The sequence below is a fragment of the Nesoenas mayeri genome, assembly GCF_963082525.1.
Source record: "Nesoenas mayeri genome assembly, chromosome: 8".
NCBI classification, from domain to species: Eukaryota; Metazoa; Chordata; class Aves; order Columbiformes; family Columbidae; genus Nesoenas; species Nesoenas mayeri.
This window is the reverse complement of record NC_137554.1, coordinates 26,159,552-26,230,857: the sequence shown is the minus strand read 5'-3', so window position 1 is coordinate 26,230,857 and position 71,306 is coordinate 26,159,552. Positions and strand designations below refer to the sequence as shown.

The window sequence follows — 71,306 nt, the reverse complement described above, 5'->3', positions numbered from 1 at the left end:
TGTGGATAAAATATTAACAGCTGAGCTCAGCATCAAATCGTGATGCAACCTTGTGCTCCAAATTTAACTGCGTGTGGGCAGCAGACAGAAGAGGCAAAATTAAAACTTAGAGGGGAGCAAGAGAAAGAATGATAGAAGAATTAAAGAATTGGCTCTCTGCCTCCTGAGCCACTGGAGGAGGATGCGGCCTGGGAAGATGTGTCACCATGGAAACACTGAATTTTCATGACATCGAAGATTAGGACACTGCTTTGACCTACAGATAATTAAAAATCTCCATGTTATTTGCACTAAGAGGCCTTGGGTTTGCACTCAAGTTGATATTGTATATATTTCTCGCTGGGCTGCTTCCGTGGACAAATTACCATATAATTAAGGTTGCTTAATATGGAGAGTTAATGGGAGGCTTCAGCCAAGGAGCTCAAGAACGCTCAACTTGCGATCTTGGTTTTGAGTTAGAAGCCTTGAATGAACCCTCAGTCCTAAAGGAGACACTCTGTCTAGTAAAGAGAAAAAAGAAGAAAAAAGAAAAGAAGACATAAAAAAAGGAAGCCAACCTTTCACTGAATGGTTGTAGTAGCAGATCAAACATGGGGACTATTTAATGCTTCATTTTCTCCTTTCACCACAGTTTTGAGCACTGGAGCCTCCCTTTTGCTTGTGTGGGAGGAGGACCTGAAGGTAAATGGAATTCTGAAATGTTTCCATCCTGTACCATGGGCTACCCGTGAGTACAGAGCGGTGAACTTTAAAACCTCGTTAATCTTTGAAATTACTCCTTACAGCCCCATTGTTTTCATAGATGTCTGGTCTTACTAGACGTTGTTTCTTAAAGTGATCTTTGGTTGTCTGCATTTAAAACAAATGATCAAGTCTGATGTGTTTGAGTGTGTAGGGCTGTTAACACCCTGTGTAAAAATATTCCATTACGTGCATTAGATTTCAGGAATCTGCCTTGTGCAGCAGCTGGAGCATCCCTGGTGCCCTCCCAGCCGGTGGGAGAGGTAAAGCTTTAGTCTTGCTCTCCTTGGACCAACACATTAGAGCTCGCAAAGACAGAATTCCACAGAAGCCCAGGACGGAGGAAAAAGCGGATGACTGATGTGTACAGGAGGCAGGAATGATAATAAGTGACACTGTCATCTTATCTCTCAGTCGATGTTGGAGCAGGGAAGGTTTCCTATGGCGCAGGGCACTGGTGAAGAGTCAGCAGCTGTGCCAAGTGCCCGGCGTGTCACCCAGCACGACTCCAACACGCTCCATTTCACTCCTTTCTGGGTTTTTTTTCCTTGTTTTTTTTTTTTTCTTTTTTCTTTTCTTTTTTTTTTTTCTTTTTTCCTTTGTAATTCCTTCTGCTTGGGAAGAATTTAGGTCTCAGAAAACCATTCAAAGCCCTTTTTTGTGTGAACAGTGAGACAAAACCTCTCAAAGCCCCGGGAGGATTTTGGTGCTGAAAGCCCACTCTGTTCCCGGGGGGTGTGTGCTGGTGGGGGCGGCTTTGGGCACAGAGCTCCCCCCAGCAGTGCCCCATAAATACCCCTCACACAACTCTCGCCCTGCGCTCGGCTGCCAGAGAGGAGAAAATGTACAACCAGTGAGTATCCCTGCGGGCGTTCCTGTGCAGGAGCAGGTCAGCGATGGCCATCGCAGTGCAGCGCTGGCTGCTGTGGGGTTGGGGGTCTGTGCAGGCTGGAGGGGGGCTCTGTTTGGGGGCGTCTGTGCGGGTGTGCCCCCTGATTTGGTTGCCGGGGGACAGGATCACCACTGGGTACCAGGGGATGCTCTGTGCTTCGGAGAAGAAGGACGGTGATTGTGTCTGTTGTGTCTTTGCGGACTTTGCAGTAGATTAAAAATGGAACCTGAAAAATAATTCTTCTTTGCTCAAAATAAAAAAAAACTGCTTATCCAAGACCTGGGAAATACACTTTGGATTTTGCTTCCTGATTGGATGTCCTGAATTTGTCTATGGGGTGCAGGTGTCCTGTCTGTATTCCCTGTTCCTCCATCATGTGCTTGGGGTTTATTTTGTTCTAGGCAGCCCCATCATGGCTGGTGCTTCTCCCTCCTGACCTCTCAAGTTATTTGCAGGCAGCAGATCAGTCCATCCAGAAGCAAAACCCCCTCCCTTGAGGGGTGGGTTCCAAAGCCACCCCAAAATCACAGAAGGCTAATGCCAGGTCTGCTGCCCCTTCCAGAGTGGAGCATCCCGCTGGAGGCTACAAGAAGCTCTTTGAGACGGCGGAAGAACTGTCCTCGCCGGTGACCGCACATGTCACAGGTGGGTCTGAGCTCCTCCTGCCCAGAGTTTGTTCTCAGGAGCTTGTGGGTAACCAGAGCTCAGAGGTTTCATAAAGGCCAGAAGTGGAGGTTGTAACAAGGCTGGTGTGTTTTGGGGTAGAGGAAGGACAGATCGGTTGGGTCATCTTCAGACATTTCAATATTGAATGTCTTTGTCTACAGGAGGTGTGTGGGTGAAGGATACTATAAAGAGTTCATGCATGTTTAGAAACCAAGTTTAATAAACATGCAAAAAAAATGGTGTGACGTTTTGTTCTTTCTGTTGACACAATAAGAATGACTTGCTCTGATTTGCATGCACCAACGCTGTGTGTTCCGCAGGCAGGATTCCCAGCTGGCTGCGCGGGAGCCTCCTGAGATGCGGCCCCGGCTTGTTTGAGGTGGGCGCAGAGCCCTTCTACCACCTCTTTGATGGCCAAGCGCTGCTCCACAAGTTTGACTTCAAGGAGGGGCATGTTACCTATCACCGAAGGTATGTGCCAATTTTCCAAGAAAAATAGCAAGGCATTTGCTCAACTCTGCTCTGCTGCCCAGCATGTGGGAGATGCTGGTTATTTCAAGTCAGTGCGGTTATTGGAAGAGCTCTGATGGTGAGATCACTGAGACAGGCTGAAAATAACTGAAACTTACTCATAGTTAGCAGAAATGCAACTTTTTGCACGGATTATAAAACATCGGGGAGGGCAGGGAGGGCTGGATGCAGTTGCAGCCAGTGACAGAATTACAGCCTCTCTGAAAAATGAGAAGTGTTTCAGTCAGAAGCTGTCGGTTCTCAGGTGTTTGGCCAAATCACCGTGTTTCCAGCCGGTTCAGCTCCCCCTGGACGTCTCCTCCTGGGGATGCAGTTGGGGAGCAGCTGCTGGACCCCACGTGCTCCAGATGCAGCGTGAAGCTGCGGGGACCTACAGCTCTCATGAGGCTCATCACAAGAATATTTACATTTCAATTGCACGGCCCATTGTGGGTTTACAGCTATACCCGTGACTTGCCTTCTCGCCCTGCCCAGGTTTGTCAGGAGTGACGCTTACGTGAGAGCGATGACCGAGAAAAGGATCGTGATCACGGAATTTGGCACCTACGCCTACCCAGACCCGTGCAAGAACATCTTTTCCAGGTACCTTGGGGCTGTGGACACTGCAGCGATGTCCTGCGGTGCTTCCACTTCCCCTGACTGCCTGCCTGTTTTCTCTATTCAGGTTCTTTTCATACTTCAAAGGTGTGGAGGTCACTGATAATGCCCTCGTTAACATCTACCCCATCGGCGAAGATTATTATGCCTGTACTGAGACCAACTTTATAACCAGAATTAACCCAGATACCCTAGAGACCATTAAGCAGGTGCGTCTTTGTGCTGTGCTTCTAAACAGGCGGAGGAATAAAACTAAAATGAAAATGTTTAATAAAAGCCCCTTACAGCAAGGTGAGAGTTGAGGTTTTCCAGGGAGGTGACACAGAAATCAAACCAGCCAGGAGGGTTAATGAGAGCAGAGTCAGAATGAGCTTGTAAACCAACCCAGCGCTGCTGCTCTGAGTGATATTTAATTAGGAGGTGATGGGGTCTGCGTCCTCATGTGTGGGTTGGCATTTGCCAACTGGAGCTGGATTGCAAAGTGAACGGTGATTTGGGCTTGGAGAAGAGCTTTCCATGGCTGAAGCGAGATTGTACGGACCTGAGACACTTTGCAGAGCTGGCGACCTCCCATCTCCTGCAGAGAAAGCTCCTTACCTGCTGCATCTTCTTCCCCAGGTGGATCTCTGTAAATACGTGTCTGTCAACGGGGCAACGGCTCATCCCCACATTGAAAACGACGGGACAGTTTACAACATCGGCAACTGCTTCGGCAAAAACTTTGCGCTCGCCTATAACATCATACGGGTTCCTCCGCTTCAGGCAGGTCAGTTAATCCCAACCCTGAGCGAACTGAGAACATCTTCTCCCATAAATCATTTTTTTATCATTCAAATGAGTTTTGTCATCAAGTTACACTTTCTTAATCTTCTTTAGATTTTATTCGTTTTTTTTAGGTAGGAGAAATGTTACCTTAAAAACAATTTATTTATGTGGTTTCTAAATCATGAACCACCTTTGCGTTAGAAGCAGAAACTTGCTGAGTAAACACTACAAATAGGGACTAAGTAAGTGGAGGTGAAACCCTCCTTAACCCCTCGCCTGTCCCGTTCCAGACAAGGAGGACCCACTGGACAAGGCGGAGGTGGTGGTGCAGTTCCCTTGCAGCGACAGGTTTAAGCCATCTTACGTTCACAGGTGAGGTTTGGTGGGGTTGGGACCAAGGTTGCAGCTCGGGATGCTCCTCATGTGTCCCCCAAAGTGTGTCCCTCACAACGCGGCTGCTCTGTCCCCATGTATTCCTGCGAGCACACCACGGCGGGGTGGCCATGCACAGAGTCACTGCTGCTGTGTGCTTTGGAAAAGTGGCACACGGGGCTTGTTCGCACGTGTAATCAGTGACTAAAATTAGATGATACGCCAAAATCAGCATGTTTATATTCCTGTCACTTTAAGTGATGATCTGCATGATCTATTCAGTGCTTAAGATGAACTGCTACATGGGTATTGTCCAAACTAACTCCCGTTGAGCTTGACGTGCTGGCCATGTTTCAAAACAGCTTTGGGCTGACCTCGGATTATATCGTGTTTGTTGAAACGCCGGTGAAGATCAACCTCCTCAAGTTCCTCTCCTCCTGGAGCCTTTGGGGAGCCAACTACATGGACTGCTTTGAGTCCAACGAAACCATGGGGGTAAGTGGCCAGTCATACCAAACTGGGCTATACTGGGAGGTCCATCATCTTGGTTTAACCTTCGTTTCTATGAGCGCAAACCAAGCTGCTGCTGGCTTTTCAGGTCTGGCTTCACGTGGCAGAGAAAAAGAAAGGTAGGCTCCTCAACATCAAATACCGCACCTCGGCCTTCAACCTCTTCCATCACATTAACACCTACGAAGATAATGGGTTTCTGATCGTCGACCTCTGCACCTGGAAAGGGTGAGTGTTGGCGGTGCCAAGAATGGAGCTGGCCAAGGGTCCCGAGCATGCCAGTCCCTGCATTGAAATATTGGCACATGGTGACATGCAGACTATACAGCGTGGAATTTACCCAAAAGTGCAGAGGATGTTTGAAGCTCATTGTCCATGAAAAAAGTTATTTTTATCTTTAATAAATGTGACCACTGAAGGGCTGATGCTGTTCCAGCTCCTGGGGCTGCACTGAGCAGGCTCTGGGTGAGGTTTAAAAGCTGCATTTGTGTTAACACAGAGAAATGTGGCACCAAAATGGTGATGCCAGCCCCGCGTTGGCTGCACAGCCGGGATGCCTGAGCTGGGGTGGTCCTGGCCGCTGCCATGGGTGCTCGGGATGGAAACCAGCACTTGCCGGGTGTTCCTGGCGGGGGAAGCAGTGCACACACACAGCTCGCTTCTGCCAAGGACTCCTCTTAATCTATTGAATTTTAGGGGAAAAAAAAGGCGCATTTGAACGCCCTCGCTTGCAAGTAACATCTTTGTTTCTGTCTGTGACCCTGGTTCCATGCAGGTTCGAGTTTATTTACAATTACCTCTACTTAGCCAACTTACGATCAAACTGGGACGAAGTGAAGCGACACGCAGAGAAGGCGCCGCAGCCCGAAGCCCGCAGATACGTCCTGCCCCTGAACTTCGACAAGGTACCGGGGGTACCGGGTGCCCTCCTCTGCAGGGCTTATGTCTGAGCATCGCTAGTGCTCTGCCTGACCCCACTTAATTAAAATTACGCTCAGAAAATGGAAGCAGCAGCCGTTGCCAAGCGTATCGATGTTCTGTGCTTGCCAAGGCTCTGCTGCACATCACTGCTTTTGCCCTTCAATGCAGCTCACTACACATCTCTGCAAATGGGGTTAATTTATCTGTGGGATTTCCTGCACTTGGGGTATTCCTGGGTGGAGACAACTCAGATCCTCTGCACGGATTCTAAATGAAAACAAAGAAAATACATTCAAATCTAAGCTAAAAGATCAGTAAAATACAGGTTTCATGTCAGTGGAGGGTGGTGAGAAGCTGCAGCAGCACAAAAGGAAGGGCCAAAGCTTGCTTAGATGGTTTGGCATAATGAAAACTTTTCTCCAATTTGCAGAAAACCAGAACTCTTCACCCACCTCATCATTTGGCCCAACACTTAGGGGATGATAAAATAAAATTCTGGAGTGCCAGCCAAACCACCAGCTCCAGCTTCAAACAGACTAAGAAATTTGTTTCTCTGTTTCTCTTGGGTATTTTTCTTGGTCCCAGGCTGACACGGGCAAGAACTTGGTCACGCTGCCCTATACAACGGCGACGGCCACGCTGCGCAGCGACGAGACCGTCTGGCTGGAGCCAGAAGTGATTTTCTCAGGGCCGCGCCACGGTGAGATGACGATCCCCAAACACAGCTCACAGCAACGCCAGCACCCCCTGCACCCACCAATCCTCATGCATATGTGTGTTGTTTTTTTATTGTAGCCTTTGAATTTCCACAGATCAATTACAAGAAATACTGCGGGAAACCTTACACGTATACGTACGGGCTGGGGCTGAATCACTTTGTCCCAGACAGGGTAACTATCACCGAATGGGTCTTTTCCATGATCTTCCAGTGTAAGGACAAGAAAGAGTATTTCTGAGATGTGTTTTGTGTTGTTTTTTCCACCTTTAGCTTTGCAAGCTGAATGTTAAAACCAAGGAGACGTGGGTATGGCAGGAGCCGGATTCGTACCCCTCAGAGCCGATCTTCGTCTCCCACCCGGATGCCCTGGAGGAAGATGACGGTAAATACCTCTTTTATTTTAGTCAAGAACACCGTGGCTCTGCTGAATTTAAGAGCCAGCTCTCACTGGTTTATAGTGACAGTTTCATACTTCATAGCCAAAATGTGTCACATTTCAGAGTGAAATTTCATATTATGTGTTCCCAGTTCAGGAAAGTGACGATGCAGGAGCGTGAGTCCTGCTGAAATGAAAAGGTTTTAAGCTTGTTTTTAAAAGTTGTCTTTAACTGAAGTAGACAATGCACATTTTAGGAATATGTTTAAGTCTCTCTCACTTCCTGAGACTTAAGCCTCTGCAAAAAGTTGAGTTAAACTGAGCTCTGTCACCTTCCCAAGGCTGTGTCTGATGCCATCACAGACTGTGAGGTTGTTCCTATGTCACCTGCCATGACTGACCCACAGAGCACACAAACCTAAGATCTATGATGTCCCATCCCTTCCACACAGGGGTGCCACAATCCAGAAATTGAGATCTTGTAGCATTAAACCCGAGGAGCAGAATTCTAAAGTAACTTATAAAGTAATTCATAATATTGAAAAAATGAGTGGACAAATTTGAGACATATATTTCTGTATGTGATATTTGTCATCAGCCCCTGCAATAGCTTTTCGCAGTTCCTTTTTCAGAATAAAAACATTATTCTGTTTTGGAAAGAAACTCTGAGGGAGCTACGGTGCCACAGCACCCCGGGCAGGCAGGCTGGGGATGGCGAGAAGCCAAAATAGCATGAGAAAGAAATAAATCATCTCGGGCTACTTCAGAGCCGGTGATTATGCAATAATAATGGGATTTACTGGCGTCCCCTGTGCGGGTGGTTTTGTTTTCTCTCTGCCAGGGGTTGTGCTGAGCATCGTCATCAGCCCGGGCGTGGGGCCCAAACCCGCCTACCTGCTGGTCCTCAACGCCAAGGACATGAGCGAGGTCGCCAGGGCCGAGGTGGAGATGAACATCCCCGTGACTTTCCATGGAATCTTCAAAAGAGCCTGACCTGACTGCTGCCCACAGCACGTCGCGGTTCCTCCGGCGCAGGCTCCGTTTACAATCGCTCGCGTGACCTGAAGTCCTTCCACAGCACTTTTTATTTGTGTGGCTAATTAATTAGGATTGAGCATTTCAGTTCAGGTGTTTTTCAAATGCATTCTTTGGCATAATATCCAGATGTACGGTGCTAAGAACACTCGTACGGTTAAAACGACAGAAGTTTGGGGTGGTGAAAAGGAGTTTTTTGTTTTTACAAAATTAAAGTTTGCAGCTGCGGCAGAGTTAAAGATGCAGAAAACAGCACAAACTCAATACCTGCGCACATCCTAATGTTATGTACAACAGTCTCTGTGCTCAGTTATATGCCTTGAAGAGGTATATTTTAGTCTAGTATTAAAGATTTAAATCACCTCCTGTCACTCCTTTAGTGCCCTCAGAGCAATCCGGGTGCAGGCTTTGCACAGCTGCTGTGGAAATCTGACCTGGCAGGCGGCAGTTTGTCCTTCACCAACTGCGCCCACCAGCTCACGTGTTTTCTCTTTCCCATTTCGTTGCTTCAAGTGCAGTTTCTTGAGTTCCAGGTTTCATACTTAAACATGAATATGAAAAAATCAAGCAATTTTTACAGCTTGGGATGAATTTTCTTCCTTACTGTGCTATAGACTCTCAGCTTCTTCCTATTCACCGAATAAATTCTCAGCTAATGCAATCAGAGGCTATGGTTGAAGATACAAACTTACTGCTAACAGACCTAAAATCCAGGATTCTTGTTTGTCTGCAATGGTTTAACATTTTTATTAATGATATCGAAGAATGAGAAAATCATTGACATTAAAGATTTCTAGCACATGGTGCAAACTTTAAAAGGTCGATTATTTGAAAATGGCTGCAGTCACTCCAATGGCAGGGACACAACCTGATACTTCTGCTGTTCTATCATCTCTAAGAACTGCGCAATTACCTAATTAAAACCAAAATACAATATAAGCAATAGGCATCTGAAAGAATAAATTAGGAACTCCTACTAGTGATACACTCATTTCATAATGTATTTGTTCTTACTTTTTGCAAAACAAGGAACGTTTATAATGAAGCGTTGTCAGCTGGAGCATCAGGGAAAACGTGTTGGTGTCAGGTACTGCTGGGGAAAGGGAAATGGAGAGGAAGAAATGTCCACAGGGTCCCAAAGTCACACAGAGACCACTACATCACTTCAAAGTCACTATGGTGACAAGAGAATTACTTTTGGAACACTGGGAAGTTATTTTGCTGTAAAGCTCTGGTGAAAATACATGATGTGACAATCCATTTCTGTTACCACACAGCTATGCACCCAGGACTCCCAATTGCAAATCAAAAATCAGCAGAACATCCAGCTCTTATCCAGCTCTTTCCCATCCACCTTTTTCTCAGGAGTCATCATTCTTGGTGTTCTGTGACAATAGGCACTGAAAATAAAGACCTGGTTTTGGTCTTTAAAAACAAGGTATTTTTCCTTATTTCACTGCTACTGGAGCACACGCTGTCTTTTAAAAGCCTGTTTAAAGGAAAAAAAGTTCCCCCAGCAGCAGTGCTGGAATTACAATGCCATGTTACTTTTTCCATTTCAAACAGTTATATCTAGCTGCGTGACACTCCCACATATATAACTGAATACCACCAACCTTTATAATAACTCATGTATTGTTTCTACTGTTGGTTTTTTTTTCACTACATGTTTTTCAGTCCTTAAGGACTTCAGCCACATAAATTTAAGATGAAGCAAGTTTCTTCAAAACTAAATATGCTGAATTCTCTACTATATTTGAGAATTATTTCACAAAGTGAGAGTGAAATTTGGCTCCTCCTAGGAGGACACATTTTCCTGCAGCAGTTTTAGCAGAGGTGGGTCGGCAAGGAGCATTGTACCAATTTGATCTATTATTGCAGCTTCCCGTGCCGTGGTTGGAACGTGGGCACCTCCAGCTGCACAGGAGCCACACGCCAAAGCACAAACGGCTGCTGCAGGGGGGAACATGGAAAGGCTAAACCATCACCTTTGTTTCAGAAACGTGCAAGAGACTAAATCGCAGCTTGGGAAACAATGAACCAGAGATATAAACACCAGCATGAGCAACGATGCTGATTTTGAGAGGATTTGTTGTTTACTCTCCCATAACCTAGTGATTTGGTGCTTTTCCATCATAGTCACTAAATACCGATCCTTACGGCTCAAATATTCTGTTATGTGAGACAGGATTTCAATCTCTCCCAAAAAAAAAAGCTGAGCTTTAGGGATTTTTTTTTTTGGCATGTTTGGGAGTTGTTCCCAGAATCTGTATTAGAACAAAACTTGTTTCAGATCCCTGCTGATCACAGATAACACTTGCACCTCAAATGACCAGGGGAATTCTCATGGCAGAAATTACTACCGCTTCATTGTAGAAAACTCTGCCACCGTGTGACTTGTCAGGGGACAGCTCTGAAATTACAGAGAAAAGACCAAGCGAGTTTTAATCTTAACTACAAAAGCCAACGCTGCTGCTTCTCTCACAAAAGTGCTGTCACCAGCTCTGGGGAGGTCACCACCGACAGTCACACCTCACACTCTCACATGCGGCATTCGCTGGGGTGTTTATTCCCTTTATGCACCGTGCAATTCCACAGAAATACCCATGTGTTTCGAAAGCAGAGGTAAGTTTGGTAATCTTTTGTGAAACCAATTGATTCTATGCAAATTGAGACTGTAAACATGGAGAAGAGGAAGCTCATGTTCGTACTTCATCTGTGAAATGACTTCAGCACAGTTGCCCTTCTCACTTAGTTTATGATGCTGTTCCTTAAGTCAGGTAAGAACTTTTACCACGTGTCTGCTTTTGGTCTGGAGGGAGAACTGTAGACTCTGTGATATGACCTCTGAACACTGGTACACAACCTGTGCAAATTCTCCTTTTACAGTAAGAATTTTTAAAAACTACATTTGTAAAGGCCAGGGAGGTTCTTGCGTTATCATCACAAACATTACCATAAAATACAGAGTAATTTTATAGGTTCTTAAGATGAAAACAGAAACCTCAAACAACGTATTAATATAGGAAAGGCACAGAAGCCTTTCAGCACTCTGAGGGATCCCCACGCTTGGTCAGCACTTTGTCCCCACACTAATATTCCCCTTTCTGAACTTGGATGAGATGTGAGATTAGCCAAAGCGGTCACCACAGTTACAAATGTCAAATAATCTGACTCAGTTTAACAGACAATGAAAGTCAGCCAGTCAAGAAAACAAAACAAAACATAAATCTGAGGTTTATTGCTAAAAATTAACGTGACTAAGGTTCCAATATTACCTGTAGTGGCAGAAGCACTCCCTTGCTATCAATACACAGGTAACAGTCTGTTCTGCACAGCGGTTTCTTGAGCTTTTAGTTGTTTCTTCACCCCAACTGGATGAATAGTTCTGCCTTTTATGTTTGCACCATTTGCCATGAAGACACATCAGACCCCGCAGGTTTTGCCAATTCCCGTAAGCGGTACCACAGACACTTATCAGGACTCTCTAAAACACCCCAGTCAAAACAAGGGGGGCAGATTACAACTAGGATGTTCTTTCAGAAATATTATATCAAAAAGCTGCAAATTAAGTCACAAATCTATAGCTCTTCTCTGGAATAACAAGATGAAAGCCATTGAATAAATATTGTTGGGGCAGCATCAAGTACAGATCAAGAATCAAATAAACTGTAAACCAATGCACTACTTCAAAAAAATTTGGTCTTAAATGAACCAAGTTCTTCATTTATTTAAAGCAAAATATTTTTCACTGAGATGAATCATCTTTAACTAAAAATACCATTGACACGACTGTTTATGCACCACTCTGTACGTGACTCCATTATCTTACTGCGGCTTCCTGCAGACTGAGGGGATTGAAAAACCTCAGGAGAAAAAAGCTGAGGATTTTTAATAATGTAGTAAATGCCACCACAGGAGGGCACAGTGTGTTTTGCAGAGCTTTGCTCCCTGCTCATGTCTCATTCCTCTGAACAAAGGCCTTTGCGGTTTTGCCATCTGATGTTTAAGGATCAGCATATAAAATACGTTTTTCTGCTTTTATCGGTGAATCACGATTAATTGCAACAACTGTCACCTGCTCTTTCAGGGGTATCTGTAAATGTGTGAGTCACCTCTTATGTCTCTGCATTCAGAATCATACACGAAACAAATTTGATGGAGGCCTAGACAAGAAGCTTCTTGGCAATATATGCAAAACAATGTCACATAGCACTATTTTAAATACAGGTTTAGGCATTTCAGTCAACATTGAGGCACATTTTCTGTGGGGGCTGAAATATTTAAGTGCTGATCCTTGCAAAATTCACTCTGCGGAGAAGCTACTCGAGAAAATAGCAGCAAGGAAACTAGTTTAAGCTTCAAAATGGTTTTGTTTGTTTGTTTTTGTTGGGGTTTTTGTTTTGTTTGGGTTTGGGGGGGGTTGTTTATTGGTTTGCTTTGGTTTGGTTTTTTAGTCTCTGGAATTTTTATCCCCCCTCCTTTTTTTTTTCCTGTGGACTTTTTAATTAGCACTGTTCCTATGTTAAAAGGTTCCTAAAAGCGCCTGTAACTCTCACATCATCTCACAAGCAGCAACACTTTGAAAACACCACAAAACCAGTTTATTGCCTTTTAATAACAGCCTCGCTGTTCTTACATTTTCTTCAAACACATGTCGATACACAGACAGGATATGTCCATCTAAAACAGCTGTATTTTATTACTTACTAAATGTCATAGAATCATAGGATAGTTTGCATTGGAAAAGACCTTCAAAGTTCATCTATTCCAACCATGTCCTTTCCGGCCTGATTCTGCAGTTCGGGTGCTGACTGTTTTACCACCACACAAAACTTGTATTTTCTTTTAAACACATGATTTATAAGGTCATGCCATTCCTTTCAATAATAGTCATAAGCCGTTTGAAGCACTAACTGCTCAGTTGAAGTGCCTAAACGCTTTCTAATTAAGTTTATCTTTAGAATATTAAAACTGATTTGATTTTCCCCCCCTTCCATACCTCATCCTGTCCCTGGGCTGCTTTACTCGGTTCACTATTGTTAGTCATGCCATAACCTTCTAGAAATTACTGCTTGTTGCCTTTCAGCGACTTCATTAAAATGCATTCCTGCCAGAAAGCTCTTTACCATACATATTAATAAGGCTTCGTAGTGATAATTAAGCAATGACTAATATGTTGGTGAATGTAAGTATCCAGCATAGGCAGGAGAAAGAATTTGTAGGTAAATTGTGTATGTTATTTAAAAGTCTTGACAATGATAATTAAGATTTGCTGAGCTATACTAATTTAAAATAATATCTTTTTTCCCTTTTAGGCTTAAAGCAGATAGAACTGTCTTTGATTCTCTGCTGCTTTGTACCAAGAACCTCAGTGCAGGTGGAGCTGTGGGTGCAAGGGATGGGAATGTGTTGCTGGTAACAAACTATTGAAGAAAACCCCCAGTTCGATCCCTTGTGAAGTTTGCAGCCTGTTTGGGGCATTCGTGGTGGTGGTCGCTGCTGATTTCAGCTCATGTCTCCTCTCCCTCCATGGTGTGACCAGGACTGTCTTCTCCCAATGGTCTGAGAGACTTGTAAAGAGCTGAAGATGAGAGACAAAAGACACTTTGCAGCTTTACATGGATCTTTTGCATTTCCTGTGGGATTTTATGTGAATTTTTATGCTGTCTGTGGTACAGGTGATAACGGGGAAGGAAAGAGTGGTGACAGAAAGTCATGTAAAGCAGGAAGATACATTTGAGGAGGTCTGAACTTCCAACAGCTGGTGATGACAGCGAACAGGCTGGTGCTCAGCTTGCCAAAGGAGCAATTGCTGGTGCAAATGCTTTAATATGTATTTAAAGTGAGATTTGGGCTTCCCGTTTCTTTGTTCATTTTTTAAGTGGACCCGAATATCATTTCCCTGGAGTCATAAAATTTTTTTTAGCACTCTGCTCTATGAATGTATCAGAGAAATTACTGTTCAATTATACTTTTCATGCCTCTTATTTAATTTTCCATAACGAAGTGTTAGACTGTCGTAAGAGACATTATCTCTAATTTTTTATCTTCATTTTATGTGATCTTAATTTGCAGAAGTTTTTTTAAATACCTTTGGCAGTTAGTGTATTGGCTTGTATTATTTTACAGGTTTCCTGGTAGATAGAATCTGTGCTCACAATCAGAACATGCTGCAAGTAGTACAGGCTGCTTTTACTCTGGCTTAAGAGGGGATTAAATGTTCTCATGAAAGCTGAACACTGCTTGCTCAGAATAAGGAAAAAGAAACACTCTTCATTGCATTTCAGCCTCCACAAGTATCCGAGTGAATGTTTATCATGAAGAGAAGGCATCAGTCATCCTTTTTTTTTACTGGGAGGCAGCCTGGTATAAATAACAAATCCTGTAATTAGGAGCCAATAGATGCTAATTGACTTATGTTAGTCCGCAGGCTGAAATCCAGCCTTTTCTCTTGTCGTGGCACGGAGCATCCTTTGTTTAATGAACACGGAGGGGAAATTGAGTGAGGTAAGGAAAAAAATAGCACTTCTGAATCAACGCAGCCTTGTGCAAGTGTTTGAAGTTGTTATTGTACGTGCTTATTTTAGCGACTTTTGAGCGGAGCGTTTAGGATATATAGAGTAGCATTTAGGAAAAATGTTAATGTGGCTGCTGTGCCATTTAGGGAACGTTGGAGCCTTGGGTGAAGTTTTTACTCAACTTAATTTAGAAACTTGCTGGAGTGCACCGGATGCTGGGGAAACCAGAACACACTTTTTGGATTGTCAGACCAAAGGCAGGAAGGTTCCCACAGAGCCCTCCTCCTTATGTAGCTTCTGTTTCTTATTTCCATTTTGTTTTTTAATACCCAAGAGCTTTTAGTGGTGTCCTGACAATTGTGGCCTGGAAATTTGTCTAAATTGAAGCAGGTTTTGGTTGTTTCCTTAAAAGTGCTAACAGACTCAGACAGTCCCCCAGCATTTTTCAGGGCTTACATCATTCTAAAATAGATCCAATTGATTCAAAACAAATTTTCGCCTCAGACTCTGCCCCTCTTCTAAAGATTTTAGGAGGCCAAACTCCTGGGAGAGATGAGAGGGGATGAGGGACAGATATGACAGTGACAGGCTGCTCCGTGGCAGTTGGGTTTGGCATTTGTCTCTTGCCACGAAGAGCTTACAAAACGGTGAATAATTACATAATAATTACAATTGTGGAAACAGAGCTCATTTGGATAAGACAAGGAGCGTGTCTGCTTGCTTACGTTAACGAAAAATGTGAGTTTCTGATTTGTCTTACTCCTGCAAAAAAAAGCACAGAACAAAAAGAGCAGAATCATGTTCTACTTAAGGCATAATCTGATGTGCGTACAATTCCTCATTGCAGGACCAGATTTCTGAATTGCACTGACACAAGCTGAAGAGAACAGAATTCAATTCTGAGAATCCAGGTCACTGGTGGCGATAACAAGCCAGAAGAAAAACAAAAAATAAAATTACTTTTGTGGGTTGAAATGGCAAAGCTGGGAAATCACCTGTTGGTTTTACCTGTGCCCTTTCTTGAAATCACTGAACGGCTTCTGAAGAGCCGTTTTACAGTTCTGATGTGCAACAGCTATCTGAAGATCTGATGCTTTCTTCGTTTTAATCGAGTTTTCTGAAATCATCTGAAAGATTTTTACTGGTTAGACGAGATGGAGATTCAGCTGCACATCGTTATATGTTACTTGCTGGTATTTTATTCTAGGAAAGTGCTGATTGATTTTCTTTTTTCTCCTGTGCAGACGTTTGGCGATGAGTGGTGACACCAAAGCCTCAGCCTGTGTTCAGCTGTCCAAAGTCCCTTGAACATGGTTTTGTAAGGCCATTTCTAGCTACTAATCGGTGACTGGATGTGGTCAGGGTAGTTAGATAAACATACAGAGGAAGGGGATGAATCACTAAGTAAATATAATATCGATGCTGTAGGAACTGCTGTTACGTACAGCACATTTGTGGCAGATGTGACGTATTTGTTTTCTGTTGTCAGGAAAATGTTACTTGAAAGCTGAATCAAGTCTAAATGTCTAGTTCCCAATCTGCAGATCCACACCTTCCCGGTGCAGATGTTGTCTCTGTTTAGACTCTTAACCAGCTGTCAGCTTTTAACATACCCCTCTTCTTTTTACATATCCCCTTAGAATTCAATCCCCTCATCTGAGGTCACACCAGAGAAGTTTCCATTGCTGTAAATGTCAATGTAGTTGGCATCATTAAAAGTCCCAAAAGTAGATGGTCTGTGTTAATGTAAAAAGACATTTATGCCAGTGAAACAGCATTATAGTTATTAGTGGGGCATGTTGGCAGTTTCTGTTGGCAATTTATGCAACCATGCAACATAGGAAAGGATAAAAATACCATTTACTGTGATTTGCATGCCACAGAAAGGACACAGTGCTATAGTACCAAAATCACAAAGAAAAGCCCTGCAAGTAGTTTTCTCTGTTCTCTTTTGCACTTTTGTAGGATGTTGGTGGATACACGAAACCTTCTTGAAGAGCTTTATGCTGCTCGGGGGTGCTGGGGCTGGGGCACCCCTATATTCAGCAGTCTCAGGTCCCTCTGTCGGCAGATGGAGCTGCCAGGGAAGAGGAACTGAGGCAGAATGGTCAATGGCAACATTTGTTCCTGTTTACACTGTTGAGGATTTAACCATTAAAAAGGCCTAATTACAAGACGAATTAGATGTTTCATCACCCTGTTGTGAGATGAGAAGCATGCATATATATATATATATATACACACAATGTATACACAATGCTAATTTGATTTCTCCAATCCCCCAGTGTTTATTATTTGTAATGAAAAACCTTCGTTCAGAAGAAAGAAAGATCAAAATTCTTTTTCCCTTTATTTTATCTTCCCCTCATGTGTGTTCATGCACATACATGCACCTAATTCACAGTTTCCAGATCCAAACGCTCAGTCCCGCTCTGCCATGGTAGGGTCCTCAGTCTGCAGCAAACCTGGGTAGTCCTCAGGTCACAAAAGACATTTTCTGAAGAGAAAAAACTCGCGTCTGAGCTTTGAACCCTGCAAAATTGTCCATGAATTGTGGAATATCTCTATCTTGAGTTCTGGTGCAAAGTTTCAGCAAGGAACTGAATATTAAGCAACAATACATAGAAGATTACGTAAGATATTGCCAGACAATTGCGGTGATACCATAAAATCCCTCTCCACTTACTGCTTTCCTGAGCCACTTGGCATGAAACATTTTCTTGACTTCTACTTACTATTATCATAAAAACCACAGGGGTTTCTTCTTGCTGCTACTTGTTTTGTCAAAGATCCAGTAACTGGTAACTTGTGAATTAACATTTTGCAGAAGAACAGAGAGAGCACCAGCAAGGATGAGAAGTTGTGTTCTGAAAAGTTGCTTTAGCATTTCAATCTATGGCAAGCGCCAGAGCTAGAAACCCACCATCTCTAAGAAATAACGGCTTGCTTACACATCAAATAGCTGACATTTCTCCTGCCAATACCCACCTATTTGAATAGTCACAACTGAAATGGAAACATGATGAAAAATTAATAGTCATCGCAGATCCTTTGATGCGACGCTCATGTTTTTGTAGATCTTTGCAGCAGATTCGGTTGTTGTCTTCAGACTGGAATTGTTTTATACTCGCTTTGAGTGCACTCCCTTGCAATATTATATCGTGGTACACTGCTTTGTTATAGGTTTAGTTATCAGTTGACATGTTTAGCTTAGTTTGGTGCACTACAAATTACGTATATGGTTTATGACATTGATTGTGAAATATAGTGAAAAAGTAACCATGTAAGGAAAATAATTTTAAAAAAATCAGGCTCAAAACACCCTGTAAAATCTCAAGGTACATTTTAAAAAATTGATGGAAGGGTTTTGAATTCTCCAGCCTCCTGTGGGTTACCCCTGCCACACTGGGTAGTGAATTACTTGGATCATCTTCTCACTCATATCCTTGACTTAATTGAGCTGTAGTGTGAGAAACATTTACTGAACCCCCGCAGGCAGCCTAAAAAAAAATAATAAAGCCTTCTTGAAACCTCCAAGTCATTGGATAGGTCTTTTGATTCAAAATCTTTTTGAACTAGGGTCACCTGTGGTTCCTTTGCAGCTCTCAGCCTCGCTGGTGCATAAAGGAGTTCTTCAGATTTCGCCCATTTTGTCTGACAAGATCCTTTTTCAGCACTCATCCTTCATGACCACAATTTAACCATTTAAGGTGACAAAAATCACCTAGCAGTGGGCTCTCAGTTCTAACAGAGTCAATTTCAGCTGGTGGCGTTAGTAATAAAAAAGAGAACACAGGCTTTCGAATCGGAAGGAGCCTGGTACTTTTAAGAAGTTATTCTGGATAACTGAACGAGCAGTGCTAAAGAAATTGAAGGAAATTTAAATTTTGCCCTTGCCAGATTACTTTAATCCAACATTTATGGCAACACTGTAAAGCCAGGACTGTCAAAGGAAGAGCTCTGAGACTGAGACTCGCTGCAAATCGAGAACTTTGCAATGCTCATGGAGAGGATATTATAGAAAGCCAAGAAACCACGCGCGGTTAGCAGAGCGAATTTCTCCACAAAAACCCCAAAGAGATTTCCAGTTGCAACGTTTTTAGCTTTGAAAATAGAATCCAACTTTTTCATTTTTAGGTCTCTGACCATTATCCTCTGGTCTCAGCAGAACAGCAGCAGTGTATTTAGCAGTTTCATTAATGCCAGAATAGCAATCAGCTGCCGCAGGAGCAGCTATCGCATCAGGAATTGTTATACCAGCACTGCAGCAGAATTCTCGTTCTTCAGAACTCAGGAGCAACGTTTGAAAAGGTAAAAAAAAAATAGTGAAAAATATTATATAATCTGAATCTAAAACACCTTCACCCTTCACAGCAAAGATTAAGGCAAAAGTGCAAGCTGTGTCTGGGCTGAATATTTAATCCTCAGAGGATGGCTTACTCAATTAGTCTGCTTTGTCTTGTCTGTACGTAGATTTGAGTTATAACACCATTTGCAATGAGGAATTTTCATTTGTTTCCTTGCTACAATGTGATCACAAGTTATCTGCTGTGAATTCTTTCAGTGCAATATTCAGGACTGTGTATTTCATATTTATAATTGGCCAAATAATCCAGATGCCACTTTCTGTTTTCTTCGTGATTACTCCTTAATTGTGTTTATCACATTTTTGTATGTAAATGTAATATCTAAATATTCTCAGAGTTATCATACTAGATTTAGAAACAGGCACAAAACAATAACAAAACTAGAGTTAAAAAAAACTTGCAAAATCTCGCAATATTTGCTGATTTATGAATGACAGAGATTACTCGCTATGTGTCAATCACACGGGTGGGAAAAGCAGATCACCTGCCATGTTTCCTTCCTCTGGATCTTGAAAAAGAAACTGGAGCTGGCTGAAGGGCACACTGCAAGAAAATGGGTTTCCCTTTCAGAGAAACTTATTTGAGGAAACAAAAAGATGTGAAGCTTTGTGTATACTTAGAAACTCTTTAAATCTTTATTATGAGCATCCAAGACCTTACAGTTTTCTCAAGCATCAGGAGGACACAGCGATGTCATTTTATAACAAGGCCTGTATAGTTACAGTTGGAATTCACACGCGTGTTTTCACATTGTCCCTTGGTACCTGTTTAATCAGCTGGATCCTGAGTGACTCTGCTAAGATTTGAGTTGGTTTCTGAAGCAGAACATGGCATCCCACCATTTTGCCTCTGTTAGGTCTCTTTTTTACAATGACACTTTAATCTGAAATTTAATTATTGGCCAGCCTGGGAAGAATCATAAAATCATAGAGCTGGAAGGGACCACAAGGACCATTGAGTCCAACTCCTGTCCCTGCACAGGACAACCCCAAAATTCAAGAGCAGGGGGAGCCAGGGCAGAGGGCCTGGGGGGGGCTGCCCAGGGCTAGGCTGGACAGCCCATCTTCATCCTTCATCACCCCTCTCAGCTTGCAGCTAAGCTGCCTTTGTGCTCCCAAAGCCTTGGCTTAACCATCATTTATGCCTTTTCTTGCATCTTGGCGCATTACATCACTTCTCCACTGCCCGCTGGTTATTTGCTCTCTCTATCACCTCCCCCTGGGGGGGCTCAGAGAAACCAGCAGATCTCCCCCAGCAGAGCCACGAATCCTGAGCCCAATTCATTCATGCACAGCGGAATGGCCGGGGATTAATGGGAGGGGGAATGCTGTGAATTCCTGCGCGTTCCTGCTCTCCCGGTGGCGGGAATGCTGCCAGATGGACGTGGATGCCAGGGGTGGACCGGCCCCAACCCGGAGCTCCAGCGCCGGCTCCCTCTGCCAGGGTAGACGCAGGAGGACCCAAGTTCAAGCACACCTCACTCTTCCAGCTCTCAAGCTGGTTTTAGCAGTTACCAAATTCTCTAGGACAAAAATTAGAATGGAGGTATTTTTGAATGTTATGCCAAAGCATCACAGAAACTGGGGACGCGAGAATTAATTGACAGCTCATCTTCTTGCCACTTCAGAGTTCTCTTTCTGATCTTAAATTTCCTAAACGAGGTTTCTCTGATGTAACAGAGAAGCTATTCTTAAGGAGCTTTTTACTGAGAATTCTGTTTTCTCTAGGGTGTCATCACTCAGTTACAGCTTATTGTTGTAGCTCTCCGCAGTGGTAAAATACCCACTGATAGCTTTGAATTTTTCCTTTTTTGCCCCGCAGAATCCCGCTGTATCTATTGACCATCTTCTGTTCTCCAGCCCCCCAGCACTGTCCGTCTGTTCTGTTGAATAGCTGTGATCGTCCACAGGAATCACAGGGTGGGAGCCCATGGTGTTTATTGTAGAATATTTATCAGAAGAGCGCTCCACAGCATTGCAAACACCAAACCAGTGTCAGAAACACTGTGATAAATGAATGTTAGACCAGCACAGCACGAAGCAGAGGCACAGACCAGAAAACCAGGCGCTCGTTAGGTCTGTGGTGTGATTGGAAACGTGTCCCTCCATGTTTCCTTCATCAGACAGTGATCCCTTGTAATCCCCCCATCGCAGGCAGAGCCTGTGGCTGCTCAGCACAGCCATTTTCTGTGCAATAATGATGGTCTGGGAAACATGGTCAGGAAGGGGAAAAGATTGAAAACTGCTACTTTTAAGACAATTGACGTTTAAGGGCCAGCCTGTGCCAAGACTAAGCAGAAATGCGGCAAAAACAAATGTGCTATGTGTTACGAAGATGAGAATAAATTTATTTTTAATATAATTTATAATACTATTAATTAACTTTGTGATTACATATGATTTTAAGTAGTAGCATACTCACGTTTAAAGTCTTTATTTAGAAATCTGGGATTTGAGAGTTGGTTTACATCTTAACATATATAATTCCGAAAATGGTAATTCCCTTTCATTGATGTTTGCCATTCTGCAAGTATTTTTTCTTTCTTTCTTTGGTGTGAAAGGCTATTTCAGGCCCAGCTCAGCCCCTGTCTTTGCAGAACAGGGCATCTACCACTGGGCCGTGCAGGCAGTTGTGTCAGGGTGACACGAGGCTGGGGACAAGCCGGTGGGGATGGGGAAGGGGCTGTTGTACCTGAAGCCAGTGCTGCCATTAAAAATTCCCATTAAATGCAGCCGGGGTGAGGGAGGTGGAAAAATGAGCATGGGGATGAAGATGAATGACATTGGGGGAAGAAATCCTTAAATCAGCATTGCCACTGGAAAAATCATAATTTTATGCATTTCTACTGTATCCTCAGTGTCCTCAGGCTCCTGAATTTTGGATGTGAAGAGCTGAACAGGCGTATTTGCTATTCAGTACCTTTATGTGCTTTTCTGTGATTCTCGGTATAGATTTATCTTGTACATGCATATGTAAAAATCTGTTATTTTAGTTACTGCTTTCCTTTCCAACCTAAAGCTTGTATTCCTGCTAGTGAAGACTTGCTGGAGACTAAGCAGGCATTGTTTAAACACTTCCCGTCTGGCTCCGCTGGGATACTCCAATCTGTATTGCTAAAGAGAAAAAATAAAAGATTAATCATTCTTGGTGGGTTTATTTTAGAATACTTGATTCTGACAGCGAAGGCAATTTGTGTGGCTTAACTGTGATGCAGACACTTTCCTCCTGTTGTTTGAGTCATACTCGCTTATTTTATCCAGGTTTAACTCTCTGAAAGGTCAATCTTAGTTTAGTAATTGGGGTTTTGGGGGTTTGGTGGGAACAACCTATCTCCAAATAATTAACCTGGGCAGCGTGTCATTCAAGGAAGAAGAAAATAACTCCCCCATTTCTCTCTTTTCCTCTTAGATCCCTGCAGTTCCCAAGCCCGAGGGTCTCGGTGCCCCCTGCCCAGCTGCTTCCCCTTCCCGAGAGACGGGGGACGAGCAGGACGTGTCTGAACTCCTTCTGTGCAGGAGAGCTGAGCTGGGGGTAATAATTTACTGCAGATACAGACCAACAATAAATTCGTACGCCCCCAAGAGTCTGGAAGGCACAGAGGAGGAGCAGTGACTCAGTTCTGAGTCATAGAGCCTCCCCGGGTTTATCCTGGATGATGTACTGCGCGCACCACTCCTTCATCTGGGCTGTCTCGAAAGGACAACCGAGCCCTCCACAGCCCTGAATATAATTGTGGAAAAATAAATGTTAGCTAGGAGCAATCATTCCTTGGCAGCAGCAGACATTATGATGTTTTGTAAGATATTCCCTGTATCAGGTCAGTATTTTGATAAGAAGTGGTGAAAAACAAGCACAGGGCGGGTTGGTTTGGCTGCCCAGTCAGTCTGCAGTCAGGAGGTGTCAGGTCACCCCTTGGTAGGAGTTATGGGATCTGCTTTGGGAGAGTATCGGGGATCAGCCAGAGATCCCAGCGTTGTTCCAGCCCTGGGCAGCCATGCAGCGGCGGAGACCACGCTTATTGTGCTTTTTCTTTCTCCTCTGTTTCTTCTAAAGGTTCTTTCCACGTTGTTTGGTGCCTGGAGCTGTGCGGATCTCCTGCCTGTCATGGCTGTGCTCGGGGCTGCCCTTCTCCTCAGTACCAGTTCCTCACAGCCAGGGAGGACGGAGATTTCAGACCTCTGTCACAAACAAGGCGTCCCGTAATCCAAACCATCTGGGTCTGCATGGGTCCTTTTGAATCGGGTGGAAACCACCGCTGGAGGATACCAGTGGTACCAGAAGCTTTCTCAGTCAAATAAAGCTCATGTGAGGGATTTGAACAGTCCTGCGCTCAGTCATGGGATGTACGAGGTGATGGGAGGAGAGGTATCCAGAAAACCTTGCAGTTTTCTGTGGCTCCAGTGTAACGACAGCCCTGGTACCACACAGCGTATAGGAAACGTAAAGCTACTTCAAAGTCATGATCCCTGTTTTTTGCCAAAGTACAAGAGCAGAGGGGCTGAAAATCTGTAGCTCAGATTTCAACAAAATCTGTTCTGATGCGGGAGCAGTTCTCCTGCGCAACCTCATCTGGGTGTTCCTGCTCCAGGGGGGGGATTGGTCTGGATGAGCTTTCGAGGTCCCTTCCAACCCCTGGCATTCTGTGATTCTGCGATAATTCCTCATGACCTTGTCAAGACAGCTTGCAGCATGTTTCCATCCCAGAGCTGTGGCTGCTTTTGTCTTACCAAGCACCCAAATCAAGATTTGAACCCATGTTGATAAAGTATTTTGGTTGAGGGCATTTTAATCTCCTTGCAGTGCTGAGTACTCCCAGCTGGCGGAATAGCTGTGCCAGTTGGACTGTGGACTGTTTGTTGTTAATTTTCACGGATTTTTCTTTTTACGGATCGCAGGTATACAAAGACTTTGTGTGTGAGCTGATGAACAATCTCAAAGGAGGAGGTTTTATTCCCTCTTTTTTCTACCTTTCCTTTAGTCCAAGCCTTATGGTTCCGCTTCCACCCTATTATTCAAAGTGTAGCACTCATTAGTCCTTTTGGTGAGCTGATTTAACTCCCCGTCTGGCAAGAAACTATTAGCTTTGCGAGATAAAAAGTGTGTTTTCTGCTTGGTGAGCAGCTGGAGGGGCCCAACAAGCAGCAGAGCCAGCACATGATGAGCCTCAGGAATGCACGGCTGTGAGGAGCAGGAACGGTTCCTCCTCTGGTAGGAGCACAGAGCTGTCAGATCAGTTCGCCCTGTCTCCTGTAACTCCACCCTGAACCTCCCACCGTGTTCCGAATTTGAACGGTCAACAGGTTCAACAATCCCCGGGACGGTGGTGCAGGGTGAGGGGAACAGCGAGATGAAAACAACCACCGATGGTGCAAATGGGCTGTGAGAGTTCTTATTTTTCCTTGTCTGTCTAACTAGACCTCCTTTGGCTTATTATATCTATTTCCCTGTGCAAGTTTCGTGAATAATGTATCCTAAGTATGTTAAATGTCAGATATTTTGGCAGGGGTCTGTCTTAAAGACAGTTTCACTTTAAATATGATGAATGTCCACTGCAAAAAAATTAATTTTCCTTCTTCCTGCTGACTGAGACAGATATTGATGATGGTTTCAGAAGATGAAGCCTTCAGTCGCTAAATGGTGATAACCATTAAAAATGCATGCAAAGAAATAAATTACCCTTATTCCCATTTCTTTTGCACACATCAAATGTGGTATAGAATAGGAGGTTGGGGTTAAAGATTAGTGCTAAATTTGATCTGAGAAAATCTAATGAACTGACACCATGCTGAATCATACAGTATCACCAGTACCGAATATACCTGGGCAGAAATGCAAAATTCATTAGAAACATCATTGCACAAGAAGGAATATTTCTTCCTGTGACTTTCCTATCTTTCTATTGTCTGGAGTCCTGTTTCATAAGCAATCCTTGCTTCCAGCTGTGTGAGCAGCAGTCCTCATTGCACATTCGTGGGCACTTCTGATCAGCCTGATGCCCTGAGGTGGCAACAAGCCCTCAGAAAAAAAAAATACAATGACATTACACTCTAATATATATAAATTATTTTATTAAGCACTGTTTAGGAAACTTGGCTGCTGTTTTTAAAAATAACTGAATCCAAAATAAGTTGCTATACCTATAAAAATGGCAGTTACAGACAGACCTCCAGATTATTCACAATGTTAGACTCATGACCAATACCTGTGAGAAAATGTTGCTAGAAACAGTCAATGCCATGGTTAATGTGCATGGCATCTGCTTCCTGCTAGCTCTGGACAGTCATGCCACAGCCATTCTGCAAAGTTTCTACTGGATTTTAAATATAAGTACATATCGAAGAACCAAAGCCACTCGACGCAAGGGAGAAAAAAAAATCCTGCACATTCTTGGATTGACAGCAGTGTCGTGTACTCACTGAAGGGTACTGAGCCCCAGCTCTGCCTTTGCCGTACAAGGTGATATTTTCATTCCAAGAAGACTCACATTTATGCAGCTATAAATCAGCAGATCAGAAACAGGAGGGAAGCTTTGCCTGCATATGTGTTCCATAGGACATGGGGGGTTATTGTAAATCACAAATCTCTTTTTGAACCCAACCATGGGGTTTGTAGCTGGCTCTGACGGTGCGGGCCAGCCCTGACCACAACTCAGTTGATGTCCTATATTGTATGAGAGGACCAGGCATAAAACACTGGCCCAGGTTCCCAGAGAGGCGGTGGATGAACCATCCCTGGAGGCATCCCAGGCCAGGCTGGACGGGGCTCTGAGCAACCTGAGCTGGTGAAGATGTCCCTGCTCATGGCAGGGGTGGCACTGGGGGAGCTGGGAAGGGCCCTTCAACACAAACTGTTCTGTGATTCTCTGATAAAACAGGTTTGGAAGCCCAGCTCCACCTAAGGGGCTTTGAGATGGGTAAGTGCCAGAGTCAAAAGATATTTTTTAGGAAGCAGAAGCAGAGGATTTCACAGTAGCTTTCCTTGTCTGAAATCAGCTGTACAAAGTGACCAGGACAAGAGAGACCCAGGGCAGTGTGGCCGAGCTGGCGTGCAAGGCGGCTCTGCTGCCATTGCCCATTGACTGTGCTAACAGCGAGCGATTACACAGCTCTCCTGCTTTCCTTGTGCCATAACGTGATACCAGTAAAACTATTTGTGTAACCATGCTGTGAATTAGGTTAGAAGCACTAAATAACGCACACCCACCACCCCCCTGTTTATTTTTAACAGGGATGAATTCCTCATCCAGTTCACCCCGCGAAAACGCTTGTACAAGAATTTGCACACCTTCTAAATGAACCGGGTGGGAAATCAATCCAGCAAAACAAAAATCTACATCCTCATTCCAACAAGAAAATTATCTCCCAGCCAGACCAGCTCCTCCGCCTGTGCCATGCAGAGACAGGACAAGGCGCCCGTGTGAGTTAACGCTTTAAGCCACCCGGCCTCTGAATGTGAGATGCTATGCGCTACACCTGGAAACAATTTCCTCTCCACCTCTTTCTCTCTCTGCAGCATGTCTTTGTGCTTGGCTTTACCAGGATGGAGTGGGGCTAATCCATGTGCCCAGGGCTGGGGCGAGGAGATGCTGCTGAGCTGATGCTGCTGCCAACAGAAACCTCTGGAGCTGAGTAATCCGGTAAAATGCTTTCTGTCTGCCGATACAGTGTCTTTTGCTATTATCTGAATATTTCTGTCTTTGCAAAATACATAAACATTTCAACAGTGGTCTCTCTAGCCCTTATTTCCAGCACTTGGTGTGGAGTTGCGGTGTCCTAAACCTCCTTTGCTATGGCTGATTTACACTGGGTGAGCTCCCAGCTCACACAACCAGTGGCACGTGGCCCCATAATGTGAGAAACAAACCCAAAGAAGTGATGGGAAGCGGTAACAGGAACGACTGCACCAAAGTTCACATATCCTCATTTCTACTTTTCCTTTATTTTTTCCTCCTTCCTCCTTTTCTACAACAGTTAACAGAAGAATTTGAGGTTTAAAAGGTGCCTGTTGCTGAACTTTTCAAAAGTAACAAAAAAGCAGGAGTTTGGAGAGTTAATGTTAGATCTAAATTTAGCTGGAGTATTACAGATTGGTCTTTCACCTACTATTAATAATCTACACATTTTGTGCATCTTCTCATCTTAAAATTCTGAGCTGCCGACTGATGTACACTCGCAAATACCCATCACATAAGAATTTTCCCAGTTAGGACGAGTAATTGAGGAGGTGAATTAATCAATATTGCGTGGCAGCCAGGAGATAAAATTCCTGAGCCCCAGTTTCTTCTTTTACTTTCTGCAAAAAGCCTTCCTTTCGTATTTTTAGAGCTTAGAGGATGCCATGTACGTAGCAAGATACCTTTAAGTAGCACGCTCTCCAAAAAGTTTGCTATTTTCTTAATGTTCATTAATATTTCAGGAACTCGTGCTAAGAGATTTCAGTGCATTCCAGGACAATGATTTCAAGTTTCTGTTTTGCCTTAAGAGGAAACGTGGTTTACCATGACACATTCTACATGGTTTGCATTATTCTTTTAGACATAGTTTATTACTGTTACAGAATCAGATGTCCTGAATATATGCTACCCTTTTTGTTTGTTTTTGGTAAGTAGTAGTATATGTTCTTACAACTTTCTCCCTGTTTTTCCATACCTGTCATCTGTCCCTGACAAAAGATGGGCATCATTTTTGTTGTTGTGAGAGGAGAGGTCTCTCTAGAAATTAATGGAGTCTGTTAAATCATGAGCAACACCAGAGTTAAGTAACAGAGTTTACTTTTTTCACCCCTTCATCTCATTGCTTTCCATTGCTTGCACTGGTGAATACACGTTGACACAATTTTGCAGTGGCAGCAGTGCACAAGATGTTAACCAGGTTAGTATTTTCCAGCTGAAATGTCTGTGATTCTATTGTAAAATAGTTACAGTGATTTGTATAAGCATAAATTATAGTATTTGGGAAATATTTGCTTAACTGCAGTACAAGATACATTTAAATATTTTAATGTATCGTTTCATTAGTAGCCTGCTTCCTTTGCTTATATTGGTGCGTTTTTAATATACCATAAGACCCCTTTAAAAATATTCTGTTTAAGAAATACATTTGCTCCCTACAAGGTATATGTTCTCAGAAAACTGAATGAGCGCTTAAATAACATACAAAATCCATGTCAGGGTTCATGACTCGTGCTTGTACCAATTACTCTTACTTTAAAGAAAAGCCTGATAGCAAACTAAGGAAATTATTCTAATTTAAAAAAAAAAAAAGTGAGAAAAGCCAGTACTACACAGTAACTGGGTCATTCCTTAATGTAGCGACAGCAGAGAACTCGCAGAACGCCAAGAGACAAGCACCAGCTAATCTCTTTATCGCAATGGAACATGAACTTGCCTTGCAGCTGCCTTAGGTGGGTTTGCACAGAAATGCAGAGCGGAGATGCCGTCACTCTGCCAGCTCTGCATTTGGGAGCAGAAAGGCACAGGGTGACTAATAACCCAAGCTGCTGGACGCGAATGTGAATCACTGCATTAAGATTAGAGATGAGAGATTATTTTCCCCTCTTTCATTCACTGTTTCAGACTCTGAGCAAAGTGAGGATGGCAAGATTCAGTAATACAAAGTCATTTGACTGCGTTAAATGTTTTTGTGACTAGGCTCATTTAAATGATGCTGGAATAGTCGGTGACACAGGGACAGCGATTTACGGCTCCTGCTCCAAGGCACGTCCCTGCCCAGGGACATGGAGCTGTAACTCCTCATTATGGGTGGATTAATCTGTGATAACGGAGGCAGATATTACTGCCAACTGCCCTCTTCTGCCGTGGATCACCTCCTCGCAGGTCTGGGACATATCTGTGCTCCTTGGCCAGCTCCACTGGCAGCCCAGTATAGTGGTATAACTGGAAACCAGTGCCAGCTCACACTGGTCTGCTGGGTTGGGAACTGGGATGGTTGAGGAGCAGAAGGTTCCCTGACGAGGATGTGTATCCACAGCTCACAGCAGTCATTGCGTTAGCCACCCCACCTCTGATCATCCGCTCTTGGAACAAAAAAAGTTTTAAAAGGTGGAAAATAAGATTAACAAGAAAACCACTTTTCTTTCTAAGTTTTTTTCCCTGTATAATACACACACTTTTATTTAAGAGGACAATAAAACCTCTCTCGCTAACTCTAATTCAGTCCCTAGTCTGTGGGGCAGCTTGCCTTGATTACATTGTACTAAATTACTCATCTTGAATATATGCTTCTCTTTAATTTCTCTGCCAAGAGCAAAAATATGATATTATTTGGCAAGAGGGATGTGCATCTAAAATGTCAAATTACAGCTCATAACTATTACGGGATAGTTTTGGCAATAGCCCTTTGTGATTGTTCCAAAACAGATGTCTCTTTCTAGGACATACTTAAAACTAATACATGCTTTATGTTTGGTTTTAGCTGATATTTTGAGAATGTCTCACAAGGACACTAACTAGGTCATATATTGCTTTAGTTTAACTTTAAATTTCTAATTTCTCAAGACTTCCGAGTCTTCAAATTGCATTAACTGATAATTCAGCATATACATGTAGTGCAAGCATTGAGAATTGCAGATTCTTTTTTACAATAACCAATATAACCAACCCATGAGACTGCACGTTATTTAAGATTAAAGAAGAATAAAATTATAAAGCTAGTTCATATTTGTCAACTTTTTCATCTCATGTTACAAGACTGTCACCACTGGAACTTGATCAAATCTCTCGTGCCTCTGCCATCTTAATTAACTAACATCAGCTTTTACAAAAATTGAATTAAAGTGTGTTGCTTGGTGTTCTGGTGCTGAAGCAGCTGCCACCATGACAAACGCTCAGCCCATGTGCATTCGTTCATTTCTCATGGGACTACGAAAAATGGCTTGGGTTGAAATTTAGCTGCATCTGCTAATTTGGTCTCCAGTGGATTTGATCATGGGAATGTGAAGGCTCAACAGAGAAATGGTAAGAGGCTGTCAAAAAGCCCTCTGGAATTCATTCTTTGTGTTCTGAACACTGGTAGGAACGATTGAACCATGAAGATTTTACTATAAACAATTGTACAATTCAACTAGTGGTATGAATTTACTTTTGCTAATCTTATTGTCCTAAGATAGCATAATGGACATGATTTTTAATATTATAGTGCCCGTATCTATTAGTAATACAACTTTCTTTGCTTGCTTTTGCGGAGGTGGCAAAACTGTGGAGATGCAGTCTCCATGAAGAATAAAAGGCTGAAGCCATCCCAGCTCTGGGGCCTCAACATAAGGACACGGACCTGCTGGAGAGGGGCCAGAGGATCCCCAGAAATGTTACGAGACTGGAACAGCTCTGCTGGGAGGACAGGCTGAGAGAGCTGGGGTGTTCAGCTGGAGAAGAGAAGCTCTGAGGAGACCTTATTGTGGCCTTTCTGTATCAAAAGGGGACCTACAAAAAAAGCCAGAGAGGGACTTTTTACAAGGGCATGTAGTAGTAGGACAAGGGGCAATGGCTTTAAACTGATAGAGGGGAGATTGAGATTAGATATAAGGAAGAAATTCTTCCCCATGAGGGTGGTGAGATCCTGGCCAGGGTGCCCAGGGAAGCGGTAGATGCTCCATCCCTGGAGACATCCCAGGCCAGGCTGAACGGGGCTCTGAGCAACCTGAGCTGGTGAAGATGTCCCTGCTCATGGCAGGGGTGGCACTGGGGGAGCTGGAAAGGTCTCTCCAACCCAAACTGTGTGATTCTGTGTTTCACTGCTCCTTCATGTGGTATCTACTTGGATATGCAATTCCTTGGAGGCCTTTAGCCCAGCTGCACCATGTTTGAGCTGGTATCAGCGATGTCCATCACTGGAGTGGATGAAAACATAGACACATAGGTAGAGGAATGCCAGACTGAGATGTCTTTGTAAAGGAAAGCCAGGATATCATGGTAAATGCCGGAAGCGGCAAGTTTTGGATAGGGTTTGTAATGGAGGTTCAACACAAGGCAAGAAGCCCCATGAGAGGTGGAGTCACCACGGTAAAAGCCATTGCAGAAGTTCGTTGTGAGATGGAAATTTCAGACTGAGGGATGGTCGAAGAGTCCTAAGAGAGAATAAAAGAGCAGAGTTCTGAGCTTGCATTTTCATGACGATGGAGAAGAGGCAAGAACTGCCAAAACGATCCTTGGGAAAGTTGTGAGAGGCTGAGCACAACTTTGGCTGAAGATGTGTGGTCACTGCACACTGATCACACAAACCTCCGCTTGTCAAAAATATCAGGGGTGGCATTGGAATTGATACAACAAATTTAGACCAGGTCAGCATGGTGTATTGTGGATCAGCAAAATCTTCTGAGTGACCTATGTGTCTTCTGAACTGTGGCTTTTTTGAGATGGGTTTTGTAGGGGTAGGAGGTAGCCATGTGGGGGTGGGGTTGTTAAGAGTGTTTTTGATGAGAGAAATCTTTTGGGCCTCCAGATGATTACTCAATCAATCAAAAAATGAAGGATACAAGTAGAGCTGTACTTACTGCCAGATGATCATTATCTTATGGAAGATGTTTGGATGAAAGAACTTGGAAATTTAGTGATAGACTGATGATTAATCTGCTCTAGACTTGTTAGATGTCCCATTGCAGAAACTTTTCCTCTTGATGACTGGATTAATGGTTGAAAGAGGCAGCTTGGCAGACACAAATAGAAGACTTTCCACACATTTGCTTTGGAGGGCTTGAGGCTTTTAACCACATGGTGATTGTCAAGACTATAAATAAAATTCAAAAATCTAGTTTAAACAGTATTATATTATCTTAACACACTGTTACTGGCCCCTCCTTCAGGATATCACAAGTCTACACTTTCAGTCTGACGAGCTGAAATGTGCTCACTGTCAAATTATTAGCTTGGTTTTGACTCCGGTACTTAACAGAAGCCTTGATGCTCCTACTGAAGCTTCATCCTAATGCGAGGAAGGCTTTGTCATCTGATTGAAGCCACGAGGAGAGATATCTGGGACTGTTCTCTCCATGTTTTCCAAATGCTGGTCCACACCCAATTAATCATGGATTTTTTTTTGCCCTGTTCCTTACCCAGACAAGCAGGACTTGGTGAGGATGCAGAGGACAGAGGGACAGCTGAGTGGGGACAGTGGCTCTGAAGGACTTGAGCTGGACATTACCCGCCCCCCCCCAGTACTGCTGAGATACCGAGTGGCTGGGAGCAGGTGTTTGGGTGTGTATCGTATAGATGTTTGTGATCCCTGTGTGCTTTAAGGTGAAAATCTGGGTGGCTGGGTGATTCCCTTGCTAAGTGTGTGCTCCTTTCCTTTTCTTTCTTGCCATGTTGTCGGCAAAGAAATGATGTGAGAAGTCCATGACTCCTGCAGAGATGGAGCTTTGGGTTGCACATATAGAGCCTGAAGAACATGATGGGTTCTCGGATCTAGCAAGCTGGGTGGCACTGAAGTAAAAGGCGTCATGCAGGAGAAAATAAAAATTAAGCCTAGCATGGAGTTCCCAGGTGCAGAAACAGTGGCAACGTTCAGCTTTCCTGGTTCCTAATACGTGGATGAATGTTTAACCTTGAAGTACAACGGGGCTTGGAAACCACTCAAAATATTTACATTGTAGAGTGGGGCTTGCTTAAGATGAAATGTTGCATGCCTGTCGATTTTCTTCCTAATCTAAATTGGCAATCCCAAATCGTAGATCTGTTTACTCACTCATCTCAACCCCCACGCATTTTTTTTTGGTTTGTGCCACACCAAGTTTTACATTTCAGTAGCTGTACGAACCATCAAAAAGGCTTTTCTCACAAAGATTAAAATGTTCCCCACCATCTGTGCACTAGAAATAACATAAAACGCCCTTTTCCTGTTCTGTGAGCAAATTTTCCATGTTATTAGTGTTTGTAAGAGAACAAAACCAGCAAGTTACTGATGGAAGCAGCAGGAGAACTGAGTGGGACACAGTGCTTTCCAACACTTTTAATCGGCTTTTCCCCAAGCAGCAAACTACACGTTATTTATTACTGGGGGTAACTTTGTAATGCATTAGGTAGTAAAGCAGCCCAGTACAAACAAGAGTTCACAAGATTGTATCTGGTGGTGGATGACCAGGATTTAATCAGCTTTTTGTCTACTACTGTACTTTGTATTTTACATATGGGGTCAGAGTTTGCTGTTGTGCTGGTAGAAACAACTATGCTACTAATATTAATATTAATACTAATATTAAAAAAAAAAAAAAAACACAACAACAAACTTGCCTCTGTAAAGCAAAAATTAAGCAGCTCAATACTGGGCTTTTATGCAGCACCATAAGTCCAAATAATTGTGGTGAGGGTTTTGATTTTTGGGTGGTTTTGTGTTTTGTTTGGTTTGGGGTTTTTTTGCTTGTTTGTTTTTGGATGTTGCTTTAGCTTTCTAAAACTAGAAATTATTACTATGATCTTGTCATTTGACTTCCTAATCCAGATCATAGATGTTCCTCTGTCAAGCCTTTCTGTTGTATTTGTAGCAAATGTCCTTCTCTTACAGTTGCGTTTGGAAAATATCTCTAAATTGTAGCCTTTTTTTTAAAAAAAAATATTTCTATTAACTGTCCAGCTGAAATGAGACAACAGAGTAGAAAAAACACTGAAACTTTCAGAGAGTTCCAGCCCTGTGCAAACTGAGCAGCCAAAAGTTTCCTCAAGACTTTTGCAGTAACTTGTGGCACAGACACACAGCCCCAGGAACGAGCAGGTTGTGGAAACCCCGCCGAGCCCTCACCTCCATCTCTAGGCAGTTAAACCCCTTTGAAAATCCGGGCTCAGAGCCCAACCCTGCAAAGGGTTCTCTGTGCAAAGCCTCCTCCTCCCGCCCGGGATCGCCTGACCGCAGGAGAGCGATTTAATAGCTGAGCCTTTCAGAACAGCCCAAAGCGGGCAGGAAAACATAATGGAATAAGCGGTGAGTAGATGAGTTCCCAGATTATTGATTCTGGAGACGGTGCTGAGAGAGAAATTGTGCTTTGTAAACAGCTGGAAAGTACAAGCAATGGCTGGAGATGTGTTTTCTGATATGCTCTGGGCCAGTTTCTCTCTCGTGTGATTTTGTGTGTGGTCAATTTCTGGCAAAAAAGAGATCCCAGTACTGTGGTAGTTGCTCTATATGTGCTTTGGACATGTGTCAAAAGTCACATGTGATTAATATCTCTAAACTTTGCAGTATTAAAGTTGTAGGAATGTGGTAGACATGGAAAATGTCTTACAAATGTGCAGTATTGTTTGCCATTGTTTTGTTATTTTACTTTTTTCACTTAAGATTTTTTTCTTATAGCAGGATCTTAGCTCGACCTCTCCAATTTTTGTCCCAGAAGTAAATTGCTTGGAACAAATGGGACATTTAAGGGAAGATTGCACCACGTAGCTTTTGTAGAGTCACTAAGGTAGATTGGATTTAGTAGCTCCAAAGATGTTTAGTCATACAAGTCCTTGCATTTGGATAACAGTGGGACCTTGAAGGGTAGCCTGGAAGTGTAAGACTCTCTCCTAGTCAGTGGTGATCACAGACTGCAATTCAACCGCTTGTGCCATTTCCAACAGAGAAAATACCAAAAATTGTCTCTCAGAATAAACACCAAGTGTTAGATAAGCATCCTAAAAATTAGGATTAGATATTTCAAAATAAGCTTTATTAATAGCAATTTTTATATATATATATACACACACACATAATTATTTATTTATTTATTTATTTTTAATTTCAGTATGAAGTATTTGAGATTTTACATCTGTAACTGTCTTGGCAAAAAGCCACTAGCAGTCTTTGATTTTGGATGCCCATCTGTGTGAACGATCTTAGTGGGTTCATAATGGGTACAAAGGACTTGTCCATTAAGAGCTTTTTTAACAATGAAGTCATAACTGTAATGTAAAAGTAAAGCTAAAACTAAACTAAACTAGAAGTTAAACTTGCAATATGCTAGAAGATTAAACTGTCCTGCTGTCACAAAATGTTTAAAGTTATCCCTAACACCTATATTCCAGCTTGCATTGGAGGAAGAGAAGAATTAATTAGCTCTGCAAGTCAAGAAGAGATCACAGAAGTAAAACACCACAGTAGCACACATGCTTGATTTCATTTTGTTTTTCAAGCCCAACTTTGGAAGCCAAAGACTTAGTGCTAGAACAGCAGTGTAAGCGTTTGGGGATCACTGCTGCAATCCTTTGTGTGTGATGGAGCACGGCTCTCTTGGAGATGGCTGAACACCTGCCTGCTGACAGCAAGTGGGGAATGAATCCCTTGGTTTGCTTTGCTTGTGTGCGTGGCTTTTGCTTTACTTATTAAACTGTCTTTATCTCAAGCTTTCTCACTTTTTCCTTCTGATTCTCTCCCCCATTCCCCCGGAGGGAGGGAGTGAGCGGCTGCGTGGGGCTGAGCAGCCAGCTGCGGTTAGACCACGACAGGCGCATTAAATGCTCCTTTGAACACACTGAGCCTGGAGGGCTGGTTCTAGACTGAGGAGGGGAATTTGCCTCCTTGGCTGGGAAAGGTGTGAGCTGCCCACTGTGGTCCTTCTCCTGGTCATGGAATGGGTGCAGAGAAAGCAAGTTAGTGGTGGTGACTGAGGCCTGATCTTGGGCAGGGGCACATCCCCCCTCTGCATGGGACCTCTTCCTAAACATCTATCGGCAAAACACCAAGCACATACAGTTCTTGCGCTCACCTACTTGCATTGTTTGGTCAAGGTCTGGATAACCTTTCTGAGAGTCTTTCATTAGGAGTCAAACCCCGTGCCCTCTGCTCTTCCCAGAATTTCTAGATTCATATTTTGTGCTTCTGCCTATCTCATCATGGTGCACAAAGCTCCCATTATGCTAGGTGAGGTGAATAAGCCCCAGGTGCTGCCTGTATCCCGAACAAACCCAACAGCTTACGGGAAGGTTCAGCTCTAGGGCTAGCATATTGCATTGCCTACACTTCTGCTATCTTACTGTGATTTCTGTTGGATTTTTTTGCAATTGTTTCTTCTAAACTTTTTTTTTTTTCTTGTTATTATTTGTTTCAGATTGTTATTGGTTTGTGCCTCTAAATATTTGACTCATCTTTCATCTTGAGGGTCCCTGCCCTCGGCTGGGATTTGGAGGCAAACAAAGGGCAGCAAAACTCAGAGAACTGCTTTGTGTGACCTACTGTGATTAATCAAAGCGGTGTTGAGGGAGGCACAAAGCATTGGGGAGAAAAATAGAGAAAATGTAAGAGCCTGTTTCAGCTGAAATGGAGCTTCATGTGGCTGCTGATGGCCGGGGAGATCATAGAATAATTTGGGTTGAAGGGACCTTCCCAGCTCCTCCCCTGTCATGAGCAGGGACATCTTCACCAGCTCAGGTTGCTCAGAGCCCCGTCCAGCCTGGCCTGGGATGTCTCCAGGGATGGTTCCTCCACCACCTTTCTGGCCAACCTGGGACAGGCTCTCACCACCCTCAGGGGCAACACTTCTTCCTCGTGTCCTCCCTGAATCTCCCTCCTTTAGTTTAAAACCATCACCCCCTCTCCTATGCCAACAGGCCCCGCTCGAAAGTCCGTCCCCGCGGGATGCGGTGCCCGCTCCTCGTGTCTCCGCCAAACTCCTCGGCGGGCGCTGCGCGGGTGTTGAAGGTGCAGAGCAGCGGGGGGTTCACCTGCACCGCCTACAGCGGCTGCGCCCCCCGCTGCCTCCCGGGGCTGCCCGGGCGGCTCCGGCCCCTTCCCGGGGCGAACCCCCGGAGTGCAGCGGGAGTCCCGGGGACCCCGGCGGGGCCGGGCCCGGCGGCGGGGCCGCGGGAGCGCGGAGGGGCGGGGGGAGGCGGCATCATGTGACCGGCCTCCAGCTCCTTTAAAGCGGCCACATGCAGCCGAGCGGCTGGCACAATCACGGCTGGAAGCGGCGGGGAGCGGGGAGCCGGCTCCGGGCTGGCCCGGGCAATCAGTGCGGAGCCTCGTCCGCCCCATCCCCGCGGCCCCGGCCCCTTCCCCGCCTCGGGGTGGGGGAGCGGGGGGGGCTTAGAAGCGGGTGAAGATGGCTGGGGCCATCATCGAGAACATGAGCACCAAAAAGCTGTGTATCGTCGGGGGAATTTTGCTGGTTTTCCAAGTCATCGCCTTTTTGGTGGGAGGTCTGATCGGTGAGTGCCGAAGGTGCAAACTTTCCTTCCTCCTCCTCTCCTCGCTCGCGTTGTTTAGCTACTTGTTACAGTATCGCTGACTCGCTCCTATGATCTAATTAGCCCGGCTATTGTAGTTAAGAAAACACGGCTCCCTGGGCCTCTTTGTGCACATTTCACTCTAGTGCCTGCAAGAAAAGAAGGGGCAGAGAAAAAGTTTTTGGGTTTGTTCTTTTTTTTTTGGCCTGGTTTTAGTCTGTACTTAAAGAAAGAGGAAAGGGGGAAAATCTTCAGTATGGCGACGGATCGCGCAGGCAAGCCTTGCATTGCAAAGTTGGCTTTTAAAAAAAAAAAAAGAATTTATTAAAAAAAATTCCTCCGGTCTTTTCGTACCTCTGCCCCTCCCCGTTTTTCGGCCTCCGAACCGACCGCGGGAGGAATCCTCCACGCTTGCGATAGTGATAATTGGAATATATATATGTAAAGAAGAAAAGGGGGAAAAAAAAGGAAAGAGGAAAATTAATGGGCGCTGCTCCGGCGGGGTGCGGGGTGGGGGAGGCGCATTTCGGTGCCCGCCAGCCCGGCCCCCACTCAGCAGCCGCTCCCCCGCTTTGTCCGGGCTCCTTTCTCCTGGGGGGGCCCTTCCAAACCCCCCGTGTCGGCCGGGGTTTGTTTCTGTTCACGGCAAACCCAGACGGCTGCTTTGAGGGGGGACCTTAAACCCACCCCCCCATCCCCTCGGTGTTCCACACCCCCCGGGAACGGGCGCGTCCCCCCACCCGCCTTTTACAGCTCCCCGGGTGGCACCAACCCCCCCACACGCCGGCGGCTCAGCCCGACTTTTCTCACGCAAAACCTCGTCTCAAACTTTTAAGCCCTGATTGTGTTTATTTATGAGCTCTGCAGAATCCTCAGGCCCTGGGGGCTGGGGGGTGTGATTTATTATTTTTTGCCTGGGGAAGGAGAAAGATGGAGGAGAGCAGGGTTTGGGGTAGTCTCTGGATATTTTTTTTCTTTACTAGAAAGCAGCTGAGCTATGCGCCGGCTCCTTGTCCTGATGGTCGTGTCTCTTTCCCAGCGCTGCCCTGCAGAGGAATTCCCGGCCCAAACCCTCCCCGCTCCCCGCCCCGGGCCAAGGGCTGGCCCGGGGATTCACTCCCTTCCTCCGGGATTTGGGGCTGTTGGGCTTTTCCCAAATGACTGTGCGGAACTGAAGTCCCATTGCTCTGCAAGGGCAGCGGGAAAATCAGTCACACTTTTTATTTGGGGGAATAAAGTTGGCTTGTTCTCGCAGGGATCTTTATTTGAGAGATATGTAAGAAATATCGACAGCCGTTCCTGCGGAAGCAGGTTCAGTGTCCTGAGGCGCTTCAGTGCTTTGCATTTGTAGCCTCTCTAATTAGCTCTTCTTAAGAGCCGTAGGAATTCTGCTGAACATAATTTTCAAAAACTTTTGTTTCCCTCATTCTCTTGCTTCGGTTCTCATCTGTGCTTAATCACAAAGGAGTCAGTGGCAAACATTGAATTAAAATGCACTTTTTCTAGTCTTGTGGGCCTGAACCAACACTGAAGATGAGCCGAATTGGCGCTTTTCCTTTTTTTGTTTTTCTGTTTCCTTTAAGAGCTGGTTCTAGAGCAGATGCTGAACTCAACACTGATTCATTAAAGTGTAAATGTCTTGACCTGTGTTGTGCAGAGAAGTCATGCTCAGTGTTTGTCTTAAAAGCGTTTTTTTTTCTAGTAGCATCTCACTTCTAAGTTTAAAAAAAAAGTTGCTTGTGCAAAAGTGTTGATCAGAAAGCCCCGGTTCTGTTTTCATTTGGGGACAAAGATGATAAACAGATATGTTTGTGTTTAGCTTTATAGGGAATAAACAGAAGTGTTTCTCTTCAGGTTTGTAGGGATTGGGAGATGGAAGAACTTAGATGCTTTGCGGGCAAGTCCTGTGGGAGGGTTGTGGGCAGGCTTTGTTTAATTGCTGGAAACCCCCACTTCTGATCTTTTAGCAGATAAAACTGCACTAAACAATCACGCAAACTGGTTTTTCCTCTACAGTATTTACCACATTGGATGCATTTACCACATTTGGATGCATTAAGAGGCTCATCCCCTCTTCACTCCAGTGGTGGTGGGACAGCTGCACTGATGGGCTCCCCAGCACTCCTGGAAGCCTGTGACACAGCTGTAAGTTAGAATCCTAGAGTCATTTTGGTTGGAAAAGACCCTCAAGATCGAGTCCAACCATTACCCCACCCTTGTCACTACCCCATGTCCCTGAGAACTTCATCTCTATCTGTCCAACCCCTCCACGGATGGTGACTCCACCACTGCCCTGGGCAGCCTGTTCCAATGCCCCACAGCCCTTTGGGGAAGAAATTGTTCCCCAGATCCAACCTCAGCCTCCCCTGGCGCAACTTGAGGCCATTTCCTCTTGTCCTGGCACTTGTTCCTTGGGAGCAGAGCCCGACCCCCCTGGCTCCAACCTCCTTTCAGGCAGTTCAGAGATCAGAAGGTCTCCCCTCAGCTCCTGTTCTCCAGCTGAACCCCCAGGTCCCTCAGCTGCTCCCATCACACTTGTGCTCCAGCTCCGTTCCCTTCTTTCAACTCACTCCAGCACCTCAAGGGCTTCCTTGTCCTGAGGGGCCCAAAACTGCCCCCAGGATTCAAGGTTTGGCCTCCCCAGTGCCCAGCACAGGGGACGGTGACTGCCCTGGGCCTGCTGGCTACACTGTTCTTGATACATGCCAGGATGCTGTTCTTATGTGTGAATGATGTGTGGTCCCCAACATCTGGCCCCATCACACAGGAGCTGGGTGTCCCAGCCCAGGGGTCTGCATGAAGCTCTTCCCAGGAATTAGCCCCCTGGAATGCCTTGTTATTGGGGCCCCTGTGTCCCTGGAAGCTCTAAGCTGGCGGCTTGTGACCAGTTTTTGGATCACAGCTGGGGCCCACAGTTCGGGGTCCTTGTCCTTTTAGCCTGTCCCTAGCTTGTGGTGTTTTCTAAGAGGCATCTGGTGAGAAAGGAGTCGATGGCTGGTGTTTTTCTGCAGCATGGCTTGGGACAGTAAGTGGAGAGCGAAGCAATGCGATTGAAAGCTCCAAGTGCCAATAGCTCTGGCAGCAATGACAGGGGACGGCTGCCCTTCTGTGAGGTGTGACACAAGGTAGGACGGGAGTTGAGGTGTCACTGAAATAGCGCACTGGATCAAACCAGACCAGGAACGCTGAAGAGACAACGAGAATCTAGTTATTTTAGTTTATTCAGGTCTAGACAAACCAAAATATGTACACGAGTGGAACACGGCTACAAAGCTAAACCAGCCTTTCCTTTAGCAGTCAGTTAGGTCATGTTTCAAAACAATGACTAAGTGCTCTATTTTAACAGATTACTTGTCCGGGTCCAAAACACACAAATGCAACGCATTGGTACCTGATACGACAACAAAGCTTCGTTTTTCTGAAATTGAGGTTTTCTGCTAGTGGTGGTTCTCTAGCTAGTTTTTGACCAGTAAACTGCAATGGTGTCTGAGTTTTCATATGGCCTGCAGATTTCCAACAGCTCTTTTATTTGGGAGCAGGGCTCTATTCAGCTCTCACATGGATTTTGCTTTGAACTGTATGTTGGCAAAGCATGAGATGTACATGTAAGGGAGTCATTCCCTTGCTGGGGTGCAGCTCCAGGAGCGGTCTAAGGCAGCTTTGCAAAGCGAGGGAGTGAGAAAACACCTCAAAAGCGACTTTTATTGAGCTGTGTCTTTGTGCTGTGGCTCCAGAAAACTGGGATTGTCGCTATCTCAAACCGACCTGTTTTCAGGCCCTTTTCTGGTGTCTGTTCCCTGGTAAATGTCTTGTTTGAAGGTTACACTTCTGGATTGTGTGTTACGTGTTTTCTTAGTATGTACCAGTATTTGACAAAACGTGATCCATAAAATTAGTTGTAAAAAGTGTCATCTTCACCATGCTGCTATGAGTGATAGCATAGATACAGGAGGATGGGATCAAACAGGAATGTTTTCTGTTATCATTCAAGACATCATTAATGTTTGTGAGAAATTAGGCTGCAGCTAATTTACAGTCGTGCCAGCATTCCTGGGAGCCCTTGCGTACTCTGCACGTGTTTGTGCTGCCTTTGAGATGTACGGTGTGGGTTGAGCAGGTGTCTGATCTCCTGGCTGTCCAGCGGTGCCACCAGCCCTTGTGTTGTGCTGACCAGCACGAGAAACTGGGTTAACTGGTGATGGCCTTGGATGTGGCATGAGAACAAACCTTCCCACAGCATCTGCCTGGCCCAGCTTGTTACTGGGATTTTTGAGCAGGGTATTCCCATGGAGGTCACCCCAGCAGCTGCTCTAGGGCCTCAGGACAGCTTGTGTCCTCTGCTTCTGACTGCTGGCACAGTGAGGGAAGTTTAGTGTCTCTGGAAAGCTGACGTGATTCTAGTGTGGGCTTCATGCCTCTTGGTTTCCTTTAAACCAAAGCGTTTTATTACAAATTATCTTCCTCTGTATATCTTGTGGGAAGCTGTTGATGGTGTCCCTCTTTGTAATTTCCTGTGCATCCTGGAATTCATTTTTATAGACTGTATTTAAAAAAGAAAAAAGCCCAACATTTTACTGCTCAAATATGTCCAGAGTTTATGGAGATAGATTTTGTATTAATCAAGTCCCAAAGTGTCGGTCAGTTTTTAAAATGCTCCTGGGTGCTGCCGGTACCCAGGCTGGGTTCCCTGCATCTTGGTGGGCTTTGTGCTGCTGGATCACCACAGAGGCTGGGCAGATGTACAAACCTGCAGCCTCTGAGTCAGTCCCAAGTCACAGATTATCTTGGTTTCAGTTCAGACGGGCCAACTGAATGCAGGAGAACCTCTCTGCAGTGGAGACAAAGTCCAGGAGCAGGCACATGCACAGTTAAGTGCTGGAAGTCCAGTGCACACCCATACACTTTACAAATTTAACTGATTGGAAAAGTGGAGGTATTTATTTAGCACATGAGTCTTACAGATGAGGAGGATGCATTTAAGAAGGTGCAGGTTCACTGCTCCTGTGCCTTAGCTTAAGGTTGAAAAAAAGCAGAATTGTTTTGACTGGAGCAAATAAAACTCTTACTTGTGTGTCTCACCCAGCGAGATAATGAGTCATGTGTATAAATGGCTGAGCAGCTATCAACAATTCCAGTTCATTATCTAAATGTCTGATTTGGCTCCTGAGCAGAGAGTTCCCAGGATTTAATTTTCTTTCCTCGGATTTCATTACCTTCTCAGGGCTGAACTGATCTTTTGGCGGGAGAGACGCTCTGATTTCTGAGGCATGTGGATGCAGCCCTGCTAGGAAAGAGTGTCTGTGGGCTCCCGGACAAAGACCATTTTTCTGAGCCTGACTTTCTTTCATCGCTGGCCCCTCCAGAAGATGGGCAAGCTGTGCTGAATAGGTCAGTGCTGCACCGTGGCCGTGAATGCCAATAAACTCCTCTGTATAGACACATTCCTGCAGCACTGCAGCCTTGGCAGAAGCACTGGGAGCTGATGAAAAAGCAGACACGAAAGGTCATGTCTGTTTAGTTTAGGTCTGCTCAATTCTTCTTTTTTTAAGAGCTGTAACTGTAGCTGAATGGGCAAATGTGCCAGAAATTGAGAGTTCCCAGGCAGAAATGTCCATGCTGGGGGCCTGAGGAGCCTGTAAATCCTCTGGGGTGCTTGGGTTTTTGTGCTTTTTCATCACTTGCAAACTGCAGTTACCTTGAGAGAGATGCATCAGAGAAACTCTGTGTCAGAATTTAGGTGGAGAGGACAGTCCTCTTGCTGTTCCTCTTTTCTTTAGTGTTGGTACTAGCTAAACGGGCTTGGTTTTAAACACGACCTGAGCGCTCACCAGGCCCTGGTCGCGCTGCCTCTCTGCACTTTGCAAGTTTCAGCAGGAAGTTTTTTGTTTAGTAAATAACATTTACAGTCTTTGAAGTCAAGTTACAACTCTGTGGTGGGCCCGGGCAGCCTTTGAAGGGCACAGGGTGTCCCAGGGCCCGGCCTGGGGAAGGGCCCCAGGATCTGCTCCCTCCCATTCAAATGCAGATGAAATTCTTTACATATCTGAGTACTGAGGGTTTCAAGATATCTTGTTATCTGTGCTGTGGGATTTGCAGAGTTTCAGGCTGTCCCTCGGGGGGGGAGCAAAAGCTGCTGGATAACATCAGGGCATACCCCTATTTTCAACCTCTGCAGGGATTTAAGATCTTGGCTGGGTGCTTCATCTGAGTCAAAAGTTGACAAAGGATGGCTTGAAGAAGATCAAACTGTGGCAATTAGTAAATCAATTCTGCCTTCTCTTTTTTCCCTTTTAAATAAAATATTTTTCAATATGTATTTCTGCATGTATGTAACTCGTACTACGAGTGCTTTTTGCATTTGTTGATGCTGTTGCATCTCTGTGTGAACTGTGGAGGTCATTGGTGCAGTTATCTAGCAAACATTCATGTATTAATACTTGTATTCTGTTGCCTCTAAGGTTTTCTTGCTTTGTGGTGTGCTGGGGCCAAGGAATAATCTGTGAGGGAAGGCCCAAAGCTGCAAATGCAGCATTGAAAAACAAACCTTGAGCAAAAAAAACCCCCAAAACAACAACCACCCCCCCACCGACACATGTGCAAACACATCTGTAGCTACTGCATGGATATCAGAAGCTGAGAAAGTGTAGAAATTCGTCAAAAACACAGTAAGAGCAGGAGACCTGTGTGCAGAACCTGACCTTGGGCTGGACAGGGTGCTGGGCCAGCTTTTCTAGACCGGGCTTGTGCCAGGAAAGGTTGGGGCAGATGTTCCTTGAGGTCCATCCCAACCTGGGATTATGTGATGCAAACTAGGCTTTGTGGTTTGTTCAGGTTCATTCTTATGGTCTGAAACAAACAAACAAGGGAAACCTATACTATCAATAAATCTATTGGACACAAGAGAAATAAGGGTCTTCAGCTACAACAGTACATCTGGCAGCTCCCACTGTAAATAAGGATGGAAATGGTGTTGTGGGGCTTTAAAGGGCCCTAGTCTTGGTAAAGCTTGAAGTCAAATGATAAGAAAGAAATACCTTTCCCAGGGGGAGCGGGTTTCCAGTTGGTAGTGATTTATATTGTTTTAAGATTAATTAGATTATTTCAATGTATAGCACTTCTGCATATAAAAGCTGCTGCAGTGTTTGAAAAAGGCTTTCATGTAGCTCATGGAATAGTAACTAGTAATAAAAAATAGTAATTTAAAGATGGCGTTAGTGGTCACTCATTAACACACTAAACCAGTAGCATTGAGGTCAGGAAAGAAGGTAGAAGACTTCCATGCTGCAATAAGTATATATTTATAAATAGTAAGTATAGATAATGTTATTCAGGTTCTTACCATCCTGGTTGGAAAAGCTGAGTCTGTTGGATGATAAATTAGCTTGTTTATTCCTGTCCTGCTGTTGGTTAGTGTAATGAAGCAGAAGCCCATTGTGTGTGCTCAGGGGCAGTGATGGCTCCGCACAGAAGGGGGTAATTGAGTAGAAAAGCAGAATATTCCTGGTGCATGGGAGAAGTTAACACCACATGAGGTCAGTAGGATTCAAGCTTTAATCAATGTAGACACAATGCAATTGAGATTTTCTAAAGGGCTTGTTTATGGTGCGAGAGCAAGGGTCAGTAGTTAATTTGAAATGCTGTAGGTATTTGAGATGAGAAGGTACAAAATATATATCAGAGGTAATATTCCCGTGGGAGTGGAAAAGAACTAGGTTTACTGCAGGAGCTTTTTTGAAGATCTACTTAATGTATTGAAATTAATAAACTGAGTGATGGTGGCTCTCATGCAATTCTAAGCATATGTAATATTGTAAAATGAAAATATTGAAAAATTGAGCTCGCTTACAGTAAAATAAAGTCTAAGTACAGAGGAATAGTGTTTCTTGGAGGAATATCTCCTGAGTTCCTCCATTTACAGGTGTGATCTTATTGTTTGGGTTTTTTTTTTTTCTCAGAAGATAAAAGGGTGGATGAATACTTACATGTTAATAGAAATAGATCGATTCAAGGACAGTGTAGCTGAAACTAAAGGAAAGGTACTAATTGCTGTACTAGAGAGATGTTAAAGCTGACAAGCCTTGAACCAGGGCTTTGAGAATTAAAATAATTAAATAAAAATAGTTTGACAGCTGCTCCGTGCTACTTGCTGACATCTTTCAGGGTAAGTCCAGTGGGCTATGAATGCTGCTGGAGTTTGTCTAAATGGGATTTCTCTGTTCCATGTGCCCTCGCCTGTTCCCACAGACCATCACTAACACACTTTGCAGGAGATGTCAGCCCAAGCGATGGGTAGGAACAAGTTCTGCTTGTGGCACAGAGATGTGAAAGGGTGTTCATTAAAGATTGATAGCTGTTTGGAGAAAGGCGGCTTTCCTTTCTTCTCTCCTTAAAGACCTAATTGTTTTAACTCACTTTTTTTCCCCCCTCTGAGAAATTTGAAGGTGCAGTGTTTTTTGGGGCAGGATGCTTGATTTCTTCAGCTGTAGGTTTCATTATGGGGCAGAAGCCACGTTGGGTGTCCAAGCTGTGCCACGAATCACTGTGGCTGTTTGCTGCCACTCAGACTCTTGTTTAGTCTACATGATGTGAAAGAATTTCAATTCCAGTTTAGATGTGGGAGACAAATCCTCTCTCTTGGCAATGAGAATGGTGTCCAGTGCTGAGCAACCAGCTCATGACAACTGCTGAATCAGGTCATCACATCTGACCTCTCTGTAGATGTAAGGTATGCTGAGATGTCTCCTGCAGATCTGTTTATTTGAAGTTATTCTAGAACACTATCATCTTCAGGTGAAACATTGCTACCAGTTCAGCACAAGACTGAGTAGTTTTGGATCATTAAAAACTGAAAGCAATTCAACTTCTGGCTGTCCCTCCTGCACTAAATGTCTCTCTTACTTTTAACTGCTGCTGTTTCTTGGGGACAAAGCTCAAGAAAAATCTATATTCTTGAGCTAATGTACCATTGGATATATGGTATTTTAAAATACCATATTGAAAAATTTCTCAATTTTTTTTGAGAAAAGTCTTGCTGGGATTGAAATGCAAGAGTTGCTTCAGTCTGTAGGATGCAGCTGAAATGGCTTTGAAGGCTCATGAGGAATCATTGTTTGCAGGTGCTCCCGGGCTAAAACCATGGCAAGGAGCCATGTGTCCTTGGCAGGGTCTGCTGTGACCCATGTCATTTGGGGTAACCCTGGTGTTTTTGCAACGAGACAGGTGCCTACAAAGCCTCTTCTGGAGGAGGTGGAGTGGGCGGCTTCCCCAGCAGTGTACGGACCAGCTGGTCACCACGTACCTTTACAGCAAATGTGTTTATAGCATAAATGCAAACAAGCTTCAAAGAGGAAACTGTTTTCCCTCTCCAAACTAGTATGAAAAGCAGTGAACTGCGAAAGAGAGGTTGCTCAGACATGGCTGGTATTTTCCTGCTGGTGCTTGCCTGGGCCTTTAAGGAAGATTTAACCAAGGTTTGTCCCATCAGACCTGAGGAGGGTTCTGGTGGGGGCAGTCACCCCTGCCTGTGTCCCAGCGCGCCGGCTCCTCGGAGATCACGGCTGGTGCCCTGAAAGCGTTTGCTGTGAATCATCCTGTCTCTTAACTTGTCTGTGGGAAGTTTATTCTCTTAAGTAGGGAGGTTGGACAGACCCAGCGACGGTGCCAGCAGCTCCGCTGGCCTCGTGCCCACGGCTGTCGGCATCCAGCACCCATGGAGCGATGGGGTCTCTGCCCCATGCCAGGGCTCCTTCAACTGCGTACCCTTCTACTTCAGCGTAGCAAAACCAGAAAAATCGACTACGATTGTCTGTGTGTCTGCAGGAGGGAAACAAGCAAATTAAATGTGGCTGGCTGTGAGAACGTGGCTCTTGTAATGGTGATCAAGTTCTTCTTTTTTGGAAGTTGAACAATTGAAGAGGTCTTGTGAACTGATAGATACCAATTGCAGAGTCCCCATCACTGGAGGTTTTTGAGATGCAACTGGGTAGGGTGCTAGATAATCTCAGGTTGGGCTAGATATCTTCTGAGGCCCCTTCTAACCGGAGTGATTTGGTGATTGCTGGAGGCTTGCCTGGCTGGCTCCTGTTTGAGGTGGCCCCTGGAGATCCGTGCTCTGCACCAGCTCCTGCAAACCCCTCCTGGTAAAGCCCAGCTCCTCTCTTTTCCTGCTCAGCCCTCCTAAGGGCACCTGCATTGCTGCAGCGCTTCCCCAACTAGAACGCAGGCTGAGCTTATCCACTGTGTTATGCACAAACGGCTATTTAATTATTTACAGGCTGACATATATCATTTAATATCTGAAGCTGAACCAGCCCACAGGCGGAATGGCTGAGAGCAGCCTGCTTGGCACCGTGTTTTCCCTGAAATCCCTCGGTGCTGCCTTTGTTTTGCATAGCACTTTGTAATACTGCGAGTTGACTTGGCTGCAGCTTCACAAAGCATTTTTTTTCCACTTGGTTCAACACTCGCTTGAATTTAATGGGACTGGAGCCAAACAAGTAATGGAAGCCAAGTGCCGACGTTTGTTTGGTGTGCAGATCCTGAACAGGAATATATATAGTAATTGTCTCTTACTCCTCAAAGCTGTAACTTTGGCAGAGGGGACACTTGATTTAGCATGCCAAGTCTTTAAAATCATAATCAGTCAGTGATGAAAACATGTATTTATGGCTATAATGGGTTGCATCAAAGCAAGAAACACTCATCTTCTCTGTAGAAGTAACAATGTCTCTTAATTCAGAAATGCCTGCTTTTAAATCACACAAAGATCTGTCAGAGTTAAAAAGCTCAGATTGCTTGGCCTGCATGTCTGGCTTATTTCACAACAATATTCCTAATGTTGATTTACAGTTGCAGTTTTAGCCACACTTACTAGGTTCTGTATTGAGGCATGATAAAGGAATATTGCACTGTTTTATGCACTTATGGCACATCTTTAGAGTCATCCTGGCCTTGCAGTTAGATTTCCTATTTGTTTTTTTAATGTTTGATTTTTATTCTGTTTTGCTGCTCCTGGTGTATCAATGATTTGTTGGTTTTAGGGAGTTGTCTGTGGTTCCCAGAGGGCTGTGGGGTGTAGCAGGGGTTTGGGGTGCAGCGGGGATTTGGGGTGCAGCACCGCTCTGCGTCTGGATTGTTCTGGGGCTGTGGATTGACAGCAAGAGCAGGTACAAATCTGGAAGTGTTCCTGCTTGAGCAAATCCCTTTATGCCAGCAGCGATGCTACTTTTCAGCTAGAAGAAACTTATTGCCGTCAAAATAATTTGAAAAAATGCAGTTTATAAACAACAACTTCCTCCTGACTCGCCAGTTGAGTTGTTCCCCTGCCCATAGGACGGAGCGTAGATCTCATCTTCCTAACGAGGTGGCGCATTAGCGGAGTTGCGAGACAGAGCTCCTGGCTGGGATCCCAAAAAGCAGTGGGGATGCTGTGTCCAGGGGCTGGATCCCCCAGTGCAGCTGGGGATGTTGGTGTGCCGAGAGCCCGTACTGCCTGGGGGGGTGTTGCTCCATTTTAGTGATTTCCCATTGAAGTACTTGCAGTTTGTAGGTCGGGTGTTGTTCATTGCTGCTGGAGGTTTTGGGGTGGTCTGTTTGGGAAGCCCTGGACCATCTGTCAAAATGAGGATGGTGACAATGTGACAATAGCTTTCCGCAGGAGCCTGCGGGCTGACTGGCTTGTCCCCAATTTTACGTGACCACCCTGGTGCCTTTTCCCTGGAAACCTCAACATTCAGCTTCTCTATTATTCTATATCCTTGCATGTCTGCTATTCTATATGCCAGTTCTGTTTTAACTCACAGTAAGGAGCATTTCAGTGCTTATCACTTGTGTTACTGCTTTATTCTGTCATTAGGTTAAATTTGTGCTTACATTTTTTTAATTTTGAGCCTTATTTTCATTTTTGAAAAGGGCTGGATAGTTTGGGGTTTTTCATAAATGCCATTTCGTAAGAAACGTGCGTTGCATAACTCCAGTTTCTTCAAGTTCTGGTGAAAACAGAAATCAAGTAAAACCTTTTAACAGCTTAAAAAGAAGGGGTTAACGTGTTCCACCTGCTTCCCAAAACCTGTGAAGCTGGAGGGATTTCATTACCGCATGACCAGTGGTACCTTCCTGCTAATATTCAGAAAATAGGACAGTGCTGGTTTAACTGCAGTGGAAAGTATTGGACATTAAAATGTGTTGAGCTGGCTGTTGTGCAGAAAAATATTTCTTTCTGTGACAAAAGGGGAATAGGTCTCTGAGGGACAGGGGAATTATTGACCCGGTCGCTCGACTTTCTGACCCATGGAAGCTGCTTGGATCATACAGGAGATGGGAAACTGGAGCATCCCAAACTCTGCTCAACCTCATGGTTTGCCAGTTCTGTGATGCATTAAAATACTTATTTCCCACATGATATTGGAAATAGGACACAACCACTGTCATAAGAGTTCTTTGCATGGAAGAGCAAAGTTTATATTGGAGTTTTAAAAAGCCTTCCTCTCAGATTTGAGGGTGTTTGCTGCAATTCTAGCTGAAGGTGGAATGCATTTCCTTTCTGCTTTCATCTCTATTTGTACTTCAGAGTTTCTGTTTGATGTAAAGCACAAGGAATAGAATCCTCCGTAGTTTTAACTGGCTGTTCTGGGATGTTGTAGGTTATATTGATACAATGAAAATGTGTCTTGTGCCCATGCACTGAGCCTTGTCACCGGCTGAGGGCATGGGGCCAGGGCAGAGTTTGGGGAGCACTTCAGAGCCAAGATTTTTAAAAAAATTTGGCTGGGGGGAAAAAACAGAGAAATCTTCTGCTCTGATAGTCATTAGTTCATACCTGACTTAAAGCAGAAGGAAGAGGTACCTTCACACAGAATGTTTCTCTCCCATTAGCAGCAGTGGCTGAGGAATGACCTTTGGAGCATCATGGAGGTGGCCAGTTACCCCATGCCTTCCACGTAGGGAGTTTTGGGTAGGGCGAGACAGCTCCCACAGCACATTTGCAGCCAGCAGATGTTGGCGATGGCCCCGGGCTGGGTGAGATCCCCCTTTGCAAGGATTTGGGATAACTCATGTCCTTGTTTAAGCAGCAGCTGTGTGATGGAGGTGGGACCAGTGCATGTGTGATAGCCTTGCAGGAGAGAAACCTGTTTGCATTCAGCTTGGTTTTCTGAAGATGCTTTGCTGACCTTACTGAATCGGGTTGTGTTGGGATGAGGATGGACCACCAGGTAAAGAGGGGGTGAAGCGGTGGCAGTGCCACCTGCTGCAAGGTTCATTGTCCCTTCAGGAAATGAGACAGTTGTGGCCCAGGGAAGTGCACTGAGGGTGGTGAGAGCCTGGCCCAGGTTCCCAGAGAGGTGGTAGATGAACCATCCCTGGAGACATCCCAGGCCAGGCTGGACGGGGCTCTGAGCAACCTGAGCTGATGCAGATGTCCCTGCTCATGGCAGGGGTGGCACTGGGGGAGCTGGGAAGGGCCCTTCAGCACAAACCATCCTGTGATTTTATGGATCTTTACTTGACATACGGCAGAGCTGAGCACTGCTGGACCTGAGAGTAAGTACAGGAAAGATTAACACAGCAATATCCAGTGTATCGGTGCTGGCTGTTTTTTAAAGATAATGGCATGATTGAGCAGCGAGATGAGCCTCATGCCCAAGGGAGCGTGTGGCCATACATGGTTCAGATCCCTGCAGGAAGCCTTGTCCTGCTCTGCAGGACCACGAGATCTGGGCTCAGTTCATCTCTCTGGCTTTGTGATAGCCACATGCTTTGCAAGTGGATTTACTCAAGTGAGAAAACTGCAAGAGTGTATGCACAGGAAAAGATGCCAGGAGCCTTCTTTGTGATTTTGGTGCAACTGAGGTATCTGAGACTGGACTGGCAGATTCCCACTGCTTCAGCTAATCCTAATTTGATCCCACTACAAAGTCAGTAATATGTCTGTAGATGTAATAAACATAATTACTTAACTGCAAGCTCAAGGAGCTGTGAAGGAGAATCATTTGATGCATTAACTTTAAATTGTTTTTGAATAGTTGAGTGGGGACCTGCGTATTTGATGGGGAAGATGCTATATAAGGTAACTCAAGATCCTAAAAATGTTCTTCTCTTCCATTTGCAGCTCCCAGCCCCACCACAGCTGTTCCTTACATGTCAGTGAAGTGCATTGATGTGAGAAAAAACCACCACAAAACCAAGTGGCTGATGCCCTGGGGACCCAACCACTGCGAGAAGCTCAAGGACTTTGACGAGGCGGTGAGCCGGCAAATCGAAGCCAATGACATTGTCTTTGCCGTACACGTCCCCCTCCCCAGCAAGGAGATGAGCCCCTGGTTCCAGTTCATGCTGTTCATCATGCAGCTGGACATTGCCTACAAGATGGACAACGACCTCAGTAAGTTACACTCCATCACTCACTAGATGCTGATGGGGGTCTAATCTCTTAAAGTTGTTTTTCTCCTGCACTGTATGTTAACTGGTACAGTGCTTCCACACAGTGAGGTGAGCAGGAGCACGTTCTAAAGGTGAGAATTGGTAATTTGGCATTTCATATCTTTGCATGGAGAGCTGTTGGTGCTGGTGGTGTATCCGGTGAGTAGCTAAGCAGATGGTGAGCAGGTTTTGAAGTTTGTAGACCATCAGCAGCTGTACTGGTTTAAGCCCAGCGATTCTCTTCCACAGCATACACTCGCAGGTTTCATATAGTTTTACAAAATATGCCAGGACGCTGAGCACACACAGGAATGGTTTGCAGTTGGTAATACAGCCCAACCCTTTCATCTGCCTCTTTCCTCCTTCTTCTACATGATCCCATCCCTCGTGCTGGTTCTGCACTTGCCCAGCCTGTCCTTGCTCCAAAAATCCTTTATACAAAGACTTGAACTGGTTTCCCAGTGCTGAAGAATTTAGGCTGTGGTATTTTTCTCCATGTTTGCCAAATACTTCTGTGTGATGCCTGTGAGCCAAAGCAATTAGTAAATGAAATTATTGATCCATAAGTTTACATGAGGAGCTCATGACTGAGTGTTTAAGCATGCACTCTCCTTCGGGCACCAGCTGCAGAAGAGTTGTTTATTTACTGAGCCTTTTTCACGATAATAACTTCTTCAGTTTGAACTGAAATAGTTGCCCTACATCCTGTCAGTCATTGCGAGATGTTTTATTTGCTAGTATTTGGTACAGGCAGATGGAAAATACCTTCTGGCCTTGAGGCTATACAGTGGTCCGAAAACTGTACAGGTATAAGAACTGTGGAAGAAGCTGTGTTACTGGAATGCACCCTCTGTACCTGGAAGAAGATAAATTACATGAAACACAGAACAAAAAGCAGGGGTGCTGGGGGCTGCAGGCAGATCACTGGGATCTGCTGGAGCTTCTGCAGCAGCTTTCCGTGTCCTCCGACCTTGCCTGTTCAGTGCAGACCTGTTCCTTCCTCACCGCTTAATGTAGCGTCACTGAGATAAGTTAAAATGAGATTGTTTAAAGCCTGCATATGTATGCTTAACCCTGTAATTATCTCTGAACAGTAGCTTTGTAACTTTATTAAAACCTCAGCTGCTTAGACTTCAATAGATTATTGCATTTAGAGAAATAACACTTTATTCTGAGGCATTTGAAGTCAAACTGCTGAGTGGGAATCAGTAACTGGCTGAGCACACAGGTTGCTAAAATGCTAAACAAGCTTTTCACAGTATTTCTCCTGCAAGCTCAGTGTCTTCAAGTCATTCTTTGTGCTGTTCAGTGAACAGGTCATTCAAAGGTGGGGGCTTTTTTTTGAGATTCAAAAGCAGAAAAGCTTGTCTTGGGCCACCCTTTGGGTCACAAAAGTGAGGTCTGGAGGGGAGCCTGGCCAGCTGGGAAACACTCAGGTCCTGGTCATTACCAGTTCAGTAGCTGCTGCTGTTCTTTGTTTATAGGAAGCGTTTGGAGATGAGGCACTTGAATACTTCTTGTGGAGGGGGCTTATATGGCATATCTTGAAAATTTTCTTTTATTGGCTGAAGGAAGCATTTTAAAACGTTACTTTCCTATGCTTTGTGCTAAGCTGAAGGCAGATGTAAATTAAGTGTAAAATCTAAGAAATTAGTGAGTAACACGTTTCTTGCTTCCTAGATTCTATAGTAACAGATTTTAAAAAAATAATAATAAATCATGTTAAGGCAAAATAATTGCATATGTGTCTCTGTATCTTGCTGCTAACTTTGCATTAGTGTGAAGAGCTTTGTTGAGCAGGTAGCTGCAATTAGCTCATCAAAAAATGCAACCCTGAAGATGTGAAATAACCTCATTTCTTCTTTTAAATCAACAATTTGAGTTGCTTCTCTTAAGCTTTAAATCTGAGATGTGGGGAGTGGGAGAGCTTACTCAGGGGGCTGGGCATCCTGAAAGACCCCGGGATCTGTGCCCGTCAGCCCAGGAGACACAGAATTGTTTTGTTTGGAAAAGACCTTTAAGATCATTGAGTCCAGCCATTAACCCAGCACTGCCAAGTCCCCCTCTAACCCATGTCCCTGAGAACCTCATCTGCTGTCCGTCCAGCCCCTCCAGGGACGGTGACTCCACCAGCCTGAGTCACATTCGCCTTGGGAACTTGCTCTGGACTTTCAAAATCCAGATGTTTAGAAATGTTTTTTTGAAATGTGGATGTTTGTGAAATGTGGATGTTTAGAAGCTGAGCTATCTCCCTCCTCTTTATCCATCACAGAAAGCTGGGAGAGTCTCAGACTTGCTGTTTCTCTGAGGAAAAAGCTACTTCAGTACCCAGGTTCTCCGGGAAACACAATGGGCAGAGAAATGAGATGAAGTTATCTCAAAACCACAGCAAAAGCTGCAATGGGAGATCTCAGTGCTGCTCACAAGGATGGTGACATACGCGAGCAGGACCTGGCTCTTTCCACAGTGCAAACTGCTGTGTTTGCAGGGACTGCGGGAAGCAAATGGTCGGTGTTAAGTGGCCTCTGGCACTGACATGGTGTCCTGCTGATTGTCCATCTGTCCCCACTGTCCATCCCTGCGGCAGCATCCTGGGGGACCAGCAGCCATCTCTTGGTTTCCAGCCATAAGAAATCTCCTGTGCACAAAAGCTTCTTTTGAAGCCAAAGTGTCACTCCATTCCTGTGCAATTAGGTCTGCTTGGCCTTGCTGGATTTGAGGAACACTGGGTGCTTTCAGGAGAGGGATAAAGGCTGTTCAGTTCATCAAGGACCATCCTCCAAAACAGTGTCTGCCCTCAGAAGGATAGTCCCTGCTCCTGAAGCCACCTCTCCTTCCCAGGCTGCGGTCATCCCCATGGGGATTTGTGTGTAAGTCCCCTTTCCTCAGCAGGTTAAGTGGTTGTCTCTGTTCCATGCACATCAGATTAACTTTAAAAATTCAGTCCTGCTTTGCTTTAGTTGTTGTTTGTTGGCACACGTCACTGGCTGAGCCCTCATGGGTGGGACACCTTGCAGAAGGGTGGGAGGATGTGCTGTGATCTTCAAGGGGATTCATCTCTTTTTCCGATTTATTTTTTGGAGTGGTCTGCTGACACTGGCCTGGGCCATTTGCATTGACAAGCTGTAGTGTTCTTAACAGGGAACATCAGTCCCTCTCTGAGCTGCTTTGCAGCACGACCTTCTATGTGCCAAGAAATAATTCCATGTCTGTCCTTGCGTGGAGCAGGGTCCTGCTTCATCGCTGACTGCCACCAGCTTCAGGAGCCCCCAGAGCTGAGCTCTTGGCTTTCCTGCCTCTTTTTCACCTTGGAGAAGATTAAACCTCAAATTGTACAATATTGAATTGACACCTAGGAATGCAATGTCCCTGAGGAGCACAAAGTGACAGCTGTGCTGGGCAGTGGATAGTGACACCTTGATTTATCAGATGGTGTAACAGTGTGGAGAGGCCTTTATAAATTTTCATTTAAAAAAAGACAGCTTTTCTTCTCTGTCTAGTGGGCTTAAAATGTCAGTGAGTAAGAACAACTGTTTTCCTTACAGTTGGAAAGCAATTGTGCATGGCTGAGCACTGCAGACTTCTGTTCAAATTAATCCTATGTTAGGTTTTGTAATTTTAGAGAGCTGGAAGTGTAATGCAAATAACTGTAGCGTTTCTTCTGTTTGCATGCACTCCTTCCCAGACAGCGGTATTAGTATGCAGCTGGCATAGAGCCGTCTTCTGAGACAACTTCTCTATTTTTAGATTATTTTAATATGAGTGGTGATATATTCTGCTAATATTACAGTGCAAACTAAATAATGGAAAAGATCTTGGGCAGTGAGCATCTGGCAGTAAAATGCCAATGTGAGAAAATGTATTGGGGGTGCTCAGAGGGTAGTGGGGAGCCCCTCGTTGTGGGGGTCATGGCTCTGACCTGCATCTCACAGCCCTGGGAATGGAGACAAAGCTCTGAGCTGGGAACCCGAGCAGGAGCATCTCCTTCTTGTTAGTTATCCATGGAATGCATCATCGTCTAAGGGAACTGGTCTTATTTCTGTGGGGTTTATAGCATAATCCTGTGACACAAGTGCGGTTGTCACCCAGTGCTTGAGCTAATATCAGAAGTCATTTACCAGGCTGCAAATTATCTGGACGTTATTTACAAGATCTGTGAAGGCAAGGTTGATCTGGAGTGTGCCATGAAGAGATGCTCTGACATGGTCCTTGTGAGATGAAGTTTCCTGGCATGAGCAATGTCATCTCTTGCTATTGAATAAGACAGATTTTGATGTACCTGTTTCTACCTTTTATTGTTGGGAAATTCTGGAGAATCTTGATTAACATGTGTGGAGGAGCCAAATAATTTGCTTTCCTCAAACATATTGGCATCTGGGAGGCTAAGCACGCGTTTGCAGTAGTTTTTTCCTTCCTTGCGTGTATTCATCCTCTTCTGCTGTGCCTCAGCCTTGAATAATTGAAATACTCTTAGCACTTCCAGAAGCAAAAACTGGCTTGACTGTCAGTCTCTTGCCTCCTGCTCACTCCTCCCATCTGCTGTTTTGATGGCAAATAACACTGTTTTACAGCACCTTTCTTTTATCTTGAAGCCAAGCGTGGTGGAACATCAGCTGCGGCTCCTCTCCCTCTTTTCTGTGTATATACCTGCCCGGGCACGCAGCCTGCCGGGGGTGTTCAGGGTATTCAGTGTTAATGCTGTGCACAAAAAGCACAGCCCCAAATTGCCTGTTCTCCATCTGACATTTTGGGAGATTCTAATCCGTGGGTCTGGAAAGGCACACACGAGCATGATACCTCCTGCCTTCTGGTTTTCATACTTGAGGGCAGCAGCAACATTTGGATGAGAAAGATGAAATGCTGAAAGCTGTTTTTGTTGGATTTAATCCCAAGCATTCCAGTTTGGTTTTATGGCTTCTGAAATGAAGTTTGTAGTTCTTTTTAGGCGGGCCAAGCTTAACCTTATGTTCCCATTTATCTGTTTTGCTGGTCTTCTAAATAGCGGATCTGAGATGGCAAATTCATGTTTCATGAAAACCCAACTGATGGCTGCTGCGGAAAGGAACTTGATAGCAATCTGGATGGTGTGGATCATGTATGGAGAAAAAAAAAATACTCAGAAAAATCTTGATGCATCCACATCAGATGCATAACAGAGCCACCTCCAAATGCTGTATAAATAGCAGGTCTAAACCACATATCCCATCCCCGCCCCTTCCTATCGTTTTGGATGAGTGAGCCACCGCATAATCCCAACAGAAATATAGCTGAAAAGATGACAGATATATGGGACACACAGTGCTTGAAAGACTCACGCTTACGTGTCTAAACAGCCTCCTTTCAGAATTATGAAGACCAGATTTTTTTCGGAGCTGAACTCATTGATATTGATGTCTTTGCAGCCCATTCCTGTGCATGGCTGCTGCGGCCAGGGCGGGCGAGCCCCGTTTTCACACGGAAAGCTCCTGGTGGAAAGCTGTGGGTGTTGGCATCGTGTCCGCCTTCCGCAGCCGTGCAGGACGGAGCATGTACGGTGTCTGCCATGACACAGCTCTTATGGAATCTGTGTGTGTCAGCTTCCATCTGCAGCGGCACTTCTGGCCTCCTGGGCTCAGGGCTGTGCCATGATGGTCTTCCAGGGAGCTCGCAAGCAGCAGCTCTTTGCAGTGGGAGGGCACCATTTTCCTGTTGGTACATATGGTTCTGTAACCATCTTCCAACACTTCATTTTCCAATGCTTCCCCATGGTGGGTGGTTCCATAGCCACCTTCCAATGCTTCATCTTCCAGTGCTTCCCCATGGCAGGTGGTTCTGTAGCTGGCTTCTAACACCCCTCCATGGCAGGTGATTCTACTGCCATCTTCCAACCCTTTTCCAGCAGCTGTGGCTCTCAGAGTTTGGAGGTCTCTGACAAGAGGCTGGGTTGTAATATGCACATGCTCATAGCAGAATGTGTTCTCCTTTCAGAGCCTTCTCCGGGAGCTGTGTGTGGTAAACAGGAGGATTTTACACCTGGTATTGCTGGTACAGACTTGCCCCAGGTTTTTAAACCATGTTTATGTGTTGCTGCTTGGCAGGCTTCAGCTGTAGCTCTGGATTTCATGAACTTGCTCAGTTCTGGCACCTCAAGCCTGTTCTAGCCCATCTCCTTCTTGCGGTGATCACCTCTTGGCAATACCCTAGCAAGAGCAGGTTTAGAAGCGGTTACACCCAGTATTCCAACTGCAAACACGTCCAGGAGAGGAGGAACTGACTTTTTCCACTTAAATTTGATGTGACCTTACCTGGGCATATAAACTGTGTGTGCGTTTGCTGATGTGCAGGCTGGTGCATCTGTATAGACAGAGCAAGTCAGTGCTGCTGGGGGGCATGTATGTGGAGGGGAGGGCTTAAAGTCTGGTGTAGAATGACTTAAGTTAAAAAAATACATGTAGAAAACATCAACTTCATCCTCATTGCTGAGGTTCTAGGCCATCCTGACAGTGTTCAAGGCCAGGCTGGATGGGGCTCTGAGCAACCTGGTCTGGTGGAAGGTGTCCCTGCCCAGGACAGGGGGTTGGAACTGGGTGATCTTTAATGTCCCTTCCAACCCAAACCTTTCTATGATTTTGTGATCCCCTTTTCCAGCAAGGCCAGCATAACTAAACTTCTTTTATTTGTTGTTGTTTTGTTTTGTTTTCCTGTAAAGGAACTTTGTGTAGTGTTTTCTCATTCCTCTGGGAACCCTGGCTTATCTTTTCAGAGCAGATGATCTGAGCTGTGGGCAGTTGTGAAGTGATGCGGACTTTTGGTGATGCGTTTTGACTTCTCCCTTTTTGTTTCTTTCGTTTAAAATCTCTTTAGTAGAAAATATTATTGTTAAGGGCTGTATTCTAGACCTTTTATTCAAGTTGTTTGGCTCCAGTGTTTATGGATGGTGAGCCTACAATCAGAAGAAACCTGAAGTTACCTTGATAGATGAATTCTGCCATCATGTCTAAATGAACAAAATGTACTATTAGTGGCACAGTCTTTCCGTTATACAGTTCACCTAACCATATGCAGTTGTGTGTTTCATCTTTTTTGTGGTTTTCTGTAACTAAATGCTATTTCAATGTCAATTGAAAGCAAATCCTATGATGCACTATAGATATTTCCTGAAGCAGAAGAACCCGTTGCACAGCCTTGTGTTACCTGCAGAAGGTCCGACTACAAGCCCATTGTCTTGTCCCTCGGCCAACCCACCATGAAGAGGTTGCTCAGTTGCTTTTTGGTTTTCTGTCTGTCTCTGCTGCTGTCTGGGTTCCAGTTTTAGATGAATTATTGTTTCTAATGCTATATGAATAAATAATGGTTTTCACCCACAACCCTAACACAAGCTGTAAGTCATGTGTTAAAAGGATTTCAGACCTTTATGACGAGTAAAAAGTCTTTCTTTTTTACTAGAGAGGAGATAAATGTTTGGGACAAGGTAATTTGATCTGTATTGTTTGGAATGCAGAATGTTCCATTCCCCTCATAGCTGTGTGCCTCTCAGAGGTCCTCTCAAAATTGAGAGGCTCTTCTGATGTTCTGCACCATTTTCCTCTAACAAGCCTGATGTCTTCTTGCTCTTGCAGAAGAAAACGCAGAAATTACCCTGGATGTGTCATTAGCGTATCGTGATGACATGTCTGATGATTGGGAAGAAATAGCCCATGCAATAGAGATCAGGAAGCTGAAATGCACCTTTGGCTCACCAAAAGTAAGGGGTTCTGATGGCGCTGGAGGTGGGAGATGTGGGATGGTGGTGGGAGTTGTTGTCTTCCTTTCCTTCATAGTGCTTTTTAGAACCTTTGAGTTGTTCAATCATAACTTTCAGACATGTCAGCTTTTTCTTGACTCAAAGTCTTTCAAAATCTGATGAACTCTGTATGCAATTGGTTCTGTTCGGTGATAGAAGGGGATGAAGTCGGAGACAGGCTTGAAACCATAAGGAAGAACAAGATGTGAGGTGTCGCAGAGGTGTTGTCTGGAACTCAAATGCTTTGAGATCTGTATAACCCAAACCATCCTAGGGAGCTTGGAACCTTCCATCTCATGCTTTTATGATGGACAAAACCTTGTTCTTCAGGAATGGTGAGGAAAATCCCACCAGGGACACTGCAGCACTCAGAGAACCTAGAGAGGTGGGGCAAGAGCTTCTTAAAATAACTTCTTAGTGCCTCAGGCTATAAAGCTTGGGGGCAGAGCACACAGCTAGCACTTGAGAACAGAGCATCTTCTTTAAATAAAGATGTTTCTTTTTGTGCTGCAGAACAATTCATGTGCTTAAATTAATTTGGTGTCTTTTGACCATGCCATGTTTTTAAGCTCCATGTCCTGTCTTCCCACTTCACATCCCTTTCAGCAATCCACTTACATTTCTGGTAGCACCTATACTCTTCCATACAGCCACGTATGCGTAATAAATACGTAATAGGTGCAGAGGGGAGTATTGCTGGTAAAACGGGGCTTAAGAAACTCCAAACCAAGGCATGTGTGACTGGAGTGCGTATTTTGTTTTGGCTCAAGCTGTTCTTGCTGAGGGAGGAACCTTGGATCCCAGAATAGCCTTTAATCTCAGAAGGCTCCTGTGGCTTGAAGTATATTCAAGAGCTGGAGATGTGAACCTGTTTGAGATCAAATGCTATTGACTCAGTGACTCCAAACAATCAAAAACGTGACCAAAAATGTCCCGTGTTGCTGTTCTGTGCCCTTTCTGCAGACTCTGGAGTCTGAAGGCCGTCACTATGACTGTGACTTCCTTCCCTTCATGGAGATCGGCAGCGTGGCCCACAAATACTACCTCATCAACATCCGCCTGCCCGTGAACGAGAGGAAGGGCATCAACGTGGGCATTGGGGAAATCAAGGATATCCGCCTTGTGGTGAGTGTCCGTCTGTCTGCTGTCTGTCCTTGCCAGCCCCTGGCAGAGCGGCTGTGCCCCACGGTGCTGTGGCTGGCAAGGGCATCTCCCCTGGGGCTGCTGCAGCTTTTTTCTTCATTTCCTCTTAGATCCACAGCACTTGTCCTTCTCTCCGTCGCAGATGGCTCCTGCCTGCAAATTGCCTTTCTGTCTTCTCCAGGGATGCCCTCGTCCACAGCTCCCTTCTGAGGAGCCCTCCCCAGGCCTCACACAGTGTCACCTCTGGAGTGTTGGGCTCTTCCCACAGCTCCGAGACCCCTCCCCGTGTCTTCCCCACCACATCCTAGCTGGGGTGCAAGGTCACAGCATCATTTTGATTGGAAGAGGCCCTCAAGGTCATCAAGTCCAACCCTTAGCCCACCCCTGGCACTACCCCATGTCCCTAAGAGTCTCATCTCTGTCTGTCCAACCCCTCCAGGGATGGTGACTCCACCACCGCCCTGGGCAGCCTGTTCCAATGCCCGACAGCCCTTTGGGGAAGAAATTGTTCCAAGATCCAACCTCAACTTCTCCTGGCGCAACTTGAGGCCATTTCCTCTGGTCCTGGCGCTTGTTCCTGGGGAGCAGAGCCCGACACCCCCGGCTCCAAGCTCCTTTCAGGCAGTTCAGAGATCAGGAGGTCTCCCCTCAGCTCCTGTTCTCCAGGCTGAACCCCCCGGAGTCCTCCACTTGATGAAGCCTCTCGCGATGGGAGCTCAGGAGGAACAGAACAGCAGGGTTTGCGGGGGAGCTGGTCTGTCTTGCAGCTGGCCATGGCCGCACAGATGTTTGGGGGGCTGTCAGCTGTCCCTGCTCCTGCCCTCCCTTGAGGTTTGGTGGCCATGGGTGCTCCCAGCTGGAGAACCTCCCACCACCATCCCTCGGGACAGGAGCAGTGAGCCAGCCGGCTGCGGTGGCTGCAGACGGCGGTGGGAGGGCCTGTGTCTGGAGAAATGCGTTCATCTGGCTGATGTGTTTCCCACCACTGATGACTTCACTTCAGGAGTATCTTGTTACTTGTCTGAGAGCAATTCTGCCAGTTTTTTCCATGCTGTGTCACAGTTCTCCACTCTCGACTGGTCTCCACCTTGCAGGGGAAGCTGTGTGTCTTGGCATTTCTTTGCAGGATATTTGAAGCTGGGGCCTGAGTGCTGAGTAGGCACCTGCTCCCTTTCTTATGTTGGGCCAACAGTGTCTTTCAAAGACTAGTTGCACCTGCAAAAATGATCCAAGGCTGGAACAGCTCTTCTGTGGGACAGGCTGGGAGAGTTGGGGTGTTCAGCCTCAAGAAAAGAAGCTCTGGGGAGACCTTATTGCACCTTTTTGTACTTAAAAGGGGCTGATAAGAAAGATGGGGACAGACTTTTAGTGGGGCCTGTTGTGGTAGGACAAGGGGTGATGGTTTCAAACTAAAGGAGGGAGATTGATGCCAGACATAGCGAAGAAATTGTTGCCCCTGAGGGTGGTGAGAGCCTGTCCCAGGTTGGCCAGAGAGGTGGTGGATGAACCATCCCTGGAGACATCCCAGGCCAGGCTGGACGGGGCTCTGAGCAACCTGAGCTGGTGAAGATGTCCCTGCTCATGGCAGGGGTGGCACTGGGGGAGCTGGGAAGGGCCCTTCAACACAAACTGTTCTATGATTCTATGTGCTTGTATGTAATGCCACATACGTGTCTTTCCTGTAAGAAGCAGCACAGATTAACGATGTTAAACCTGCACAGCAGTTACATTCCACCTTGGTTTTCCATAGGGCATCCATCAAAATGGAGGCTTTACAAAAGTGTGGTTTGCCATGAAGACCTTCCTCACCCCCAGCATTTTGATTATCATGATCTGGTACTGGAGACGGATCACGCTGATGACACGCGCTCCTGTCCTGCTGGAGAAGTGAGTGGGGGCTCATGTGCTGGCCAAGGTGACCCTCAGGCAAGAGGACCTTGACCAATGTGGTCACTGCTCCCTGGCAGAGCTTGTGTTTGGGAAGACAGGAGTGTCTCTTCTCTGTCCCCTTCCTGCTCCCAGGCACACTGGGAGCAGGAGACCCCCATAGCTTCTCTTTTCTATTAAACCCCCAGGGAACAAGCAGCTGCATTTGGCTGTAGCTGCTCAGAGGGTCTCAGGCCCAGAGGGTTTGCTGCCAGGAGGTGACACACCACTGCCACTGCCCAAATGCTGCTGAATTTTCTTCTGTTGTTCTTCATGCACAGCTTTGGCTTCTGGGGCTCTGTGTCCTGGCCTTGCAAAGTGGAAAGAAATGGTGTTTCTGCCTCTCCAGGGTCATCTTTGCTCTGGGAATTTCCATGACATTCATTAACATCCCCGTGGAGTGGTTTTCCATCGGATTTGACTGGACTTGGATGTTGCTCTTTGGAGATATTCGACAAGGCATCTTCTATGCCATGCTTCTGTCATTTTGGATCATCTTCTGTGGAGAGCACATGATGGTGGGTATGACAGAAGAAAAGGTGGTTTCCAGCCCCACCATCAACTTCTTTGTACATACTGAGTGTTGGAAACAATGTTGTGGGGACTTGCTCCGGGTGAGAGGACTTCACTGTAGCTTGCTTTTCCTTTTTCTCCTCCTCCCCATCTCTTGACCCTCCGATTAGGATCAGAACGAGCGGAATCGTCTCTCGGGGTACTGGAAGCAGGTTGGACCCATAGCTGTTGGCTCCTTCTGCCTCTTCATCTTTGACATGTGTGAGAGGTAGGTGCAGTGCTGCTCCCCAGGGCCAGCTGTCCCCGGCCACCTCCCACCATGGGGACCGGCAGGTTAACCCCCATGGCTGGATGCCCCATCTCATGAAGTGAGGAGAAGCTCCTGTCAGTGCCGTGGAGCATCTCACAGCAGCATCTTGTCTCACAGGGTGTAAATAAACATGTCCCACGTTATCTCCTCCTTGCTTGAACAGGGAAGCAGCTCTTCCTAGGCTGCAGAGCAGATGTGGGCTCTCCTAGTGCATTCTCTCCATGCTTACAAGGGACTGATAAGAAAGATGGGGACAGACTTTTAGCAGGGCCTGTTGGGATAGGACAAGGGGTGATGGTTTTAAACTAAGAGAGGGAGGTTCAGGCTGGACATGAGGAAGAAATTGTTGCCCCTGAGGGTGATGAGAGCCTGGCCCAGGGTGCCCAGAGAGGTGGTGGAGGCCCCATCCCTGGAGACATCCCAGGCCAGGCTGGACGGGGCTCTGAGCAACCTGAGCTGGTGAAGATGTCCCTGCTCATGGCAGGGGTGGCACTGGGGGAGCCAGGAAGGTCCCTTCAACCCAAAGTGTTTGTGATTCTCTGAGCCCCTTGGTTTCTATGCAGCTGGGTGTTTTCTTTCTTCTTTGCAGGGGGGTGCAGCTGAAGAACCCCTTCTACAGCATCTGGACCACCGAAGTTGGCACGGAGCTGGCCGTATCCTTCCACACGGCTCCGGGCAGGAGGCGACTTCTCCTGGCAGACACCTGGAGGGTGTGGGGAACCATCCTCCTTTGGGCACATAAGGGCTGTGAGGGGTGCTTAGGTGTTGTGGGAGATGTGCTGGTGTCATTTGGAAGAAGGAGCACTGACAGTTTGGAGCTGGGGACTGTGCTTGGGAAGTCACTGGAGAACTGAACCTCTGTACAAGATGACTGAGATTTGGGGGAAAGCGTGAGGGATTTAGGTCCTGGGTGTCATCACCGTAGCCCCAGAGCCCGTGCTGTCCCATCAGCACCCACTTAACTTTCTCCCTTGGGCCCACTTCAATGGCATCTGCTCCAGGACTCTCCGTTCGCTGCCATCACTTGGGGACACATTGCTGAGGCGTTTCCATGAATTGCTGGTTCAGGTCTCACTGGCAGGTCTTGCTTTCACTGCCATTAGCTTATCTCAGCCCGGTAATCCCAACTAATGCGATTATTTCCCCTTCAGCAGCATCCAGCTCCAGTGCAGGAGCCTCCCTGGAGACTGTGCTGGTTGGCAATGTCTTCCCAAATTCCAGCAGATTTCGGAGGAGCAGGCATTTTGGTGGGTTGTCCCTCCTCAGTGCTGTGCCGAGCTTGCGGGCAGACTGCCGTCCTGAGCTATCGCTGCCCGCTACAAGTTTAATTATAATCTTTAAGACAATATTAAAATATGTGAATTGCCTGGATAATGTTTGCTTTTATTTCTGTTTAGCTCATACTATTTGTTTCTTAACCTACGCTGCCCAGATGGCCTTTATTATCGTCGCAGGAATCTGCCTGTGTCTCTATTTTCTCTTCTTGTGTTTTATGGTCTTCCAAGTGTTCAGAAACATCAGTGGGAAGCAGTCAAGCCTCCCAGCCATGAGCAAGGCTCGCCGCCTTCATTACGAGGTAACGTCCCTCCTCACTGCACAGATTCTGTATTTTTAAAATGCATTTTTGACGTTAAAGTCTATATTGAGACCTTCTCTATCCATATGGTCCTGAATTGGGACATCTGATTTTTATTGGCTTTCTTGTGTTGCTCGGATCGCCTCAAGATTCTTTATTTGACTGTTATGAAGTTTCTTTACTGGGTTTTTAGTCCCTCTGAATTATTTTAAACTGCCAGGAGGGTATATAAGGAACCTCTCCTTTCTGATCAGTAGTTGTGATCTCCCAGCTTACTGAACAGTATTGCAGGATAGAAGAAAATTGACCAAATTACCATTTAAATTACTATGGGGGCGTACGCCCATCACCTCCTTGTGCCTCTGTTTCTCCTTATTAATGATTGTCTCTAATGGAAAGTATTCCTAAGACCACCCTGTTTTTCCATATTGTGAATTCAGATTTATAGGTTGTCTCTTCCTAACCGAGTTGCAGAAGGGAAACTGTCCTGCTAGGATCAAAATGTGATGTGTTCAGCCCATTATCCCCATTTTTAGCCCATGATTTTTTATCTCGTTTCTGTCCTAATTGTCTTTAACTGCTGCAAAACACGAGGAGTTCGCTTCCAGTGTTGTTTCCATGGATGTGTAAATATTTATTGCTAATGTTGTTCTGTTAAGTGATGGTCACTTCTGACTTGAACAAGTGCATTATCACCCATCAGGAATGCACATAAAAACTAGAAAAACACACTTGAGAGAATGTGAACAAAATATTGAGCATCTTTTTTCCATGTTTCACTTTAGCAACAGGCACAGGACTTCAGCTCGTGTTGCAGAGCTGCTGGGGCCGTGCTCTTCACACAAACATCTGGCAAGCGTGAATCTGGTCTGGAAGAGTTAAATTAATAGTCATTTGTTGTCACAGTGTGGCACAGTCATTACGCAGACACTGACATTTCCACCAAAATTCCAGAAACAGGTTAAAAAAAACAACACACACAAAACAAAACAAACTGAAAAGAATTTATAAGTAAAAATGTAAAACTAGTGAAAGCAAGTATGGTATGCAGTCGGATTCCCAGCCAAGGGAGCTTGAGCTATAGTTTGTTTTATAACGTACGTTTTTCTGTGATAGCCAGCGTGATTTTGACGAGCGCTGGGAATTGCTGCGTTTTGCAGACAGAGCGGGGAGGTGAGGATGAAGCCGATACCGGTGCCCGCTCCGTGGACACGCTGGCTTGTCCTGCTTAGCCCCATGAGCCTTACAGATGGTGGGTTTACAACAGCTGTGAGCAATCAGGCTGAAACCCACGGCTGACACTGACCTGCCTCCTCTGCCATGTTATCTGGTGGTAAATCGGTCCCAAAAACAGATGCAATGGAAAGGCAGAGCTGTCCAGACGTGCCCACCCCGCTGCAGCATCCCGGAGAGACGCAGATGTGTGGGGAGCGGAGAATATGTCGCAGACGCGGGGCAGGAGTGGGTGGAGGTTGTTTTGCTTTGGGGTTTCGTGGGTTGGCCCCTTTTTTTCCTTTGCCTTTTTTTTTCTTCTTTAATTTTGTTTTTATACTTGTGTCCTGTATATGCTAAAAAACAAATGGGTTTTGTGGATTCTGTTGGTGTGACCAGTGACATTTCTGTCTAAACAGGGACTGATTTTTAGGTTCAAGTTCCTGATGCTCATCACCCTGGCTTGTGCAGCGATGACCGTCATCTTCTTCATTGTCAGCCAGGTGAGTGATCATAGAATCATACAATAATTTTGATTGGAACAGACCCTCAGAATCATCAAGTCCACCTGTTCTCCCAGCCCTGGCACTGACCCATGTCCCTGAGAACCTCGTCTCTGTGACTGTTCAACCCCTCCAGGGATGGTGACTCCACCACTGCCCTGGGCAGCCTGTTCTAATGCCCGACAGCCCTTTGGGGAAGAAATTGTTCCCAAGATCCAACCTCAACCTCCCCTGGCGCAGCTTGAGGCCATTTGATGAGACTCAGCTCCCTCTGAGAACATCAGCCTCCAGTTCCCTCACCACTGACAGCTTGCTGTTCAGATAAGACGTGCCCATTATAAACAGATTATCTAATAAGTTGCTTTTCAAGAAGTTGTTTTCATTTATTTGAAGCACTGCCATCAAATTGTTCAGGCTGAAGCCTCAACAAAGGCCTTTGGCTCAGGGTGAGGTTTGGGGCTCTGCTGTTTGAAATATCAGCCAACACACTTTAGTCATTTCTGAGAACTCAGCAAGAGGAAAATGTTCTGTTCACGTTGAAAAAATCCGGTGGCTTTATCCACCCACAGAGAAATAACAGAATTCAATCCTCCCTAGGCTGACTTTGCAATGCTACTCTTTCCAACAGCCTCTTTACCTATTTATTGTGAGCCCCAATGCAATCTCTGTATAAATGAGCTCATATCACTACTTAAATGTGTGATTTCTGGTTGTTCCTAAGCAGAGGCAGCTAATAGCTTTGGGAGAGCCCTGGGTGCAGCCTCGCAAGTCCAATCTTACTGAATTTTGGGTGCAGGAGCAGTTTGTCCCTCACTGCACCACTTATGCTTTGGGATACATGCTGAGTCCCAATGCAAAATACAGCAGCAGATGACTTTGCTCTTAAAAATCTGTTAGACTGAAGCGCTGATTTGAGGAATGTCACTTGGCAATTCATTTCATCACTGGCCATTAAATGACCATCACTGTGTATGGGCATAAAGCAAATTATCTTGTTCAGCTATTCCTTATAAGCTAGTTTAGCTTTTGTCTTTCCCCTTTATGTTTTTTTCTTTACCGAACACCCGGCATTTCAGTGCGATCTGTCTGCTATCTTCAAGTAATATTAATATTGATGATATTTTTGTAAATCTTGACAAATATCTGCATGTCTAAGGCTGATGCTGTCAGCCTTGGCCCTCTTGTAAGGCAGAAGCAGCAAGCAGGTATTCAGCACATCAGCTCCTCGCATTATTCATGCTGGTTTTCCTTCCGTAAAAGCTCTATTTATAGAAGTCTGATGTTTTCAGATGTAACTAGTTGTCTCCTAGGTACTGCCCTTGATGTGGCAGTCTTTGCTGAACACATCAGTTACGGCAGCGACACATCGCACAAGATGAGAGATTTTGTCATGTTTAAGAATGATAAATCAAAGTTAAAGAAATCCTGGTGCAATCATTTTGTAAGGACCATTTTTTCCTGGAGATCGAGACTAAAGAGGAGAATCCTCGCCTTTCTTCACGGCATCACTGAATCTGTTGTTCTCCATTTACTCCATCCTGTTGAATTGACGCTGTTCTTATTGATTTACTCTAAGTTAGTGCTTTGGGGATCACTCCTGTATTTTTACAGAATTTGGTCTTGCTGACTGGCCCGTGCGTGTCTGCTTTCTCCTTGGCAGGTGACCGAGGGTCACTGGAAGTGGGGGGACATCACGATCCAGGTGAACAGCGCCTTCTTCACCGGCATCTACGGCATGTGGAACCTCTACGTCTTTGCCCTGATGTTCCTGTATGCACCATCGCACAAGAATTATGGGGAAGACCAGTCGAATGGTAAATGCCTCTAAATGAGCTGGAGGCTGTTGTGGGAAGAAAGTGGTACAAAGTGGGTGATACCTTTTGTGCCTTTTTTTTTTCCTCCCAAATTGTATGTTAATAGAATGGAATCATAGAATCACAGGGCGGTTTGGGTTGGAAGGACCTTCCCAGCTCCCCCAGTGCCACCCCTGCCATGAGCAGGGACATCTTCACCAGCTCAGGTTGCTCAGAACCTTGAAATGCTATGCAAAGGATGGTTTGTTTTTCTTAGCAGACATTTTAAATTAATGACTAGGTTAAGACAGCTTTGACTATTTAGCCAAGGCTGTTTTAAACCTTCCAGGTGTTTCTTGTACTTTTTAGCATTGCCCAGCTGTAAGTGTGTAGTTTGAACGGAGGAACAAGGAAAGGAAAACATAGAAATCTGGGCAAGTGGAGAATGGCAGAGCTGTTGGATTCCATAGCCTTCAGTAGCACAGAAATCATCCTTTGCCAATATGTTTGGATTTAGATAACATTTCTATGAATGCTTTACTTTAAAGTTATGTGATCCATGGTTTGGGTAGCTCCTGAAAGCCTGGAGGGAATAAAACTGATCTTTTGCTTTCTGATTGTCAAATATTCTATTGTGAGCCTGAGCTGATGATGTCACTTTTGTTTCTCAGGTGACCTGGGAGTCAACAGTGGGGAAGAGCTGCAGCTGACCACCACCATCACCCACGTGGATGGCCCCACTGAGGTCTACAAGCTGGCTCGCAAGGAGGCTCAGGAGTGACGTGGAGGAGGCTCAGCCGGGACCCAGCGCAGGGTGACAGCAGGGGACAGCACGAGGCTGCCCAGGAGGAGACCTTGCCGACTGCACTTGCTCCTCCAGCACCCCGAGTATTGTCATGGAGCGGTGATGCCGAGCAGAACGTTTGTAAACTCTTTACTATGGTGTAGTTATTCCTGGGGGGGAGGGATATGTATATTGTGTTACACTCAAGCACGTAAAAACCTGCTAGAAAAAAGCATTAAGGTTGCAAAGTCGCCCATTGGGAGGTCAGGAGGGGCCAGAGCTGGTGTGGGGAGGGTTCTTTGGCTGCCGTGTGCCTGTGCATGAAGGTGGTGCAGGAAGCTCAGTCCATGAGCACATATTCAGTACTTCTTGGTTTTTCGTGTGCAACTTTAAGCAAGGTGTTAATTAAGATGGGAACGCCTCATTGTAAAATCATTTAATTCCATCTATAATTGTATTGAACCGTGTTTGAGGTCTTTAATACAGCCCTGCAGCAAACCTCTGTTGCTTGAATGAAGCACAGCTGGGGAAGGGAGTAGACAGTTTGTAATATATAAGATTTTAGTAAAAGCAGCAGTGTGCTTAGTCAGTGTGTTTTACAGCTGTATGTTAAATGTAGGGGAATAAAAATCTGGGTGCCGCGTTGCGGGGGAAAGGGATGCTCGTGTCCCGAGGTCCCGGCGGTGCCCCAGCCAGATCCTGCCTATTCTCAGCCCCTTTGGCTCTCTCTCCCTGTTGTCTTACTCCGTCTGACCCTTTTGTTACGGCTCATTCATTTTCACACTGCCCACATGCTGTGGGGAGAGCAGAAAGGCCGCGGGAGGGACAGCATGTTCTCAGTGACCAGGCAGTCCCACTCCTCCTTGCATTGCCAGGATGGGGAACGCTTGGCAGAGCTGGATCCTTCCAGGGATTATCAGGTTTGAGAACATCTGCTTGTCCTGGCACTAATGTGCTTTTCGAAGCAAAAGCAGACAATGAGGTTGCTCGCCCCTACACTGTGAGATTGTTGGCAGCATGAGGGGAATGAGAACTGACATGGGATAGAGGCATAAACTGGACCATGCTGGGAACCAGTTAAGAGAAGTGTTGATGAACCATGGTCAGAAGGGTCTTTGCTGCCCAAGGGAAGCCTGGAGGATCCAGAGAGCCTCATCATCTGGCACTCCTAAATGTCTGTGTTAACTGCCCGTAACACATAACCTCCTGGTTTAGTACCTAAAAGATAAGAATGTGCTACTGGTGTCTGTTGAGGAAGGGTGAGAGATCACAGAATCACAGAATGTGATTGGAAAGGACCTTGAAAGATCATCTAGATGAGGGAAGAGGGGCAGCTTCCCAAGCCTCTGACATGCATCACAGGTACTGGTAAAACACCATCCTGGGAAAGAGAACACGATGTCCTTGGATTCTTAAAACTTGACATCAGTTGTTAGAGTACTAAGGCTGCAAAATTGAAGTATAATTGGGAAATATCAGAAGTGAGGTCACCTGTGAAACCTTAGTCCATCTCTAGCCAAGGTATGGATTGTGACAGTCATTAAAGCCCATTGCCTGCTTGCTTTGCCATCACATTCTGGTTTGCCTGTGAGCTGGGGCTCCGGTTTGCATCGGTAGGTGCTGGTCTGTCGCGATTCCCCTCCCAGCAAACAGCTTATCCCCGGTGCTGCCCTGTGCACCCTGCACATCCACCCCGCTCCGTGCACGGGTTGCGGCTCCATTCAGCTCCAGCCACCCCAGCACCACTGCAGGCATGTTCATAGCAAAATCCAGCACCAACTTGCTTTGCCTCTCGCTTTTCCTTCCCCGTAGGTAATCATGAATTCTTTTCGTTGCTGGGAACCCCAATTTGTGCTCCATCAAATGGGTCTCTGATTGGAGTGCTCTGTTTTTAATTGGAGCTACTATCAAAAGAAGATAATACTGTTCATTGTTCTATTCAGCCCCACTGGGATGCGGTTTCGGAGCTGAGGAACACTGAACGCATCGCTCCCGGTGATGTCCCTCATGTGCTGCTGTGTCTGAGCGTGCAAAGTCCCTTGTGGCACAGAAAAAGCGCTGAGCACCACTCAAGGAGTCGGCTTTGGGTGATTTTTTGGATACTTGAACTGGGAGACTAATCATTTTTTATAAGTTTAGTTTGTTTTGTTTTTGTAAAATGGGATGATAATGCCCCTGTACTGAAATGAAATGTAGTTTAAAAGAAAAA

At 45.3% G+C, this 71,306-nt stretch overlaps 2 protein-coding genes across 3 annotated transcripts; both read left to right on the top strand.

The window, feature by feature from the left end:
- Window positions 1–2,202: 2,202 nt before the first annotated feature.
- RPE65 (retinoid isomerohydrolase RPE65) lies at window positions 2,203–8,082 on the top strand (the record flags this gene model as incomplete). The annotated part of the gene is made up of 13 exons (XM_080348921.1): window positions 2,203–2,278; window positions 2,620–2,770; window positions 3,305–3,412; window positions 3,495–3,636; window positions 4,046–4,193; window positions 4,483–4,564; window positions 4,927–5,059; window positions 5,163–5,302; window positions 5,850–5,979; window positions 6,581–6,695; window positions 6,791–6,885; window positions 6,984–7,095; window positions 7,931–8,082. The coding sequence occupies exons 3-13, from the start codon at window positions 3,336–3,338 to the stop codon at window positions 8,080–8,082; spliced, it is 1,326 nt and encodes a 441-aa protein (XP_080205047.1). The 5' UTR covers window positions 2,203–2,278; window positions 2,620–2,770; window positions 3,305–3,335.
- A 28,951-nt stretch (window positions 8,083–37,033) lies between these two features.
- WLS (Wnt ligand secretion mediator) lies at window positions 37,034–69,094 on the top strand (the record flags this gene model as incomplete). 2 transcript variants are annotated; one of them, XM_080349126.1, is made up of 12 exons in its annotated part: window positions 37,034–37,139; window positions 51,265–51,537; window positions 59,174–59,298; window positions 60,301–60,462; window positions 62,231–62,367; window positions 62,756–62,924; window positions 63,090–63,187; window positions 63,819–63,882; window positions 64,662–64,805; window positions 66,437–66,520; window positions 68,181–68,334; window positions 68,985–69,094. In XM_080349126.1, the coding sequence occupies 12 exons, from the start codon at window positions 37,034–37,036 to the stop codon at window positions 69,092–69,094; spliced, it is 1,626 nt and encodes a 541-aa protein (XP_080205252.1). The 2 variants fall into 2 exon arrangements, with proteins under 2 accessions (XP_080205252.1, XP_080205253.1); XM_080349127.1 differs by lacking the exon at window positions 51,265–51,537.
- Between the last annotated feature and the right edge of the window lie 2,212 nt (window positions 69,095–71,306).